The 60948-nt window shown below is 54.1% G+C and overlaps 3 protein-coding genes across 14 annotated transcripts in view; 2 read left to right on the top strand and 1 right to left on the bottom strand.

Annotated features, from left to right (window-relative positions):
• Window positions 1-3209: 3209 nt before the first annotated feature.
• NF2 (NF2, moesin-ezrin-radixin like (MERLIN) tumor suppressor) lies at window positions 3210-50821 on the bottom strand. Of its 10 annotated transcripts, XR_012663271.1 has the most exons (18): window positions 50619-50814; window positions 40138-40263; window positions 38958-39080; window positions 36622-36705; window positions 32160-32228; window positions 31594-31676; window positions 30821-30896; window positions 30375-30509; window positions 27996-28070; window positions 26470-26583; window positions 23974-24096; window positions 23381-23598; window positions 21892-21997; window positions 16731-16861; window positions 14789-14948; window positions 12936-12980; window positions 5756-5895; window positions 3210-4439 (listed from the first exon to the last, which is right to left on the bottom strand). XR_012663271.1 is itself a non-coding variant. In XM_075110838.1 (17 exons), the coding sequence occupies exons 1-16, from the start codon at window positions 50730-50732 to the stop codon at window positions 12945-12947; spliced, it is 1773 nt and encodes a 590-aa protein (XP_074966939.1). In that variant the 5' UTR covers window positions 50733-50814; the 3' UTR covers window positions 3210-4439; window positions 12921-12944. The 10 variants fall into 10 exon arrangements, 7 of the variants coding, with proteins under 7 accessions (XP_074966939.1, XP_074966938.1, XP_074966941.1 ...); XM_075110838.1 differs by lacking the exon at window positions 5756-5895 and having other exon boundaries at window positions 12921-12980; XM_075110837.1 differs by lacking the exon at window positions 5756-5895.
• Window positions 50822-54745: 3924 nt separating this feature from the next.
• On the top strand, window positions 54746-57519 carry NIPSNAP1 (nipsnap homolog 1). The gene is made up of 10 exons (XM_075109927.1): window positions 54746-54884; window positions 55505-55632; window positions 55778-55823; window positions 55990-56084; window positions 56159-56229; window positions 56343-56483; window positions 56642-56673; window positions 56785-56879; window positions 56973-57056; window positions 57145-57519. The coding sequence occupies exons 1-10, from the start codon at window positions 54799-54801 to the stop codon at window positions 57207-57209; spliced, it is 843 nt and encodes a 280-aa protein (XP_074966028.1). The 5' UTR covers window positions 54746-54798; the 3' UTR covers window positions 57210-57519.
• Window positions 57520-57847: 328 nt separating this feature from the next.
• Window positions 57848-60948, top strand: part of THOC5 (THO complex subunit 5) — a 13558-nt gene continuing 10457 nt past the window's right edge. The window contains exons 1-5 of one of the 3 annotated variants that reach the window (XM_075109923.1): window positions 57848-57914; window positions 58499-58612; window positions 59250-59393; window positions 60017-60130; window positions 60776-60873. In XM_075109923.1, the coding sequence (XP_074966024.1) occupies window positions 58517-58612; window positions 59250-59393; window positions 60017-60130; window positions 60776-60873 (452 nt within the window). In that variant the 5' untranslated portion in view covers window positions 57848-57914; window positions 58499-58516. The other 2 variants (XM_075109924.1, XM_075109926.1) reach the window with 2 other exon arrangements.

The raw sequence follows: 60948 nt of genomic DNA, 5'->3' as shown, positions 1-60948 counted from the left end.
CCTGCACTCCACCCTGCGGTCTTGCACCTCACCACAGTCCTGCACCCCATCACACAGTCCTGCACCCCACCCCGTGGTCCTGCACCCTGTCACACCTCGCCCAGCATCCCCCTGCTCAGCGCGAGCGGCCTCCAGTGGATTCATCCTCCGCTTGCAGGCAAACGGTGGTGGCTGGAGCAGCTACACAAGCTTTTTTTTCATAACAAGCGTATGTTATCCCCTCCCCAGTGCTCAGCCTCAGTGCCTGAGTGGGCACCTCTGGTACCAGCCAGAGGTTTCCGCGCCAGAGCTGTGGCTTCCCTGCCGGCAGTGGCAATCCTCCCACTTTGCCCATTAAGCCCCTAATTAAGCAGACAAGACACACATCGGGCTTTTAATTACAGCTTTGTGCGGCTGCCCCAGGGGAGGTGTTGGGGCAGGGGGAGATGCACTGAGCTGGCCAGGTCTCTGCCAGCAGCCATCCCCTTGTGAGGCTGCCTCTCCCCGCTCCTCTCCCTCCTCATTTAATTTTCTTCCCCCTTTTTCTTCCTGGAAGACAAAGGGCTGCAAGAGGAGATAGTAGAGGGCTGCAGGCAGCAGCACTGTGCCGGCCCTCAGCCCCCGCTGGCGGGGCTGGATGTGGGCAGCATGGGGCCGGCAGCCAGCGGCCAAGGAATGAATAAGGCCCCCACATCCCCAGGATGCTGCCCCCGAAGAGCAGGATCCCGGCTGGCTTTGCCCCGGGGGAGCAGCGTTTTACATTGGCATCCTGCCACCTGGGCCCAAATCATGTGGGAGCTGAGCACCCTTGGGTGCCCTGAGCCCCCCAGGGTGCCTGAGAGCAGGGATGGGGTGTCTTATGGGCTGCCCCCCTAATCCCCACTGTGTGCTGGGTCCCCATGCCAGTGGGCAGAGGGTGACCCCGCAGAGCGACCCCCAGCCCTGAGGTGCCCTGGCTGCCCCCGGCTCCAGCCTGCACCCGTGGTGGCCTGTGGCCAGGCACCCGCTGTGCCGTGCCGTGCCGTGCCGTGCCATGCCGTGCCGTGCCGTGCCATGCCAGCCTGCATCCATTAAGCAGTGAGTCAGAGCTGGGTCAGTGCTGACTAATGCCCATGCACCGGCTCCGAGCACCTGTCCTGTGTGCCAGGGCACCCACTGCCCTTCCCTGCTTCACCTCCCCCTCCAAATATGCCTCCCTGGGCACGCAAATGCCCTTCCCTTGTGCACACACACTTAATGCAAAAGCATCTCTTGTTCAAATGCACATCCTAAGTGCAAACGCCCTTCCCTCACACGCAGGCGCGCTGTCCTGCGAGCCCACACATGCAGGAGCACCCCAGGCCCCTACAGCCAGACCCAGCCCTGCCCAGGGGTGAGCCAGTGTCCCCCTCTCCCCTGCTGGCCCCCACCCCCGAGGTACCCAGCATTGGGGCAGCACCCCGGGGTGCAGGGGGAGCAGCTGGGAGTTGGAGCAGTTGTGGGCAGCCATGGGGTTATGGGTGGGGGGGAGGCTGCAGGGCCTCTGGCCCCATGGGGGGAGGCTGGCATACTGACTGGCAGCCCCCGGAGCCAGAGGGCCTCGCCGGCGCCATCCCTGACTCAGTTTCCCCATCCGCCCCTGCTCTGGCCTTGGCTCCCCACTACATGTCAGGGTTTGGGGACAGGGATGCTCATGAAAGCAAGAAATCATCCCCGAGCCAGCGCCAAAGCCACCCCCACTGTGAAAGTGCACGGAGAAATGCTGCCGAAAAGCTCATTTGCTGCCCTGGGTTAGCAAAAAAACCCCATTCCTTCCCAAGGAATCCTCGGCAGGAGGAAGGTGCTGGGAGAGATACATGGAAAATGCCACTCGATGGGGTTTTTTTCCATGGGCAAAGTCATCGCAAGCCAACCCACAGCTGCTCTGTCACCGCCTCGGCTCTGATGAATCTGATTTTGCTAAAAAGGAAAAAAAAAATCAGAATGAAATTTCCTGTGAAAGCAGAGGAATGGCCCAGCCTGCAGCACGGGAGGGCAGGCAGGGAGCTGGCACAGGGCTGCCCGCTGCAGCACGGGGGCTGCACACCTGCAGCGCTGCCAGCATGTGAGGCTGTAAGCAGGCAAAGCTGGGAGCACGGGAGGCTGCAGGCGTGCAAGGCTGCAAGCGTGCAGTGCCGCGAGCGCGCAGTGCCGCAGGTGTGTGGTGCTGGCAGCATGCAGGGCTCCAGGTGTGCATGGGCGTGCAAGGCCCCTGCGAGCGAGTGGGGCACCCGCTGCCTCGGAGGACAGGAGACCCCCCCCATGTTGGACCTGGCACTGGCTGCACCCGGCGCATCCCCCTGTGCTGCTGCCTCTGGCTCTGGTGCCGCAGCCTGGGCTGGGAAAAGCCCTTTTGGCTTCACTTTGGGGCTGAATCCTCCGGCCAGAGGCTCTGCCTGTCCCCTGCAGGCAGTGCAGGCAGCACAGCTAGTGCAGGCAGCGCACCAGTGGCATTATTGACACCAGTGGCTGCAGGCAGTGCTCCCCCCACACGTGCGGGAAATCAGGTCACCCGCTGCTTCCCTTGCCTGCTGCCTCCAGTAGCCCCCAAATCTCCCATTTCCCCACCCCTTTGCCAAACCCTGCCCCATCCCACCTCCATCAGCCCTGCTTAAAACAACAAAATAGGGGAAAAAAAAAAACAACCCACATCCCCCCAGCCCACCCGCTTCTCGGAGGGGTCGAGCCCTCGCCAGGAGCTCCATTTAATCTCCTGGGGTTTTGCTGCCGGTGACCAGATAAACAAGCGTATCCATTGCTGAGTGCATCAAGTCACGGCGGGGCCGGGAGCAGCCCCCCAGCATCAGGTCTTGCCAAGCCTCGGGGTGTTCAGCACAGACGGTGCTTTGGGGAAGCCCCACCAGCAGCCCTGGCTTGGGGGTCACCAAAGAGGTTTTATCCGTAATTAATTAAAAAAAATTGAGGTCAGAGCAGCATATAGTTTATTCCAGGCAGGCCGAGACCAGGCAGTCCGAGACCAGGCAGTGTCAGGTAGAGCCCCAGGGACAGCAAAGATGGGGCTCAGCCCCCACAGGGCACCCCAAACACCGGGAGGGAAAAGGGGACCCTGCTGCAAGCAGGGATGGAGGAGCCCTGAGGGACTGGGGGCAGTGGGACCCCCGGAGCGATGGGCGGGGGAAGCCGTTAACTGTGGCAGTGAAGGGCTTCGTGTGGTTTTTTCCCAAAGAAAAAAAGACCAAACAAGTCCCAGCTCCTCCTCCTAGTGCTTTGAATTTTTATTAAAAGAGAGGAGAAAAACCGTTATTTTTTCCCCGGGAAAGAGGAGAGCGGCTGTGCCAGGCCACAGCCATCCCAGTCACAGCCACGTGCGGGCAGTCGATCCGAGGCAGTGTGGTTTTAAATAAAAACGGCTCAGGACACGATCTACAACACGCCAAGCCCCGGGTGACCCTCCAGCCGACACCAGTGTGGCTGTAGGTCAGGTGAGGTTGTGGGAGGGAGGAACCGGGGGTCCCAAGGGGACGCGGAGGACCCAGCACTCCCCTGCCGGGACACGGGCAACCCCTGGCTTGGCCCAGGGGGGGCTCGGAGGAGCTGGGGGGCCCCATGCCGCGTTAGGGTGTGCTGGGCTTGGGCACCCCGTGAAAGCTGGTGCTGCGCTGCCCTCTGCCTGGCTCCGAGCCCCCAGAGACCTCCTGGCCTCAGCTGCCCAGATTTGTCACAGTTTGCAGGAAAAAAAAATGGTTTAATTTGGTTGGCACTGGCTGTTCTCCTGCTCCTTATCCCTTGTGGAGACAAGGAGGAGGAGCAGACCTTCCTCCCCACCTCCCACCTCTACCGCCTCTCCCCAGAGAAGCAGCAGCCCTAATCCCCATGGACCGAGGTCCTGCAGCTGCTGTAATCCTGCTCCCTGCCCGCCTGCCTCCCACCTCCGCCAGGCCCCGGGAGAGCCGGCGCGGCGGCCCCTGATTTACAGCACTCCACTAGAACATGCTCTGTGTTCCTAATGGAGCTCCAGGCACTGCCGGTGCGGGGCTCTGGGGCCGGCGTGCCGCTGCCGGCGGGAGAAGGCAGCCTGGAGGGGCGGCATCCCTGCCAGGGCAGACCCTCCGGCACACTCCTCCACTGGCTGCCAGGCTGGGGGGCACGGCCACAGCCCCAACGCTGGCACCGGGGGAAAGCCTGGAGTGCCGAGCCAAAAAACTGTGCTAGAAAAGTAAGAAAAAGGCTGGGAAAAAAAGGAAAAAAGAGCGACAGGGAGGAGGATGAATGGACACTAAGCTAGAGACCATCACACAGTCCGTGGGCAGCTGGGCCCCGAGTCCGTCAGTGTGCAGAGGCTGGCAGCACCCGGCGGGGACCGGGGGGCGATGCTGGTTCTGGGGGAGCCGGCCGGCAGGCAGCGGCGGTGCAGAGCAGCTGGTCGCTTCCTAGAGCTCCTCGAAGAAGGCCACGCGGGACTTGGTGCTCTGTAGGGTAAGCTGCAAGAGAGCAGAGGGGGCGGCTGAAGGGGGACGGAGCTGACCCCCTCCATCCCACAAGGCACCCAGCCCCAGCTTCACCCCCCCGGGAGGGCACCGGGCTGAGCAGGAGGGAGCCCCTGCCTGCATCCCCTCCTGTCTCAGCCCCTGTGCCTCCGAAAACAGCGGGGAAGGCAGAAGCAGGGATGCAGAAGCAGGGATGCCGTGCACACCCTCAGCAGCAACAAGCAGAGCCTGAAGGCAAAGTGCAGGGTGAGGGTGGTCGGCTGGGCCGGGGGAGTGCAGCTGCTCCCTGCTGCCGACACCACCTTCCCCCCACGCCAAGGCTGCCGAGGGGCCATGGGTTCAACCACTGTAAGGAGCGCGGCTGCAGCTTTCAGGCTGTGGGATACCCAGGGGCCCGGGCCAACGGTGCCGATCCTGGGCATGGGGCTGTGCCCCTGGGGTCCAGCGTGCTCCCTCCTTTCCTTGCCCTGACAGAGGGGGGACACACGGGGCTCTTGCAAAGCTGGAGGGGAAAAAACATCCATCAGCTGAGGACAGAGGGAGAACCACACTTGACTCTAAACCCACGGCTTCCCCAAGGCCTCCAGGCCAGCCGGGTAACCATCCTCCGTCCCGTGCTCACGTCCAATCTGCACCCACCACCCTTGATGGGATGAGCATGTCTGGCCAGTGGGATCCAAGGAGCCACAGCACAGCTCGTCACCACCACCGTCCCAGTGCCTTCCCCTGCCCTGGGACATCACCTCCGACCTGCTTCCTCCATCCCGCCAAGGATGGAGCTGGAGAGCCCTCGCTTGCAGGACCATGTCCTTGGAGCCAAGGCTCTGCAGGACTTGGAAACCTGGCCCAGAAAAGGTTCTTGCAGTGCCAGCGAGGCTATCCAAAAAATAATACCCCGCAGAGGAACCATGTTTTGTAACGGGCCAAATGAGAGACGAAAGAGCCATCCTCAATGGCGAGGAAGAAATCACAGTATTTACAGATAACCACCCAAAGGAGCACGGTGGGAGAAGTGCCACCTTCCAACCAGCTGCTGAATCACCACAAGAGTTTGCCAAAGCAGCCGGCTAATTGCGAAGGCTTGGCTTCAGCTGGATTAAGCAGCGGTGCCTTCCGCCAGGGACGGCAGTTTTGCTGAAGCAGGAATCCTAGGATCACGTTGCAGTGAGTTCAGCCCTGCGACAGAGCTGCCAAGTGCTTCCCCCTCCCCGCTTCCCCCCACAGCCCTTCCCTCGGTAATTCCTTCACAGCTCTAATGCCATTCTGAAAAAATCTGTATTGCAGAGGAAATTTCTGCAGGGGCTTAATACCCTTTGCTGGTAGCATCTCCTGGGCCAGGGCTGGCTGCTCTCCTCCTCCTCAGCATCCCCCTGCATCCCCTCCAGAGCTGGATGGAGGGTGGATGAGATGGGACATGGGCTCCAGGCAGCTCTTTGCCTCCCATTCAAGGCTGGAGAGGGAGAAAAAGAATGAGTGGGCAGCCCCAGCCTGCCGGCAGCCCCACCAACGGCCCCAGCGTAGGCATCGTTTTGGCCCTTCCAGCAGAAATCCCGCCTGTCATCCCAAGCAGAAACCTGGCTGGGTCACAGGCCAAAGAATTTGGCATATAAAACCTGAGCAGAGATGATGGTGTGTGCAGGAGGGTCCTTCCCTTTGAGCAGGACCTGGTGCAAGAAGGGAGGCTGCAGTCCCCAGCGGAGAGGGGCGGTGGGGAGGGGGCGTCATGGAGGGGTGGGTGAGCGGTCTCAGGTGTTTGCCGGAGTGCCAGGGCTCACACCAGAGCCCCTCTGCCCACCACAGCCCCAAATGAGGCAGCTTTGCTTTCCCATCTGACATGGGGAGACCTCCGAGAGGCCGGGCAGCCCCAGGAAAAGCCAGCTACCTACTTCCTAGTGCCCTGCTGCCAGAGTCATCTCTCCTGCAGGCCAGGTGGAGAACCACAGCATCCCGCCGCCTCCCCGGCCCGCGGCAGCTCGCAGTGCCGCTCCACTAAAGCGCAGCAAGAGGAGGTGCCGCCCTGGGCCCCCCAGCAAACCCAGCACTCCGATAGAGAAAAGAAAGGAGCCAGCTACAACCCCTGATAAGGCAGAGGGAAGATGTTTCCCCCAGGCTTATAGGGGAGATTCAACTGTTTTGAGTCTGCTTTCTGCCTTTAGCCACCCACAGCTCTCTGTTAATCCCCCAGGTGCTTTCAGGGTCCTGGGGTGCCTCAAAGCACCGCTCGGGCAGCAGCCTCCATGCCCAAAGCTGTGCCTGCCGGAGCAAACGCTGCTGCAGTGTCAGGGGAAGCACGTGGAGGCAGAGCTCTGAGGGCGTCCAGCACAGGCACAAGCAGAAAGACTAGATGCAGCCCTGCTCCTTCACCAGGGGCTTTCATCTGTGACATTCCAAGGCTCCCTGAGATGCTCAGTGTTGCTTTTTTTAACCTATCCAGGGAATCTGAGGCATGGGAAGAGCAGCTCAGCTGCCCGCATACAGGGAACGGAGCAAAGATGGGTCCAAACGAGATGGGGCCCTGCAGAGAGGTGTGAGCGCTGGCTCCCCAAAAAGGCTGTGCACTCAGCAGTGGCCAGGTTTTGCCATCTGAAAGGCAAAGACCACGGGGATTTCAATGGCAACAGAGGTCCCGCCGTGCAGAGGCACCCTGCATCGCCCATCACCCCCATGTTATGCTCTGGCTGTTTTGGAGAAAGCCAGGCTTGTGCAGTATCGGCGTCTGGGCAGGAGGATTTCTTCCCATTCAGGCTCCCCAAAGAGGAGCCCCTGGCAGTCTTTCTCCCCCATAACCTGGAGGGTGTTAGAAAAGCATCACGGGAGCGGGATACGGGCATAGCTGGCGTATTTCGCGTTGGCAGGAGCTGGGTTACAGCCAAGACCTTGGCAGTGGCTTGGGCAGAGGAAAGGGCCAGCAACTTCGGGCTGCTCTGCCTCCACCTGCCCTGGAGCAAAGGCCCCTCTAGCAGACGTCCCTGGGACCCCTGCACCAGGAAGCAGGGCTGAGCTGCTGCCGTCTCACATCCGATTACAGTCAGGCACATGAATAAACAGAGAGGAAATCAGGATTGCTCGTGGCTGCACGCTGGCTCTCCACCACCGATGCTCCGCTGTGCCTGGAGGGAAAACTCCTCCCCTCCCTTTTTTCTTTCTTTTCTTCTTGTTTTTCTTGCTGCTGAGCAATTCCCTGCAGGGCTGTCCTCGCTGCCCTCGCAGGCAGCGCTCAGGTGAGGGGCGGCGGGAGAGCTCTGCCACCGGCTGGCATTGCGCTCTCGACGGCCGGCGCGGCATGGCTGCAGCATGGCGAAACCCGAGGGAAGCGGGGCAGAGCCGAGCGAAGCGGGGCAGCGAGCCCCATGGCAGCCTGACTCAGCCACCCAGCGCTGCGGCGGGGTACACGGAGGTGCTGCTAAGCCGGTGGGCGCAGGGAGTCCTGCGGCCGAGCTCGCCTCCCATCTTTCGGCTGCAACAGCGCGAGCCCCAGACAGGCCTTTGTAGGGAAACCCCACGCCCTCATGCAGACAGCAACCCGTTTTGCTCTTTTCTCTTCTGCACTGGGCCATGAAAGTGAGGAGGAGAACAGCCGGGGAGGAGAGTGCAGCCCTGCTCCAGCCTCTCCACTGTCTGCTAGGAGAAAGCCCTAAGGTGGCATCCAGCACCTCCACGAGCTCTTCTGCACTCTCTGCCTCCCCTTTGCCCGGCCAGACAAGGAGAAACAAATATATATATCCATACCGTAACACTCTGCAGGCAAGCGAGCGTGATTAAGAGCGAGTTACATTCTCGTCAGCGCGGAGAGGGGGGAGAAAAAAATTGATTTACAAGCAGTATTATGATAATCTCCTTCCTGCAGGAGGGAGGGTGAGCTCCACAGTGCACTACCAGAGCCATCAAAGAAAATTTAGAGCGAGAGAGAAGGAGCGCAATTAAGCGGCCAGAGCTCAAATGAATCAAGATATGAGAAAGGGAAGAGTCCCACTCCCTTCGTTCCTACACTGGGGTTCCTCTGAGCTCTGCTTTTACCCAGGGCTGCCGGAATGATTTGATTTAAGAAAAACAAACAAAAGCAACCCAATAAGTCCCTCATAGGCAAACGCATTTTAGAGTGGCTAACCCAATAACTGCAGGCTCAGAACTTCTGCTGGCAGGGCAAACCGAATAGAAAGAAACTGCCCGGGCTCCCAGCGAGCCCACCAGAGCCGCTGCCCTCCCTGCACACCAGCGATGGGGCACGGGCAGGAAAAGGGGGCCACAAATCACACCGACCTTCCCCCATCCTCCTGGGTCCCAAGGAACAGGGAGAGATTTCATATTTCTCACTACTTTGCCTTTTTCTTGTTTATCCTGCAGCCCAGCCAGGCTGGAGGAGAGGGTAACCTGTGCTACCCTGAGCGGCATCGCCTCCCCCCACGCAATGCCAGGGAGGGCTTCCTGCTGCTGGGAGGGAGACCCACCACCCCTGCTAAATCAGCACCCGGCGCAGAATACTGTAAATCCTCTTTATTCCCCCCTGGCTCCCCCGAACGTCCATCTCCATCCCTGCCCACTCCCCAGTCCCCTCCAGCCCAGTGGACATTTCAATTCCCACATTTACTTTTGAACCAAAACCTTTCTATTTTTCCGTCCCCACCTCGCCGTTTCTCTCTCACTCCCACGCTGACGTTTATTCTCTCCCAAGCACAGCTTTCCCCCGTCCTCCAACGCTTTGATGAGTGCGTTTAAAAGAGAGGAGATGATGCTCCATTTGAAGGAAACGCTTTTCAAAGGCTGCCACAAAAATAGCTGATAGGCCTGACGTTTCCTACTTTCCTTTCACTCCTTGTAAACAAGGAAAGGAGGCTGCCGTGTCCCAGTTTAGCTGCCAGGGAGTTTCACTTCCCAGCTCTGAGGAGAAGCAGGGCAGAAAGAAAACAAACCTCACAGGGACATGGCCTCACACACATGGGAATGTGCAGGCAAGACCCACGTGGGATGTGCCACTGTCTCCTGCACTTGGAATATGTGTGCCTAGAGGTGTCCAGAGCTGCTCTGCTCACTGGGTATCTCCTGGCTCTCATCTGCATCCAGCTGCAGGCCTGGCAGAGCAAGAAGCCGGCATCCTCGCTGGTCTTTTCTCTACCCTCACAGCTCCTGAGAGGATGGGAAATGCCAGTGCTGCTATTCCTGGGAAGTCCCTTGCTGGTGGCGTGCCTGCTCTGCAGCACACAGCTTTCCACTCTCCTGCTGGGAGCGGGTTGTACAGCGATGCCATGGCAGCGCTGCAGTTCTGCATGAGACCATGGAGCATCTCACCTGCATGCAGGCTGTCACAGAACCCAGAGGAAAGGCTGGACCCACCTGTGTGCAGCTCAGCCAGCTCTGCCACCCAGGCTCCCTCCTGCCATTCCCAGAGCAGAAGGATTTCTCATGCTGGTCCCCTCCCTCTGCAGGATGAGGCTCAAGAGGCACAATAATGTCCTCGTATCCTGAAATGACAGTGGTCCTCCATCCCCGCACTGCAGCAAAGCAGACCCACTTACTGCAGGGGAGTCTGCAGGTTCCAGAAGGGGAGAGGGGAGGGAGTCCCCAGGAGATGACAAAGAGACCCCTTGAGATTTGCTGAAGTCCTCAAGGGACACGTTTCAGTGATCCTGAGCAAGATGCTAGCCAGGTGCAGCTGGAAAACGGGCAGAGAAGCCATCTGCCCCAGCACAGACACTCAAAAGCCTTCAGCCGGCCAGGATGATTAAGCAGCCTCATGACACTCGGTGGTGGCACAGCAGCTTCGCACCTGCATCACAAGAGACTCGGGCAGCAGTGTCCATCACTAACGCACCAGTGTCCTTCCACCGCTGTAGAGGACAGAGCACAGCATGTCTCGAAGGTGAGAGGAGCAAAGACAAGCCCACAGAAGCCCACTTTGCTCTGCCTCGCTCGGCCCTCTGTGCTTGGCAGCCGGGAGCTGCTCATTGCCTAAACCCAAAGGGGACGATGCTGCATCCGTAGGGACACATTCATTGCCCAAGGATGGAGGAAGCCCAGACTAGTCCACCAGTGATAAATAAGCAGATTTGAAGTAGCTTATCCAAGCCCCAAGTGTCTCAACCACAGGAAAAAATCCTGCATTACCTGAGTTGAGGGCAATGCTGCACCGCAACCCGGATCAACCAGGAGAGGCAATGGCGAGAGCCACCGGCCGCAACTGCTCGCCCCGCCACCGACGTCTGCACCCATTCCCACGGGGACCAGGAGCGCTGGCCCCAGGGAGCCAGCTCGAGCCCCAGAGAAATGCTGCACCTTAGAAAAGGCTGAGAGCCACCTGAGAGCCTGGCAGGGCAAGGCCAAGCCCGTCTGTTGAAGGACCAGAGCACGGCTCGAGGACAAAGCCGCTTGTCTGGGAACAGGCGTGGAGATTTGCTCCTTGCCTGGATACTTCAAAGGGCTTATGTCACAGTAAATAAGCATGACTGTGCAAGAAGAAAGCAACTGGAATGAAAGACCCAATTGCATTTTAGAGCAGCAGCCTGTCCTGGGAGCCTTCCTACACCGGAGGATGCGAGAAACAAGTGGGTTTTTTTCATCTTCTACCACAGTCTAAGCAGCACACCCTCCTGAAGGCGAGCCAGCTGGAGTCAGCAGCGCCAGCCCATGGTGGAAAGCGCAAAGGAGAAGGGAAATCAGTTTCCAGACGAGGTGCTTGTGCTAAAAAAGGATTAGCATGTTAACCACGTAATTAAACATGAAAAACTTAGCAGGCGCCTTCAAAGGCTGGCAACAAAACCCAGAGGTCACACCACCCCACTTGCTGTGCATCTGCTTTCATTACTGGGGCTCCTCCCAGGCACCCAATCTCTCCCAGCTGCTGGGTTAGTCTTTTCACAAATTGCCAGGGCTCTGTTTCACCTCTTTGTGCTGCGGCCACAAGTGGATTGTGCCCCAGTTTCACCTGCCAGTTCCTCAAGCCAGTCAGGATGGGACAGCGGGTTTCAGCCACGGCCAGCCTGCCTCAGAGGGACATCCTGCGCCTCCCCCAAGGTGTCCCAGGCCTGCAGGGTCATCCTTCATTTTAGCCCCTTCCTCCTTCTTCCCAAGGAAATGTTTATGAGAGTGGCTGGTCTTGGGAACAGCCCCAGCCCTACTGAGAGTGGCTGGCAGCAGCCAGCCAGCACAAAACCCTGACTGGAGCGATTCACAGCCCTGAAAGGGCTGCTCCATTCAAGAATGGCACAAAACCTGTGCGGATCCTTCCTGGGCACCGGCCAGGGAGAAGCCTGCATCTAAAGCATCCTCCTGCCTCTACTGCAGAGCTCCATAGGTACTAAGAAATTGCTCCACAGTTGGCTGTACGTACCCGCCATGCAGGCAGGGCTGTGCAAACCCTCAGGGTAACTTTTAACAAAAGCCTCTTCCAAAGGCGCTTACCATCGGGTTTGCCACCCGCCTCCATGAGCACTGCTACCGCAGCATCCGTGCCGTTTCTTCCCTTAGCGCTACCACTAAAAACTCGCTAAACCCTGTGGGTGTGCAAGAAACATGGTCGAGGGAAGAGCAAAAAAGCTTCCCCAAACTCATCCTCCCAAAGGCAGGAGTTGACGCTCTGCACACACAGCCTGCGGATTGAGGGCAAATCCTCAGAAGAAAGTCGGCTCCAGAAAGAAGAGACGTGGTGTTAACTGAGCAGGAGTCACCGGCACGCTGAAGGAGGCAGGGGACAGGCAGAGGCGTCACAGATAGGAAGGAGAGCGGCTCTGACAGCCGGTGTCCCCAGGCACGGGGTGACCAACAGCACTACCTCCCTGCACTGCTCCCGGCTGCGGCTTTGCCCAAGAGCTACCTGCAGACCCCGGCTCTCCTCAGCCACCTGCTTTACATTCCTGTGATACTTCTCAAAACAGGCAGACACAGATAACACGTCCACGTGCTGCTCCGCTTCAGGACGGAGGTGCACGTTTTTAGCCTGTTGTGACAGTTTTGGCAGCAAAGAGTTGACGGGGTTTGATTGGTTGCTTTGTTTTTTGTTTTTAAATCCTCGATTTCTTTCTGCAGCAAACAAGGAGAAAGGTCCTAGTTTACTTCATTAAAGAAATCTTCAAAGGCCACCCTGCTCCTCCAATAGATTCCCAGCCACCGGCAGCAGAGCAAAATCAGGCATGTTTAATTATTTAAGCATCTACGCCCGCGCTCCCACTGATGTTGCCAAGTCAACTCCTGCCAAGAAAGATACTTCCCAGCACAGGGGATCAGGTGCAGATTGCAGACAGGCTGCGAACGCTCCCGAGGGACAGCCGGACAGGGCAGCTGCCTGCGACATGCTGCATGGGTCCGCTGCAGGGATGGGCAGGGTGCTGCGCCGCGGCGAGCCCGATCTCACTGGCACCGCACCCCACTGCCGTGCGCGAGGGGTGGCGGCAACAGGAGCTGGCTAGAGCGGTGCACATCGCAGGCAAGCTCATGCACAGGTTAGTGTGACAGCCAGTGACCCCATCACCCCACGCAGAGTACCTTGGAATAACCTACTTTGAAGTCTCAAATGCAGATAGGTCTTCTGCCCTGGGCTTGAGGCTAAACCAGCAAAATAAAATGAACAAACAAACAAACAAAAGAATCCTCTGTGAAATGAGTAATGTCAGGTCATTTGTGCAATCTGTACAGTTTGCCTGGAACGCTGAGGTGACCAGTGGCTTCCAGGTGGGGCAGAGGGTTGGTATTATTTAAGTGTTGCTAAACTGCTGCCCCATGTCCAGTGGCTTGTGTTTTCCTTTCCATCACAACTGCAAAGACATCCTGACCTCCTGGCAGCATGAACAAAAGCAGTCTGTAATTTTATTCTGATGTGCTCCACTAATTTAGACTACTATTCAAAAGCCTTTGCTCCTCCGGCCAAGATACATGGGCTGAGATGCAGGAGCCGGGCAGCCTCAGCCCTCCTCTGAAAGGAGGGGACAGGACAAGACTCCAGCTTCAAAGGAACAAAAACTGACCACACAGTCCCAGTTACAGCGATGAGCCCTGACAGACATGGAAGTGATCACCCAGCCACCTTCTTTGAGTGAGACGAATAGAACCATCAGCTGTCTATGAACCCATCTCTGTCAGAAGTGAAAATTTAGCATTTTCTGTTTCAACTGAGGACTCTGAGCACGGAGACAAAACCTAACAGAACCTACTGGGAGCAGAAACATCTTCAGATTCTAGGATGACAAAAGGGTCTGTGAAGATTTTTATATTCTCTGCTCTGGAGGGACAGGAACCTGAATAGCTCAGGGCTAGCACGGGGAAACTGGGAAGGGAGACACGCTAGGTTCATTTTCCTGCCCCAGTTCCATGATCATGAACTCCCAACCACAGAAGGCAGTGTGAACTGGTATTTTCAAATCCTTTCAGATGTAACCCTCAGCTGGGAGCAGTAAAAGGATAAGGATTTGGATTTAAAACCTGGAGTTGTTACCGTGGCCTGCATCCCGTGCCATACAGACTTCCGAACTCTTCGCAAGGACAGCTGCTAGCAGACATGCAGCTGGGTAAAAACCTTTGCAGGGTAAAAGCCTTTGCAGGTGAGTGGGGCGGAGTGCTACATCCCGCCATACCAGTTACTGTTGTGCCCCCGGCCCCTCGTTACACTGAGCCCAGCTGGGAGAACAGCATTGCTACTAAGCAAAAGGAAGAGAGCTGGGTGTGAAAATAAAGAACGGGCTTTGTTGTGACCGGTCAGGCGAGACCCCTGGGAGAGCAGACCCAGCCACCCTAACTTTTTGGCTAAGTATTCATCCCAAGCACATTTCTAGAGGCAGGGGGTTCCAGGGCCCACAGCACTGGGAGCAGACACCCCACACACACCCTGCTAGCAAAAGGTTTTGCTGTTAGTGTCTGCAGCTGCACTACAGGTTACTAGAAAACAGATTAAGCGAGGAAGAGGCTTTCAGCTTTTTCTGCTGAGGGCCTGTAAGTCAGGAGTGGTTTTGCCCAGCCAGGCTCAAGACCTGCTCCCTTGCAATGCCTTTTGGGAATGGTTGCAAGAGGCAGGGAGGGCTTTTTTGCTCCTGGGGTCACTCGGGTAGCAGATCCCTTCTAACAGCATCCCTGTACAGCTTTTGTTAAGGTTCAGCAAGGCCTTCAAACCTCGAGACCTTCGCATCCCCTTGGACACACTGGAGAGACAAGGCTTGCTTGTGGCAAATATGAACCAGGAGCCACTGGAAGCTGAAACTCTCCGCACCCTGGTTCAAAGCTAAGCAGCCGGGGAAGAAAGCCTAGATCAAACAATTTTATTATAACAACTCACGCAAATTCTAAACCAAACGGCAAGGTTATTTCATTGCTGTTTTTAAAGGATTTCATCAGGCGAGATACAAACTGGAGCCCTCCGATACCTTTTTAATAGTGTTGTGCTTGCTGTTGCCTCGGCTGGCATTCTCGTTGTGCAATATATCCAGAGCTGTCTCTCTCTCCTTTAGCTTCAGTGCCTCGATTTCTGTCTTCAGCTCGTTCAGCTGCTCCTGCAGGTGCTTGCTTTTCTCCATGTACTCTACCCTGGCACACACAAGAGTCCTGGGTTAGTACTGGCCAGCTGCACGCAGTGACATGATACCGTGAGCAGCTGATAATAGAATTATAAGAGGAAAACCTTCTCTTTGTCACTTCTGGTGTGTGGAGCTGACCACATCAGTTTGCAGCATAATAAACTACTCCGAGCACGGATTTGTTCATTCTTAAAAAGAGGATCCAGACAACTGACCCAAGAACAAAGCTATGTTACTAGAAAAAAATAAAGCCACACTAACGCTGCTGGATGATATTTTAGTCTCCCCATTTCTGAGTGAAGCTGCACCATGACATAGGTTAACATGATGCTGTTTCAGTCTACATGACAGCAGTTTAAGCAGTGCTGCTCTGCTCCACTGCACCCTCTCTAAAACCCAGCTCACAAATGAAAAGGCACGAATCCTTCCAGGAAGGAAGGACCCTGATGTACTGATTTCTCACATTTTAGAGGGATTTAGCTTATAAACCACATGGGAGCAAGCACTGCCCCCAAAATACCAGGTGTCTTTTAGACACACAGCATCCCTGGGAGAGAGAGAGGTGTCCCAAAAAAAGAAAGGAAGCGAAAAACCCAAACCCAGCCGTTCTCAGGACTTGGCCCTAACTGCCTTCCACGATGAAGCATTAACTGGAGAAAAATCACACCACGCCAGCCTCATGGTTGTGATTAAACACTGAGACCCAGGTTGAAGTACCAGCAGACTAACAGAAGGCTTTTCAGAGTGCCAAAATTAGTACTGGGGTTTATCTCAGCATCCGAGGAACACAAACAGGCCCAGAGAAGTCAGTGGAAGTATGTTATTACTTCCAGCATTTGGCAGAGCCAAGCTCTTCCTGCTTAGGAGAGTGGGATGACCTAGTTAGCAACCTGGGTACAGAACCAGGAACTATCCTGTTATTTTCAGCTTCTCTCTTTCTCCTTCCAGCTTTAAGGGAAAGTTTTTAACCTCCGTCTCTAGCACAGCGGGCCGTTATTCCACGCATGGGAGAGGGTACTCAGCGGAGGCAGAACAAACTGCCCTCTGGGATCCAGGGGCCTTGCATTCCAGCCCCAGGAAGATTTGGCCGGAGTGCTATGGCAGAGCCCTTCTAGCTTTGATCTACTACCCAATCAATGAACAAAGCATGTTATTACTACAGAGATTAAAATCTGATCTGCTTTGATTTCTGCTAAATTTGTCATTTTGAAGGCTGCACTTACACCCTCAGGAAAACACAAGATCAAAGCTCTCAATCACATCCAAACTTGCTTGCGCACACTTTTTATATAGAAACATGACACAGATTCCAAGAAAAAGGGGTTAAAGCCCTAAGGCAGGACCTTAGCACAGACTCCCACTATCCTTACATCCTCTGGACACACTGCAAGTGCACAAGCACAGCGGTTCAGTGCACCAGCAGTCAGACTGCTGTTAACTCTTTCTACCAACACAGTCCATGCAAGCCTAACCAAGAGCTAGGTGTACCATACAGAGAGGAACCGACTGGTGCAGGGCTCAGTGTGCTTCAACGCACCTTTAAGCAGGCAGCAGGGATGTATCAGTAACACCAGATCTCACTCAGAGAAGTCATCAACCAGCAGCTACATCATGCTTTGGGCTGAGCTACTAACGACCTGGTAAATGCAAGCCCAAAGGACTTATGCCCGCTTCCCCTCACATTGGTGCTTGTCTGGTGTGTAAAGGTGACATCCAGCTCCGGTGTAATTCCTCCCACTGCAACCGAGGCACAAATCCCAGCCCTGGCCCAGCCCAGATGCATGCCACATACTTCTCTTTCTCGATTTCCATGGAAAGCCTCTTCATGTCTGTATCTTTGAAGTCGAAGGACAGGCTCTCACTGATGAGGTTGAAGCTCGGCAGGTCGGTAGGCAGCGCAGTTGTAGTCGAGTTCATGGACTGCTAAAGAGAGAGGGTACAAAACCATCACTTCAGGCCACAAAAGTGTTCCCACAGCAAATGTTCTGCAACACAGAGGTAAAATCAGAGCAACACCTAAGTATGCGGTAAAAGGTGCTACTTACTAATGCTGCAATAGGATCCTGATCTGCTACTCACACAGGTAACACACTCTTCTTGGAGCTGGGTGTATTCTACCTTGCGGTGGCACTGAGCTGGCAAGGTCGCATCATTTGCTCAGGGAAAGGGAAGGGGCACGTGCATTCCTGAGGCAACACAGCCTTCGACCCCCTTTGTCTGAACCAGCTGCAAAGCTTCTGGAGAGCAGATTACGAGGCTCTTTTTCAGCTGGTGATCTTTTAACACAGAAGACAGCAAGCACTCCAAGGCACTGCAGAAGCCCAGTGTCCCAAGCACCAGATCAGCCTGAAGATTCCCAATTTGCCCTTCCATTCAGAACTATTGCTCCTCTGGGACCCCACTCTTTCCAGCAGTAAAGAGGAGACAAAACACCACCTGCCTTCAGAACCTACCGACAAAACTTTGCAAAAACTAGGGTTTATCACTGCTGTGCCACTTAAAACAACGCCAGACAGAAGCTGCCATTTGGGAGACACCTGACAGCTATTTAACATTAAAGCAAATTTAGAAAGTGGAAGCTGTGAACAGGGGCAACGTGGGATGTGAGTGACAGCGGAGCCCTGCACTCCCCCTCTCCCCACAGGGTGAGCACAGAACAATGTGACCCCAAGGGTTAACTTGGGATGCAATTTCAGTAAGGTCTGTGGAGATGCACCGATACATTTTTCTCTTCACAGTAATTTACAGTTCCAAGTGTTTAGGAACCACTGCTAGATTCAGTTGGAAACGCAGAGGTAACACGGGGAGTTGCCCATATTGCACCTCAGCAAGGATGTGGGACTTTCTTCCTCCTGCAAAATGCTGTGATATCCCCCACTGACACACGCTGCCAGGCCCTCAGATTTTATCTTCCCCTAAAAAAAATGACCCTTCTCTCAGTCACACCTCTAATAAATGGGCTCATTACCAGTAGAGGAAAAGCATCCTGACTCAAATCATCACTCTCCTCTTACAATAGGTTAGAGAAGGTTGCAAGCAGTGGCTCATGTCAAGGATGGCACAGCAGCTTCAGGCAGCAGACTGCGCGTGGATCTGAGCCAGAACTTCTGCCAACCCAGCACCCAAACGCTCACCCGCCTCTGTGCTAGATGCTCCTTCTTGCTTTAAGGGATTCCTGTACGGAAAACGATGTGCCCAAAGCAGCCTGGACCGGGGGTGGCAGGAGCCAGCGCTGCAGAGACAGGCTGCTCTGGCAGCACGCACCAAAACCTGGTGAGATGGCTTCAGGGCACCTGCCCCAACAATGAGGTCTTGAGCTTCAGCTGGTTATTTCTTTCCCGCGTTTCTCCTACTTGGGACACTTCAGGGATTGTTTGCAGCTAGCTCCACTTCAACAAGAACTGCTAGCGCCAGGGCGGTGACAGATTTACTCTGCATAATAACCTGCCTCTCCCCTCACTGCCAGCCTGGAACTGGCAAACAGCCGGGGCTTGGCCCCTGCTCACTCTTCAGCTGGACAAACCTGTGAGGGGCGACATTTCGTTTACCCTGCAGAGGCAATGCTGGAACGCAAACGCTTAGTACGAGCATAAACAAGGCGGCACGCAAAACTGCCCTGCTTGGTCTGGCTGCGGCATCACAGGTGAGGTATACTCACACGACATGGAAACACAATTTCTTACTCTCCTTTGCGATGGCCACTAGCACAGAACGCAGCTACATTAATTCTGGAGCAGGTGCTGAAAGGGACAGCCGAGTACCTAAATTCCAGTCTCGAAGGGGACAGGTCTGCCAAAGCACTTGACTGATTTAAACATTCCCATCACATCGACGTTCACCTCCCTTCCCCATAAGGCACGCAGGTGTTTGCAAAGCCCTTCCCACGTGAGGTTCTACGGTCTCTGCCATGTTGGGGAGCTAGGATCATCAGAACCAGCCTGCCAGCCTTCAACCAACCTTTAGCAATTTTTTTCAGTGCAAGCTTGTTGGGTTTTTTTTAAAAAAAACCCAGACAGCAGCAGTGGTGACAGCTGAGCAGGAATTTTAGTTGCTGCAATCATGAAGTCCAGAGGCCAATTTGTCAGGGTTACTACAGCCTCTTCCTCTCCTTTCCTCAGCACCGCCCTTTCATGAAGCAACAAAAAATTGGTGGAGATGTCAGAGGGCAGCAGCAGGGAGGAGGAGTAAGGGAAGAGCGAAGAGCATGCTGAGGGCTTTCAAAGGCGTGGGCTTAGTGTCTGGAGCAAAGCATTTCCCTGCCACTTGGAATAATCCTGGGCAAGTCTTGCACAAGGCGCAGAGATTTTTAATCCAGGGGACATGGGGTGCCACTGGGACACAGGATGACACAGGGGAGACAGACCTTTTCCCTTATGTGTTTCCTCACCTGGAACAAATCGCATAACCCTGTTACTGCATTAAAGCAATCTCCTGCAGTTAATAGCTGCAGGCCCCATGCTGACAGCAGTCATCCCTCCGGAGCACAGAGTGTGCGATACAGACGATACAGAGGAAGCACAGAACAAGTCACGTCATGAGGCTTCCCCCGCAAGGGGAGCTCCTCCTGTTGCTGCCACTGCCTTTACTTTGCCACTCAAGACTTTGGGCAAGCCCAAAACAGCCCCTTACTACTTCAAGAGGATGAGAGAAGAGATGACTGCTTTTAGTCTTGCCATGAGTGGCGCCTGAAGGACAATGAAGGAGGCAAAGAGCCGTTGCCAAGTCAGTAAAGAATGAATTGTTCTCCCAGCCCTGACGGCCTGAGACTCAGATTCACATCCCCTTTCTCATGCATCACCTACAGGTCTCATCACAAAAACAGCTTGGGCTCCAAGGACTAAAAAGACACTCCAACAAGCTTTAAAGGACCAGGATAGGAGGCTGGGAAGTTGCAAGAAAACAAATCACTGTTTCTAGACTTTTCTGCCACACAACCATCCACTCCCCTCTTCCTCTCCTGCTCTGGCTCTCCCAGAGGGAAGCCCTGTCTAGCTCCCAGTGTCAGGGGAGGACATGGCACAAGTACTGGGACCACAGAAAAGAAGCAGCTCAGCATTACAGCCTCATTAAGGAAGAGAGGAGCTGGAACTGTGCACCCTTTGGCAGAGCTGCCATTCACCTGAGGGACAAGAACCTCCCAACAGCAGCTTGCCAAACCGCTTCATCCCTCAGGCTGCCCGGGGCTCATTCCCTCCCCTGGGCTGCGCTCGCCTGCCGGGTGCCTCTGGGCACTGGCGGGGGAGGCAGGCTCGCCTGAACCCGGCTCTTTGGAGCAGCACGCAGGAACAGGACCTCAGCACATCTCTGCCCCAAACACACACACAGCAGAGCGATGAGAGGGGCCACAGGGGAAGGGAGAAGCGAGACCAGCGTAATGGGCTGGAAGGGCCAGCAAGGTGTTGTCACCTGCATATGGGCGCAACAGTCACATGTGCATTCTCCTGACCTTGGGAAACAACGGCCCTTGAGCCTGTGCGATGCAGTGTGGGCTACGAGAGGGGCAGGAGGAGCAGCAGCTGCAGGAGGGGACCCCGCCACCTAACCAGGGAGGAAAAAAGCATGTCCCCTTCCCTCCTGGCACTGGCAGCCATGTCAGGAAGGCCAAGGCTCTTCAGGGAAAAGAGAGGACGCAGCGCCCGGTGTCTGGACAAGGCAGTCCTGTGTGGATTGCCTCCAGGCAGATGTAGCTGGAGGGGTGGAGCAGAGCTCCATGCAACCCTACAACACTCTCACTAATGAGGCTTTAACTCCACCGGCAGGGACACAGCCAAGGCGGCTGCCCACCAGCGTAGGCACGGGGATTTAGGCAGAAGGGCTCGCTAGCTGGGGTTCTGCTGGCTTGACCAAGGATGGACACAGTAACACGAGGGAAGAGAGACAGAAGAGGTGCCCAAATGCCAATGCTGACGTAGCCGTGCGGCAGAGTTTCAATGAGGATGCTCCGCCCTGTGCACAAGTGAAACCCAGAACTAAGGAACTGGTGGATCCCAAACACCTAGTGACTTGTAAAATAAGGAGCACTCCAAAGCTAAGCTTTATAAAGTACCGAGGCAGCTGGTACTTGGCTGAGTGTCCCACAGCTAAGAGCACCTGACTATTTTCCATCACTGTCATTTTTAAAAGCTTCTGAACATTTCTGCAGGGAACTTCAGAGAATCAGGATGAAAAGTTACTTCATCTCAAGCTGTCTTCAGTCTGCTCCTCGAAAGCTTCCAGAGGAGCAGGGAAGGAGTCTGCAGGTAGAAATTAAAACTTCCGTACTCAACAGGCCAATAACCTCCACATACGTCTGTTGAGTTTATTTCTGAAGCCGATGAGCTCTTCCCCCCTTCGCCCCTCGGGCCAGCAAGGCAGCCGAACTGGTGGCTGTGGCAGGTGGGAGCTGTGGGGAGGGGAGCACATGATCGGTTTTGCAGGCCCTGCAGCACAATTAGCGAAGTTGAGGAAAGGAACTGCCAGACGGATCAGAGCACTGGTCATTTAGTCTGGCGCTTCAGTCCCCGGCAGCAACCAGGACCAGATGCTTCAGAGGCAGGTGTGAAATCCTCTTAATGGGCAATTATGTAATAATCTCCCTTCAACGAAGTTTTTTTCCAGCACACAGAGGCACAGTGTCCAGTTTATGCCCCAAAAATGAATTTACAGGTTCTGAACAATGTTTATCCCACCTAACAATACGGACATCCTCCATTTCCTAAGTATTTAACCCTATTTTAAAGGCTGTTGCTGAGCTGGTGCGCTCCCCACATGCTAGCAAAGCATGGATCTGACACGATGGGTAAATTGGTTTAAAATTTGCTGCCTTTAATGTCACCAGCAGCTCCCTTGCTCTTGTAGCAATGACGGAGCTCACAGCCCTCCACTGATGGGATGGAGATAAAAGACTCCGCCAGGCTACAGAGGAGGGCATGTTCACCAGCTAGGAACTGGGGACTGCACCACAGAACGCTTACTGTGTAGGATGACTTGCTGGTGATCTCCAAAAGCTTCTGCTTTGCTCTCCGCTCAGACTCGCGAGCCTCCTGAAGGTCTTGCTTTAGCTGATCGGCCTCCTTTGCCCTGCAAAGAAAAGGAGCAAATGGCAAATATCAGATTGAAGTTGAGATGTATGAGAAGATGGAGAAGCAGGATTATAGCGGAGGTGCAGAAGAGGCTGATATTTGTCCCGCAACAAGACCTAAACTAAGAAATCATTTGAGCAAGGGAAACGCCAGGACCCCTGACACGTGTGACATTTTAATGAGCACAAAAATCCAAGCCAGAGAAGGGCAGCTCTGACACAGGCTCTGTGTGAGCATCAGTGAGCAAGGCCAAGGGCTGGAGAAATGTGCCATGATGCCAGAATGTGGAGAACAGCTTCAGAAGTTAAGCTCAGACTTGCAGCAGGAGAGGCAGTTTTCTGGCAAGTTAGCATCTACTAACAATTATTTACCATATTCAAAAGGAAAAAGCACCCAAGATTGCACAGGTTTACCTGCTTGCAGGTCCCAGCAATTCTAAAGCTACTATTTACCCTTGAGCCTCAAGGAGGACACCCCTGACAAGGAGGAAGCCAAAGGAGGGAGGGAAGCTTTCTCTGCCAGACTGAAATTTGAGTGGAGACTTCCCAGACTAGAGACCAAGGCAAGTAGGAATGGGACACAGGCAGCGTTCATCCAAGCAGAACGGCTGACACCAAGCAAGCTCTCCCACGGAAAGGAGTAATCGGTTGGAAGGAAACAAGGATGATCTTTTACTTGCTCACTACCAAATACACTGTGGGACCTGGGCTCTGGTGTCAAGAGGATGGAAACACCACTTTTAACAAGAAACAAGGACTCCAGGAGCTAGGGAGACCTCAAGGCTAGCCTGAAAGAGAGACCTCCTGACTGGTGAGAAGAGCTAAACAACTGAGAGGTAAATAGAGGAATAAAAGAAAACAGGGAGTGTAGATCTACCAGCCAGAAGAAAATAAAACAAAGCAAGTATTATTAATATTGTCAAATACTTCAGAGATGGCAGTGGGTGTTTGCAGGAATCACCCAAAAGTAGTGCTGGCTTCCTCTGCTCCTGTCAGGGCGTGGAAGGCAGAGGGCCAAGGACCATGGCACCTTCTCTCCTAGTAGCTGACAGGCCCTTTCCCTGCTGCTCTCACCACAGTATCTCTCCTAAAGAAGGCTTCAGAGAAGGGTCTCCAGCCCAATTCAGGGAAAGATGAGGGCCACCACTGCTCTACCAGTGCTGTTTCCCACTCAGGGACAGCCCAGCTGTGGCAAACTGCGAGATGGAGAGAGAGAAACCGGCTGAGCCCTGGGGCCATGTGCTGTTGTACGTGCACAGGAGGCCAAGGGCTCACAGCAAACCGTTGGCTGGGCTAACTCAAGATAGGAGCAACTCACGCAGCTATGTCAGAAGGGGGGTGGAAAGCAAAGCAGAGGCAGCTGCAAGGTTGTACCCTCTGACCTCCTCTCCGACTCCTCCGCCATTTTCAGTGCCAACATCTCTGCCTCCAGCACCTTCTGTTCCATCAGTCGCTTCTCCTCCTCTGTCCGGATGGCTGTGGCTTTGATTCGCTGCATCTCCTGTTCAGCCTCAGCTGCTTTCTGAGCCAGGAGCTTGGCCTCCTCCTCCGTGATCTGAGCCTTCTCAGCCAGCAAGTCTGCTGTCTCTTCAGACCGCATCTGAGAATTAAGGCACATTAAGCCATTGAGCACACTCAACGTTTCCCCAAATGTGCTTACAAACCCCAGAGCAGGACCCTGAGCTGCTCATTCTGCACGGCCCATCGAGTCCCTCCCTTCCATGAAAGTCTGCAGCCTTCTGCAGCCAAGACCTGGATGTGCCCAGGCTCTGTCCAAAACCATCCTCTGTTGTGCTCCTGCCACAGCAGGCCAGCAGGCTGAAATCAACCTCATCCAGCCTCCCCATCACTGTCCACCCGCAGCAGTCTGAGGACAGCCATAGGACAGTCACAGCGTCCTTCCTAAAATGCTTCAGTGGTGGAAAGGGCGCAGAACAGCTGCAGTGCCTCAGGAAACAACCTCCTAGAGTCTCACCAGAGCCTCATTGGCCATCGTTGCCTCTTCCTTTAACTGCATCAGTCTTCTCTCCAGCTCATCCCTTGTCCTCTCGGCTTCTTCTCTCATTTGCTTCTCTCGGGCCAGGCGCTGCCGTTCCATCTAGGAAAAAGGTGTTGGTGAAAGCAAGGAGAAGTATGAAGGCTTTCCACAGCATGAGAAAGGGTTGCTACGTGGAGGATAGAGCACAGGGCTGCACTGCTGCCTCCTTCTGCTTATCAACACAGGGAACTTCAATAAACAGGGGGGGATATGATGCACCCTGCTCCCTTGAAGAGAACCATTCCCAAGACAGTTCCCTTCCCTCTGATCAGGCAGTCACCCACAGCACTGCCCCACAAGCTGCCTGCAGGTGACTACGTCCCTGCACAGTTCCCTCCTACAGCTGACTTAGGCAAGCAGGGTCCCAAGAGCTCCGGCTCTGCCTTGGGTTTTTTACAACAAGTAAAACTGAAGGCAGGGCTGGGCTTAAGGGCAGTCTGAGAGCACCTTCAAAATATTGAAAACAGACACACCGCAAGGCGGGAGCTTGAAGGACGTGGATAGCTGCTACTTTTGATCAGAGACCTAACCCAGCAGGCTGGAAACTTCACATCTACTCATTTATAGGGGAAGTTGCAAAGGGCGCAACCACCCCTATCAATTCTGAAAAATACAAACTCTCTCCCTCCAGCTCCATCTGCAGGAAACAGCAATGCTTTTCCAGGAGGGGAAGAGGAGGAGGGGTGCGCTGAGACAGCCCACCAGAATCCTGCTACCTCTTCCCAGAAGATGCTGAGAGTGTTGTGCAGACAGAGCGTGCCCAACAACTGCCTCTCTGCAAGCCAAGCGCCCAAAGGGAGCCATCGGGCTGATTAACACACCAAGTTCAAGCACTCCAGTACAACAGAGATGGGTGCATTATAAATATCCAAGCCACAGCAAGGACTCGCAGCACTGCACAGGCCACCTGCTGGGTTTAATAAGGGAAATAAGTGCAACAAGACACATTTCGCCGCTCCTTGGACACCAGCTGCGTTCTGGAAGTGGGACGCCCACTGCTCTAACGGCTCTGCTTCCTTCTATTAAAGGTTCCCCTCATTAATTATCATTACAATCTCCATCCCACTCAGGACTTCCATTAACAAGGATTCCCGATATAAAAAGACTATCTGGAACCAGTTAACGACAGTGAATCCTGGGGAGGGAGGAGACAGCAGGCGAGACAGCACGGCAGCGAGCTCGGGAAAGGGCAGCCAACCCAAGCAGGAGCCTGACCCTTCCCACAGAGCACAAGAGCTCTGGATTCTGCTTGCTCTCACTGCCTGTGAGTCACCTCCCTCACCTCTCCCAGCAGTCCAACTAAGCACAAGATCTCAGCTCTTGCTGGCCGTGTTCAAACACACCAAAAACTCACAAGATTGCACAACCTGTCCCTGAAGCCGCCAGCGCTTGGACGCCATGCTGCTCCTTCTAAGAAGGACCTTTTGCCTTGCTAATGCCAACTGCTTACTGATCAGAGGAATCCCCGTGGGAAGCAAAAAGCCCCTCTTCCCCAGAGGAGCTGGCCTGGTTACCCTCGTAGCGACTCACGTGCTGTCCCCTCCTGCCACCCCACAAGCTATGGGGCAGAGAACTGCTTCTGGAGGTGCCTGCAGGACAAGCCCCATCACATCTCCAGGCCAGCGGAGCGCCTGAACCCCAACTCCTGCACCATGCACATGCTTGAATCCATTGACTTAGCAGTCCCTTGAGCATAATGCTCTCCAGGGTGCAAGTGGCTGCTTCGGTTTCTTCTGCTGCTATCTAGTGGCTTTACTGCGAAAGGGACATTGATATTCTAAGCGCTAGGACCCAGATTAGCTGTGCAGGTTTCAGCGAGTAGAAAAGGTCTACAAGCAGAAAACAATGATTCATGCAATCTAATTTACTGATATATGCTCATCGGCTACATGCTGCTGCCTCCAAAGAGCCGTTTTTGCCGCCTGGGCTGGCCTGCGGCAGATAAAGGAGGCCAGCACCAAATTAGCATGCAGGCTGCACGCCCCGAAACATCAGCGCGCATTCCATCACCATGTAATTAGAAAATGAGATGAAGAACTACAGCAAAGCACAGCTCCCCCTCACAGCCCCTGCTTTAATTACAAGCAACTACCCCAATGTACCGCACCCTCCCAGCTACGGCGCCCGGGCATAAACCGAGGCAGAGAAGACGCATGCACTTGCAGGACACCCAGATCAGCCCTTCCCTCCCCTCCTCCCAGTTTTGCTCTGGCATGTGGGGCTGGACTTGAGCTGCCAGACTGCCATCCACCTGCAGAGCCAAGTTGAGAATGGCTGGCAAGGTGGGAACTGGCTACTAAAAAGAGACGTTCAGCTGAACCGTCCCTCAAAGCTGCTCCATGTGCCTGATGTCATTCTGGAGACAGTTCCTCCCCAAGTTCATTTGTGTTTCTGATTTTGGCTCACGGTCTAGTTAAACAAGGTGTCTCTCACCTGCTTCCTCGCTTTCTCCTCCCTGGCCTGCGCTTTCATCTGCTGGACCTCCAAGGAGTCTGCCTTCCTCCTCCTCATGAAGAGGTCGTGGTTTCCAATACACAGCTGAAGGATCTGTTCCAGTCAGGGGTGAAGAACGGAGAGAAACAGCTGTACGTGTGATGACTATGAGGTGGTTTGTACTCTTGACACACAAACCCACTAGAACTGCTTTGGTTTGGTGCTTGTAAGCACTTCCACCCACTGATCCCAAACCTTACAAGCTCTCGGAGCCCTGTGAGGGGCAGGGAGCCACGGCACAGCCAAGTCCCATACCAAACGCCAGCTCCTGGCCTAGCAGCTCCTTGCGGAGACCAATTTTCTGTGTATCCAGCACAGCACGGTTCTGGCAACATTTTTACCAGTCCTAAAAAGGCACGAGGCCAAATAATGAAACAAAGAGACTTCTACAGCTCTGACCTGTTCCCTGGTTCTCGCTGTTCTTTTGGGCATTGAGAGTGAGAATAAAAAAAGGAAAACCACTTTCCATCTTGGACAAATAGAAGGGTTATCAAGGGTTATCAAAAACTTCCCTGGTATCTTCAGACACCTTTGCTGAAGGGTTTCAAGCACCAGTGTGGCTTCCTCGGGTACTCAAGGAAGAGGCAGGCAATAGTAGAGGAGGGGCAACACTAGAGGAGGGTTTGCAAAGCGGTGGGTACACAGAAGAGTGAAAGCTCTTTTCAGTGATAAAAGCAGGCTTGTCAACTGATATTCTTTTCTAAAGGACTGATTCACATGCCCATCTTCCATTTCGCAAGTCACAAATTACTTCTCTGGAGTCAGAGGAGCTTCAGCACTACGAACCTGATGAGTGCCATGAATGAGGCCTCTGTCAGGATGCCCCACCTCCCTATGGCACACAAAGTACAGGAGAGCAAAGGTCCCTCGTGCGACTTAATGAGGGTGCACAGCTACTACAGGATCTGTATCAAAGCTCCCCCAGTTACCAAATCCAGAGCATTAGCTAAAGCTGGTCCCTAACACAGACGCTGAACAGAACAGCTCAACATAGCCCACTCCATCCCTGTACAAGGAGAGCATCCTCAGAAGGGACCAGCCTAGGAAGAGCCCGGACTGCGACTCTGTGACCAGTGCACCCCAAAACAGGGAGATCTACATCACAGGACAGAACAGAAAAGGTCCACAGGAGAAGAAAGGGGATCTGGGGCAAAGATGGGGGTCATGAGAAGGTTTTACTTACTCAGTGCTTCGGCCGTGCAGGTCATCTGCAACCCCAGGGCTCAGCAAGGGAGCACAGAAACAGGGGAGGGGAAAGAGGTTCTGTGAAGGAGCTTGGCTTGAGCTTCCCCTTCTCTCCTAGAGGCTACAACAGAGGGGTTGCTGCTGTACCAAACCCCACCTACAGCCCAGCAGGGCCAGCACACTCTGCCTGCTTGAAGGAGAAGCCCCAGGAGGACATTGTCTGTACTGCCGGCAGAAAGTACTGCTGCAGGCTATCAAAATTACTCTGTCTGTAGACTTACCAGCTTATTCACACGCAACTTTGATGAATTGAATTTAAAAACATCAATCTTTTTGTCCAACGGCTTAATGGTAAACTGAAAAGGAAAAAATAAAGAGGGAGAGAGTTATCAGAGAGCAGTGCGTTTAATAAAAACGCAGCTATAAAAGTCTTACTGAAAGCTTTGGCTCGGAGGAGGTCAGCAGTGTCAGACAAACAAGGCTGAGAGCTGTCCCCGTGGCTCTTAGCCAAGCGAGAGAACTGGTATCAAAAGCAACCAAGGAGACAACTGTTCCTCCGCTCAGAAAGACGCAAGTGCCGTGCAGCAGCCATGGGAGCGCTGCCCACCTGCAGACCACAGCGCCCGTCAGCCGGCCTCCTCGGCAGGGCACTTTGCAGAGGGCAGGGACAGTTCCGCAACCCCTGAGGAAAGGCAAGGCACTGCTCTCCTGGCAGCTGCAGAGAACCGAGAAGGTACAGCGGAAACTCATGACACTTCAGACCGGTGGAAGAACCCGCTCGGCTGCCTGATGGATGGCAGGGGTGTTACGTTAGGGACGCAGCAGCAGGAGCTGCCGCCCTTTCCGTTGATGCCTCTGCTTGCAAGAGCTCTCAAAAGGATTTTCCATCCATTTTGTCCTCCAGAAGGCAGCCGTCTCACGAGACTTGCTCTGCAAGTCTTTATATTAATATAATATTACTCCCTCGCTCTAAGTTGGTTTAACACTCCATGTGCCAGTGGAACAGCTGTAACCACAGCCTGTGTTTACCCTTCCAGAAAGCTTCCCCACAGCGGGTCTCTCAAGAGGATACAGGTAGCATTGCCAGGCTCAAGTTTCGGTAAGACAGCCCCTAGACAGAGGGAATACTCCAAACTAACAAAAGGATACTGGAAGAGATGGAGCGCTCTGCAACACCCCAATTTTCAGGAGGCAAGTGTCTATTCCATCACTCCGCACACACTACAAAAACACCCGGCTGAAGAGACAGCGCTGGAGCGGGAGTCCGTGCCCATGCGAGTACGTGTGTTTGTCAATACACTGTACTGCCCAAAAGGGCTCAGCCACGCCCGCCCCAGCGGCATTCTGTTTTGTCAGTTTAAGACCCAATCTTTAAAGACTTTCCCACAGGCAGACATGCGTGAATGTCCCTGGACCCAGGCTCGGGCAGAACTCCCACCAGCCACGGAAAGCAACCGCAGGAATATGCCAGGAGAGGAATTTCAGTTCCACGTAAAGAGTCAACCTTTGTTAGGATGGATTAAACCCCTCTGTTGTGTTCATGTAGCTGTTGTACCCAGCTATTAAGCCTGGTTACTATCACGTCAGGTCTCCTTGTGGCCGTCTTATTACAGAGGCGACTGATCTGACAGAAGGTGGCAGCCCTTTCCCCCAAGAGAAAGCTCTATTACAGTCTCAGTCAAGGCCTGCTTATGGAGGCTTCAGTCCCCAGATTTTTGAGGCCTGGCCTGATCAGACAGCTGCCACTGCACTCACGTATCACGGGGAGGAAAGCCTTCAAAAGCCACTCAGTACTGGGCTGCTTTGCAGAGTGGTGAAGCTTTTATTTTTAAGGAGTAAAACAAGCAAAGAGAATTCCAGCATGGCCTTACTTCTTACAAAACTTCACAAGACATGCAATAAATGCAGCTGATGAGAAACCTTTAGCTTCTACCCCAATCAATATCATGTTTAGATCAGAAAACAATTTCTGATGAAGTTAATTTTCTTCCTTACCACAAAGACAGCTGCTTTTCTTTAAGCAGCTCTCACAGACTGAAAATTGAGCAGGGCAGTTTCCCCTCCACAGCCAATTCACTGCTGTTCTCAGCTAGGTTTGGCGGCCAATGATTCGGAAGATTCACATTTATGCCCTGGATTTAATAAATACCTATGCAATAGCAGGCTCTTATTACTCAACTTCCTAAAAAGACTCCAGCTACCACGCTAAGCCCAGCAGCCTGGAAATTCAAGATGATGTAACAATACGGAGAGAGCTCCTCTCGCCAGGAATACATCTCACTGCATTTCATAACGCATTACGTGCACACAGTGATATACACCATAATACATACAGTAAAGCAGAGATCTCAACTTCTGAGCTTTGGTACTTGGGCTTAAGCACATCAGCAGCATTTCGGTTTTTGAAAAAAAGAAAAATTACACAGCGGGTTTGAACGTTCTGTAAAGCCAAACGGGAGGACAGCTCCCGTGTGACCTCTTGTACACCCACTCCCGAAAGGTTTCAGAAAGGCTTGGAATTAAGATTTCAGCTGGCAAAGCGGAGCTGCCCTTAGCTAAGCTGGTGATAGCAAGCGCAGCAGACAGAAGCTAAGAGAAATTATTTTAAATCGCAAACGTGTTCTTACTGCTCTCAGGGAAGAGGGGAGATGTATCCATACCTCTTTATCGCTGTATGAGATATTCCGGATCTCGTTCCACGGAAAGGAGATTTTAGGGGTCAACCTGTTGTCTGGGTCATAAATGTGAAGACCCAAGGCATCAACTCCAAGGAGTAACTCGGTGCCCTTTTTGTTCTACGGGAGGGAAGAAAAGAGCAGAAAACCCCTTTATTCCACTTGGAGGGTGTGACACAAGGTGACGTCAGGTTCCCCGACCAGCCCTGAGCAGTGACCCACCAGCACTGTGCATTAAAAGAGCTTCTGCCTCCCCGGCAGCCAGCAGCGAAGCTCGCTGCAGCAGGGGCTCCCACCAGCGCACCGCAGCCATCTCCTGGGTCTGCTGGCTCTCCAAGGCTCCACTCATCCAATCTCACAGCAGCATGAAAGATGAAGACTAACACGTGAGCTACACCAGCAAGAAAATACAACCCACGATCTGCACTCACCCTAATCGCAAAATAATTCACTCCATACATCTCCAAGTCCTGAGCTATCTTCAAATACTCCATTTCAGCTTCATCTCTGTCAGACAAAAAAAGGCCAGCGTTACAATGTTTGGCACGGTCAGAGAGCGGGGGATGGCTGCTCTTCCTGATCCTAAGTACTCACAAGGCTTTAAAGCCTGGACTGTCTGTATCGCACAGGTCAAGCCTGTCTTTGCTGGCAGGATCAATAAAGTCCAACAGCAAATCCTACTCTGCAGCTTGCCAGCATCTTAATGGCTGACGCCTGCCTGGCCAGATGCAGAGCGTCAAGCCTTGCTGTGTCCATCTCCCCATCCCACAAGCACAAAGAGGAAATCCCTGGGTGGGAGGCCCCTCTTTCAGATCCATCTGACTTCGGGCTTATCTCCCACAAGGAGCATTTTACCACCGGAGGCAGCAATACACCTCATTGGTCTGAATCCTCACTTCTGTTCCTGGTCCAAAGAGCACCCTGACCCCACAGGCGGGCAGGGCTGCTGTCTCCCTGCCCCTCTGTGGGTGGTCCTTTATGGAGCATCAGCCCTGGGTTCTCTCGAGGACCCCGTCAGTGACCAGGGGACAGCAGGGCACATGCAGAGCAGCCAAAGCAAGCCCTCTGCCCTTCGTGAGTCTGCTGCAGAGATGTGCTGGGATTAAGCAGTGGAGCTCATTCATCGCCTGCCCAAGCCTCCCAAACCCTGGTGACTCCTCAGGCAAGGGGACTGACCCTGACTATCCCTGTGACACACACTCACCTTGCTCTGCCTCGGTGCTCTGCATACCAGGCTGTTATCCTTTCCTCCCACATCTCCGGAGTCATCTGGTACAGGTTTATTACCTGAGGTAGGTGGGGAGGCAGAGAGGTCACATCGCTGCTCTTGTCACAGCCTCCTTGGCCAGCAAGCAGGCCACAAACACCCAAGCTCCAAGCAGCCGCTCCCCACGCCACGTCCAACCCCAAGAGAGGCGACTCAGCGGGGCACGCTCGGCCCTGCACCCTGTGATCGCCCAGTGCTGCTGGCTCAGCCCTCCCAGGCATGTGGCACAGGCAAACTGACCCCAGGCCACAGCCAGGAGATGCAGGCAGGATGAAACCAAGAAAACATTTGTTTCCCTTTTTATTAAAATCTGTCAGAAAGAGATTGTATTCTCCTCCCTCAATATACCTTTTTGGTTTGTTTGCCCTGGTGAGGAAGCCCAAGGAAAGCGAAGCAGGGAACACCCCAGAGGCAGTCCCACAGAGACCACCTCTGCAAAGGGCTCTGTTACACAAAACACCACCAGGCTTGGAAACCTACTCCTCCACTCAGCCGAGCCTTACCCGCTTTGGAAGCAGCTCCTCTTGTGCCAGGAAGCCTCGCTTGTGGACGTTCGGATCGTAATCACCGTACTGGAAAGAAGCACAGACATTGTGCCCACCCCACATTACCAACACAGGCAAGTAAAACTCTTCACCCTTCACAGCCAGCCCTTGGGAAGAGAGCAAATGCAGAATGCTCACACCCTTCCTGCCACAACCTGTTGGAGCAGGGAACATATGCTGCTCGATAAATTTAATAACCGCATTTTCTTTGCCATTTGATTGCTAATAGAAACTAACATCCTCCTACTCGTGCAGCAGAGGTGGAAGCAGAACAAAACTTCCCACTGTCAGTTGATGTCCACCATCAGTTGACATCCACCATCACCAGCTGATGTCCATTGTCACCAGTTGACGTCCACCATCTGCCCCAGACGATGGCTGTAGGTCCCTTCCCATCAAACAATTCTATTCTTCTCTAATTACCAGAAATTAACTACCAAAAAATTATTCTACTCTAATTACCAAAAAATTGCCCAGAAAACACTTCCTCCGACACAAGGGAAGACTCACGCTATAGCTGAGAGGTCCTTGCCCTCCCACCGTTAGTGGGACAGGGAATCAAGATATGGACAAAGACCGTCCCCAAAGACTGGCTGATACCAGTAATCCATGCGAGGCAGATGGTGGTTTCTCTGCTGCTGCTTACCGCCCTAACAAGCAAACATAAAAAAAAATGACAGGAGCTTGACTGAGTCCTCTCGGGCAGGTGATGGCTTTTCTGCTGGAGGGTCTGGGTCACAGAATCCAATTCAGATTTGTTGAGTGCATCCAGTAATTACTAGTATTTGTTTAGATTTACATCCTTTTGAGCGGTATGTAAAGTAACTGAGAAATAAAACTGCTTATTAACAGACTGAAAAGCCGAGCGTCCCTGCAGTGTGTGCAAAAATGGATTTACCTCCTGCACAGGTTATGAGGGCAGGAAGCCACTGGAAAATGGCACCTCAAATAACCTCAGTTATAACCTCAAACTTTGCAAGTTCAAGAGAAGAGGACGATGTGAGGCACGTACACAGAATGCTGCGATTTCCATTCACCTGGCAAACAGGACTTCTGCAGTGACATTACCCAATTACACAAGACACGGTAACCTTTGCTCGATCCGCTGATTTTGCAAGGAAGACAGCCCTTCCCTCCCCGCTCTTCCAAAGGGCCTCAGCTCCGGAAGTACAAAACAGTGACAATTTTTAAGACCAAGACCAAGACACACCTGGCGGTCATGTACTAAGTCAGGAAGCTTTCCGTATCAGCCTCCTTTTAAAGACAGAACCATCACCTTGTACAGTAAAACCAGAGCTCAGCATCAAAAGTCTACACACAAATCCTCTCTGCAGCCCAGCAAGCAACGTTTCATAGACGATAAGGAGGGATTAAAGACACAGATATTGATTTGGAGCCAATGCAGATGCACAGGAAGCATGCAAGAATCCCCATTGACTCAGACTTCAATTAATAGAAAACAACTGCCACAGATTTCATTCAGGAGGGTGCTGAGCAGTGGCAACTGTCTGTCTTCCAAGGTCTACAGATGCTCAGAGCTCCTCAGAAAGCAGCGCATTGCAGGTACTCCTCCCTTGAACCCACATCAAAAGGCAACAGTGATAAAGACATGGCGCTGGCAAACGAAACAACGCCAATAACCTTGGAGAGGCAGAAAATATATCATTTCAGGTGATGAAAATAATAGCAAATATGATTAACACAATTATTTTTGTTGTGATCTACCACGGAGGTCCAAGACTGAGTATGGATTATGTGTATTTCACATGGTGAAAAATATTGCCATGTCCCAAAGGAACATTTGCACTGAGAGAGGGTCTGGATGAGAACATTAACTATTCACAAGTCAAAAATCAAAAAATGGCTTAAGTATCACAGTGTACATTGGCTCAAATGATTCAGGAAACATACTTTTTAAGACCTTCTCGGTTAAATCATTACTTCAGCTCCTGTTAATTGAACTACAATTAATATTCATGGTTACACATGGAAGCTGCCTTTACCTTGCTCATACACCTGGCTTACATCGTCCTGGATAAACACAGGCACGTTCAGCTTCAAACTATGAACACCAAGTATTGTTTGTTTGGGGAAAAAAACACAAAAATAAGGGCCCTTTGCCAGTGCTACAAGATTTGAAGAGCTGAGAGGGCTGCAGCATGGCAGCGATCTGCATTTAAGGGTCAAGAAACGGAAGAACTTCCTGGACATTACCATTGTCTGCCAGGACGTGTTTTTCCATAGATTCCACATATATCCCAGCTATTTGAAACCTGAACTGCCTCCAACATCTGCAAGCAGCACGGGTGGTTTGAACGCAGGGCTAGAGGGGAAAACACACAGTAATTCCCCAAATGATATAGAAATAAATAAGCTTTTATTTTTATGACCCGCATGCTTACTTTGTTATTGCAGGTAGGTGTGCAACAACACTACAAACCGACCTGTCTGTCAATCAAACGGCTGCAAACACCCCGCTATGTCAGGCTATTATGCCCCTAATTGTGCAAATCAGCACGTTATTAGTGAAATCACTGTGCTCAGTGGCTGCTTTCTTGTCCAGAAAGGATGTCGTTATCCTATTTGTCAAATAGGAAGGAAGGAGATGACCTGCAACATCTAAAACATGCTAGCAAAGATCTGAAAAGGCTTCCCTTTTTCACCCTCTCACAATCTCTGTGCAGAATCAAGACACGCAAGGTCGGGAGAACGGCTCTGAGCCCAGCTGACCTCCTCCAGACAGCTGAGCGACGAGCACGTCCAGCGAGCTACTGAGCACAAGGTCAGCAGCCGAGCCACGCGAGGAGAAAGGGGGCGCACCGCAGCCCTGCTCCAAATCACAGCCTGCTCCTGATTGCAAGGGCAGAAGCTGTCAGGGCCGAGAGTTAACAGCGCTCAATATTTACCCAATGGTTTATTCATTTTGGCAACAGGAAAAGTCATCCCCTCCACATCCTCAGCTCAGCAGGTCAGCGGGGAAAAAGCCGAGTAAGTGTTTACTCATGCACTCTAATAAGAGTGATGACTGTTCCACACAAATAGAAACATTTCTAAAAGCAACTCGTCTTTCCCTGGCTGGAGTCTCTCGACTAAAGTACAGTTTCATCAATATTCTGACTATGAGGAGAAAACATCTTTTTCTAGTAAATGCAAACATTCATCATCAAAGAGCACTGCGGCACGTCACCCAGGGCTGTATTCGGACAAACCGGGCACGAACTAAAGGATTACAAGGAAGATTTTATGGCAACCTGGAAAAAGCCATACTGAAACACTGAGGACTGGCCTCCAGTTCCAGACAGCCTGGATCAGGCCCCCTCTGCAGGCAACAGAGCCAAATCCCCTCTCCTGCCCTGTTGGCTACAGTGGTCTCACAGACCAGAGAGCCTCCCTGCTTCTCCTGAACTGCTTGACAGCTGTGATTCCCTGGGACAGAGAGACAGGCCGGACCCAGGGCACAGCCACTTGCTGTGGTCCTGCGAGCCCAAACACCTGCCTAAATCGCATCCGGAGAGTCAGAACTGACTACAACCACGAGGCTACAGCGATAACACAGCCAGGCTGCGACCAGACTCCAGTCACTCCCCTTCCAAAGACACCGTCTTCACACACATAAACTGGAGATTAGCTAGAAGACTTGTTAACTGAGCAGCTGCATGTGCTGTGCATATACAGGGAGAAATTACTTCCCCTCCTGTAAGAATGTCCCCACTTCTCAACCCTGGGCTGCTCCCAGGAGTCCCCCTGCTGCAGGTTGCTGCAAGCCGTCCAAGGCTGCAAACTCCAGACTGGTAGAGAGCGTTCTCTTAAATAAATCCTCAGCAAAACACACTGACTCTGGGTGCAGAGCAGAATTCACCCAGGAAACATGGGGAACTTAGAGACTGCTGACCTCTTCCTCTGTCTAGTGAGGCCAAACACCTGAGATCCAAACCAAGATAAAGTGAGAAGTCAGGAAGAGCCCTTTAACACTATAGTAACATTTGCATGGCGAGCTGTAGCACTCAAAATAAAGTAGTTATGACAGTGACAAGTATTCTGGGAACGCAGCGATGCTGTGAGTCCCACGGCTGATTTGCCTCTAGCTACAAGGGCAAGAGCAGGGAGGAGATCCAAAAAATCATGGGCTTGGGGAATTCACCTGCCCCAGTGGTAAGCCATACCTGCGCAGGTGCTGCGGCCCATAAGCTAAGCGCTGGCTAAAGAGTCCTGGAAAGAGAAAGCACAAACCTGTCCAATGTCCTAAGGCAGCCAGAACCAGCTGCACAGAGAGGGTAACAGTGCTAGTGCAGCCCCCTCACTTCCAAAGTTTTAACAACTTTCCCTGCCCTTCCCTTCCTCAGGAAGTGGGCACAAAGCACCTCGCCTACTGGCCCACCGCCAGCATCAGCAGGCCCCTAGAAAACCCCCCTGTGCTTACCTTGGCTTGGACAGCATAAGAGGCCAGCAGGACGGAAGCTTCAGGAGGACAGTAGATCTTCTCATCCAAAATCTGCTTCTTCACCTGCACAGCAGCAAAGGACACACAGCACACACTCAGGGGAGCAGTGCAGAGCAGGACTGTCATAGCAGGTGGTTGCAGTTTGGTTTAACTCCAGCTGTCAACCACACAGTTAACAATTTTCCTAACACTAATTACAATTCAGGCCCAGGAAGTCTTTGATGGCTTGGAAGGGATGGGCTCAGGCTTTCACAGGCCACCTTTTTAGACAGGTTTGTGAGAAGAGCTAAATTTGTATGTGGAAAATGACAGAAGCCATATCCCATTGCTAAAGGCAAGGGTGGGGAAAAAACGTCTTGCATGTGGACACGGAGATAAATCCTCTTAAGGCATCAGCTATGGATTGATAGAAGGTCCATACACAACACTAAACTAAAAAAGAAGTTTGCAGCCGAGGCTCTGAGCACACAAAGGTTTTGGTATGGGCTATTCAGGCTGCATCATGAGCCAGCGCTCACCTGTGCTCAAGGTTAATTCCCTCCAATCCCACCGACAGCAAGGAGAGCTGCAGGACACCTCCGTGGCACTGCTTTTAGCAGCAGGCAAAGCCCCACGCATACTCCCAGGAGAGCCAACGTGCAGCTCCCAGAGTAAGCCGTGGCTTTACATTTCCTGGCTTCTGTGCATTAAAAAATTAAACCTGTCATGTTTGATATTTTTTAGTTTTGCCCACTTAATTTTCCTGAATAAAGACAGGAAAAAAAAAGCGTACCATTTCCTGGGAGACTTAAATGGATTGTCACAGAGATGCAGTAACATCAATTTGAATTTATAACATGCTTTGAGTCCTTGCAGTTGGGTATAACATAATCACAGAGGATATTTTCCTGCCTTAAGATAAAAAAAGGAGAGTTTGCCAGATTACATGTGCTCTCGCTTCCCATAGGCGTTCCAGGAGCCCAGGCTCCTCTCATCATCAGAAATCCTAGCAGAAAAGTCATGGTCTGCATTCATAAACTGCAGCTTTAACTCCTTTTCCTCTCTGATTTTCCTTTTCAAAGATGCCAACAGCACTTTTCCTCATCAAGGATAAAGCCCACGGCAAATGGGATGTTTAAAAACAGCCCTAAGGAGACACTAGTGCACAAGACAGACCTTGGAGATGAACAGCAACAGTCTGCATCTAGAAGTCCTTTGAAGAACAAGGATGAACTCTGGAAGCGTGAGGAGCACCAAGGAGCCGGTGAGCTCACTCATGCCCATCTGAAAGGGCAGGGCACACCAAAGTCTACACTGGTATTTCCAAGGGCATCCAAATCCAGGTTGCCTCTACTTCGAGGTAACAACTGTAAGAATGAGTGTCTTTTTCATATCTATAAATTCATTTGTTTTAGAAACTTTAAATTAACAGTCACAGAGCAGCTAAAACATCCCAGTGAGTACCTGGGGCTCCGACTATGGCCACTCCGCTGCCTGTAACTGTAGATGGCACAGCCCTTCATAAGAAATAGTTTCAGAAAAATTGATCTTGTCTGAAGGAGGGCTCCTGTGACAGAAGCCCTGCCACACAGGCCAGCCCCACTCCCAGCCATGCACCACTGCTGCAACATCGGCCGAGCCCATTTCTCAGGAGACAGTGTTTTGCAGCATACTTTAAATAAAGAAAAAAGCCTGAATAAGTGTTTGCCATGGTTTCCAATTGCTTAAGGTAAGGGCATGAGTTACTGGGGCAGGTGGGACCATTAGGTTTCCCCTTCTACTCTGCTTTTGCCATCAGTCTGATGGAGCTCAGCTTCTGGGATTTTCTTTTGCTCCAGTTACCTGAAGGCTGTTTTGCAAAGAGGTGAACTTCACTGGACAGCCTGAACACGGGGCAGGGAGCCCACCCTCTGTTCTCGAGGATGAAATTCCCCTGCTTCCCTACAAAGGCAATTGCCACCCCCTCAGCACGACTGATCTCCAAACCCGGCAGAGAGGCGGACTCTGCCTCATGTCACCCAGGCCCACATCTGACAGATTCATTTTCCATAGCTACCACACACTAACACTACAAATCACCTAATCGTTCCTGACAGCCAGTTTATGAGGTCTGCAAGTCTGGGCATCTGTGACCACTTCACCCAGACAAACCATCTTTGACCTATTTTAAGAAGTTTCTGTTGCTGAAGACAGCTCCCCTCGGAGAGGTGCGAACGTAATGATGAGGATCCACACTCTGCTGAACAACTTTCTGACCCTGGAACCTTCTCGCACTTCTGCTCATCCCGGCTCCTTCTCCCCCAGCTTGGAAAACAGAGTACTGACAAGGTTCCTACCTGCAGGAAGAACAAGTGCTGTGTGATTTCCTGGACCAGCTCCTCCTCTGCATTCTCCGGATAAAATTTGGCCAGGAAGTGAAAGGTGACGGGTTCCTCTGTTGGAACATCATGATCCAGAACCTGTGTGATACAAAAGCCATTCTCAGCTACTCCTCCCAGCTTCTTCAGTGCCCCGTCTCTCAGAGTCAAGGCACAATTCCCTTCCGCTCAGATCAGCACAGCTTTTGTCAGGCACTTTAGACATCTAGAACAGACGAACCAACCTAAGTAGTTCAGAAACGGCAGCTGGAAAAAGACAACAAACATTTCTGACACTCCTAAGGATGCAAGAAAACAAACAAGGGAGAGACAAACAGCATGCAAAATGAGCCAGCAAAGGTTGATCCTGATCTGCTGTGTGCATGTTGCCTTTCCGAACCTCGCAGAGCGATGCCGTACCCTGCTGCGCCGCCATCCGACTTCTTGTCCTTTCCCTGCACTGCCTCCTCCCATGCTTCAGTGTTGTTCCTCGCTACCTTTCTGTTGCGCTGTCACCACCCAGTTTGTATTCGTGTTAGTTTAAAACCTTGGCATGACACACAAGACACCCAGACCTCCCTCACAGCCTCGACAGCCCTTGGGTTTTAGCGTAACACCCTTTGGATGCAAACAGAACCACATCCATCGCTTCTCCTCATCCAACCACCGCCTCAGCAACTTGGAGGCTCACATATTTGGGAAGCCTTTCCTCCATTATCTCCATCCTCTTTGCTGTCCTCTGGCTTTCCTTCCCCCTAGCTCTTTACACATCTAAACACCAAAAGAAGCCAAGACACAGCTTCACTTTTCCTCTAAAGGTTTTGTCTTTCCGGGGCTCAGAAGAAAGAATCTGTGTTTCATTTACGTTACAGTCACCCTGAGGTTCAGCATCCCAGCATGGCTGTCCCCAGAATGCCTTGAGGGGATCCAGTGTGCCCAGCCTGGGACTTCCCAGCTCAGAAGGAGCTGGGGAGGGGTGTCTCTGCCAACTCTTCCCCATTTGACTTACAGATGCCATGGGGATGAGATTTAAATACGCTTCACCCAGTCTACTTTGACAGCACATGTAACACAACCTTGGGTGACCAAAGAAAGAGGAACAAAGTTCATTCTCCTTCGCCATCTCTCATGACCCTCTCAAGGGAAATTTGCTTCCAACCTTCTTGTCCATTTTGAGCCAAGCCACCGTATCCTTGATGGTATATTGGAGCCCGAAGAACCAGGTTTCTCGGAGTCCTAGTGTTCTGCATACCAGATCAAACAGGTCCTTCCCCTTCCACTTCACCTGCAGGAAAGCAAACAGGAAGCAGTTACAAAAATGGATGTCTTAACTTCTCCATTTAATCAAATCCATCCTTTTTTCACCTCACAACACCTTTGCGAGTGTGGAGAAGACATCTGGAGAAGGCATAAGGGAACATCCTAACAAAGCATACTTCATATACTTCACCGGACGTCACTGGCCTGTCACCAACCCCCTCCTCATGAGGAAACAGAGACATCATTTTTCCCACCCCTGCAAACAGCACCGTAAATAAAGCCCCCCCAGTTTCTTCCTCTGGCAATCCACTAACATGCCACTGAGGGTCTGGAGGGTCCATTGAGGTTCCTGTTGAGCCACGCACTGCTACGAGCAGCCTGTTTGCAGCAAGAAACAAAATCCACTCCAAACTGCCTCTCAGTGACTTTAATGTCTGTACCTACAGCCCCAGGAAGCCCTGCCCAAACTCCAGCGTCAGCGACAGGGTTTCACAGAGAAAGGCATAATGTGCTCCTGAAAATTGCAAGTGAAACGGTCTGTGTATGACGCTCGTTTGTCCAGAGCTACCAGCCCTGAGCAGGTAAAAGAGCTCAGGGAAAAGAAAAAACATTGCCACTGAAGTCAGTGGTTCTCTTGGAGCATGTTTTGATGGAGTTAAACCGCGTTTTCTGCTGAAAATTAAAATTTTTCAGCAGCTCAGGAGCAGAGAAAATTGGTCCTGCTCAAAGACCGTGTCCTTTGAGCAATCTTGCAGGTGCATCTATGTTGTTACTGAAGTTTACTCCTAAAAACAGAAGGCGTTGGGAGGCAGAAAGGTGAAGAGGGACATAAACCAGATGAATCTAATATGCCAAAGCCACTTTGGTCTCCCATCTGCACGGTGGAAGCAATTGCTGGATCAAGACATATGGCCATTACTCTCAAGCCCTGGGGCAAAAGGATCTCTGCTCTACGACTCAATCTGGTGCCACCTGGACAGCATCAATATTAATGCTCAGGCTGGGCAGGGACTGCCGGTGCGGGCGCCGTGCCGCTCCCTCTGTCGCCCACTGCCGCCTTGTGGGCAAAGGCGTTGAGGACAAGCTTCTTGCCTTTCTGCCGGCTTGGATTAAATGAGTATTTCGCTGTTTTCTCCCCCTCCCAGGGTGCAGAGCCGCACGCTGACAGCCCCAGCATAGCACAAAACTGATGCTACCCTCCAAAAACCACCACCCTGGGACAGCTCGCCATGGCTTCTCTGCAATTCATATCAAGCGCTGTCAACACCTCGAGGTCAAAAGCACCAGGAGGAGCAAGTTTTGCAGTGTTGTAATTACACAGCCCTAATTTCACCCATTTAGCTAGCCTCCAGTCCCCAGGATGAGCTCCAGCTCAGCAAAGGATGCCTCAGATTGCGGAAAATCTTTTCCTGACTATTGTTTTAAGAGGGAGGTTAATTTGAGGGTTCAGACAAAGCCGAGGGAGACACACTTAAACAGCTGTTTTGTCCCCTTTCTGTAGGGACATAAAAAGAGGCTGCCATCAAAGGGCTATTTCTTAACCAGAATTAACCTGCTTTGCATAAACCATTATTGGCTTTTCTTCCTTTATGTAAAGACCACTTTTCAGCCCGTTGCTTCAGAGGAGCAATCGGCACCTGCACACACGCAGCCCTGCACCAAACCCTTCCCAGGACAGGCTCCTGGCAAGCACCTGCTACCCAGACATCGCTCCACATCCTGCCGGATTAGTGCTTTGAACAATGCCAGAGCAACCCCACAGAGTCGCCCCCAAGCCTAGATTTCCACCGGCCACGGTTCCCCCCCCAAACTGCGCTCACCGCACGGCACCAGTTGGCGCGACCCAAAGGCCTCCTCGCTAAAAGCAAGCCAGCAGCTCGTTTCCATGGCCAGCAGCGAGCATTAAAGCAAGAACTTTGTGTGTTTCCCCTCATGATTTTAATTTGGTGCAGGGGTATTTTATGTGATTGCCACCAGGTTTTACACCACCGCTCTGTCATTGCACGCAGATGTTATGGCAGAAATATATCTTTAATGTTCCTGGCTGAACGGTGCTGAAGTCTCCAACCGTAACATTGCACAGACACCCTCCCTGACTGTGCTGAATTACCTTCGTTAAATATATAAATGGAACAGCAGCCACGTTTATTTCAACATACGGGATTTCACTCCACACCTCGGTACTTAAAATAATGATCTGCATTCAAGCAGCATCTTTTGACAGCTGAACTCCGACTGTTTTGCAGACGCTCAGGACCTCAGCCCTCCTTACCCTTACTTGATAGGCCTCCTGTCGTTGAATGGCACATTTCCTCGACACAAAACACACACAAAAAAAGACCCCCTCCAGGCACAGGGAGACAGAGAGCTGATGCCCCAGGCTGGGAAGAGCCTGGGGAGAGCCAGGATGGGCAGACCGTTCTCCTGCTCTGCACTCAAGCAACACCTGAAGCACAAAGTCGATTTTGCAAACCATTAAGAGCTCCTGGAAACAAAACAAAGAGGCTTAGAGGAGAAAAATCCCCTCCTAGCCATATGGCAGAGCGGCTGGCACAATGCTATAACAACGCTCACTCTCCCAATCAAAAGCTACATCATCACGGTAACCTTAACCCGACCAACGGAACGGAGCTGGATGCGACCGTGTCCCTTCAGTACCCTCGCTCAGCTGCAGGCATCACGTCTTGCATTTGCAGCTTTGCCTTCTCCCATTAGCACGATGGCAAGATCGGCTGTTAGACATATTCAGCAAGTTGTTGAAGGAATATGTGGACGAACTGCTTTATTAGCAGGGTAAGCGCCACGAGGCTGTTATTCTGCAGAGCTGGGATTTATGTTCTTGACTACGCACAGAGCGCTCACAATTTATCAGCAGAGCATTTTAAGTAAACAGCACTAAACACTTAAAACTCAGCAGCCGGTGGCTAGGATAGAGCACTTCCAGTACGGATTATTGGCATCATCTTTTTCTCCAGCAGAGACATCACATTTGGCATCTATTAACAGGGTTTGCATTATTTATTAACCTGCATCAAGAGCCATTTCCAACTCGCAGGCAACTGGACAATTCATGTCGCTGTACAACCTTTGTGTCAAGTTCCACAACCGCTCTGTAGCTAACGAGTCGATAAACCAGCTGCAGAAATGAGTGGGAGGGTTAGAAGGTCCCCTCGTCACAAGGTGACGAGGAGGGGAGCCAAGCACCTCCAAAAACAGGGCGCAGGAGGGTGCAGCCGTCCTGCGCAGAGGAGGCTGAGCAGGGGGCCTACGGAGCAAAGCGATTCCCAAAACCCGCTGGCATGGGCTGATGCTTTTCTTCCAACGATGTCAAATGGAATTTACTATATGGAAAAGGTGAAGGAAAAAAAAAAGGACATTTTTTAACTATTTAAAATAACGCAGAAAATGGCTTTTCACCTTAGCAGGTCATCTATTAACTGTCAGTTCTGTGCCAGAGATGAGAGCCCCTGTTGTGACGACATGATGCAGAGAGGCGGACCGAGCCCCAGAAGCAATGCTCAGCTCCCACCACGCAACGTTCTTTCCCTTTACAAGCAGGCTTTCATAAGAGGATGCGACATCTCTGCACCGAAACAGGGAGGGAGGTGGCAGAAAGGTGAGGGCCAAGTAGAGCATCCCTCCACCAGTGACATGGGAAACAACAAATGGGCAGGTGCTCTCTGTCCCTCATCCCACCAGGAGATGCCCGGACAAACCACGAACAACACTTTACAGCTGACATGGAGATAACTTTGAGACTGCAGACCACATTTATTTCTCCTTCTGGACTTGGATGATAACAGGAGCGCGACAGACAAACATTTATTTGAATTTAAAGCCCATTTGGAGCAAATGGGGAATCAAATATGCAATATTCTTTCTTTTTTTTTTTTAAATAAAGTGATGCTGAATACTTTTGGTTGCCACTTACTGAGCTGAGAGACAGGGCTGTAAAAGCTATTTTTATTTACTAATGCTACACGACAACCCGATAATGAGCTTTTAATTAAAATCTATTTCTGTTAACCACCGAGGAGGCCAAAAACTCGCCCAGGTGTAACAACGCAGATGGCACAGCCAAACATGTTTTGTGGCACCTGCCCAGGACAGAGCAGGGTACAGGGGAGAACAAGCTGCTGCGGCTCCAGCCAGCTGACTCCGAAGGCAGCGGGAGAGGCGGAGGAGACACCAGCTGATGATGCCCCAAAGCCTCACCTCACCCGTATGCTGGGACTGCACCTTTTAAGAGTTAAAGGGTCAGGTAGCAGCTTGACGCAGGGGAAGAAGCTCCAAGAGACCGAGAGAAGGGTCTTGTTCCTGCAGGGACCTGTGGCTTCCTGTGCCAAGGATGCACGGAGGGAGAAGCTGAACCTTACCCCTGTGCAGGAGCTGACTGCTGGCTGTCACTGGGTGTTTCAGCACAAGCCTGACCTGCACGCTAGCATGCTCTGAAAACAAACAGCTTACCCCAGGGAAAGCCAAGCCAGGCTTTAGGAGCCGGTGTGGTCAGCCATAAGGGAGGGTCAGCCTTGCTCCAGCAACAGCAAGTTTACCTTTGAAGGAAGCGAGGCTAAACCACCCGTGCTGCCAAAGACCTCTTCCAATCTTAAGGGCTGTTTGATCCTCTAACAGAGTGCTGCCTCCCAGCTTCAAGTGGATTGCTTCTAGGGCTGCTTCCCTGTTCAAGTGCTTTTAATTTCAAAAACTACCTACTTGAAAGCCATGGCCTGTATGAAGAAAAAAAGGAGGTATTAAATAGTATCAAAACTGGAGCGTGTGCACCAAAAGAGAAAGATTTCCTGTCCGAAACACCTTGCCTCCTTCCCCTTTGCAGCAACACACCTCCTCTGGACTAGCCACAGAGACTGAGGGCTAACAGTGAGCGGTTTTGAACCATCTTTGGAGGCAACTGGATAACATGGAGTTTCATAACCAGTTTGGAAGAGGCTGGAGCAGGACATGGGGGATCCAAAGAGTGTTTCAGACACAGGGTGCAGGCAGAGAGAAGCCAGAAAGCATCCGCGTTCATAATACCTCTCAGGTGACACATGCACAGCTTAAGGGAGTGCAGAACCAGACCACAGCAAGCAAGACACCTCTGAAAAAGTAACTCCCAAATGACACTGTTGTGAATCAGCACGATTTCTGACTTTTTTTGGCATAAATCCCTCAAGACAAGAAGTGAAGAAACAGCCCTCACCTGCCACGTCTCATATTTAAAGAGAGGCAAGTAGGAGCCAAACAGCAGAGGCTGCTGAGTGCTCGCAGAGAGCCGACGCAGGACTGGGACAGACTAAGGAACCAGAACATTGACAACTCGCAGCCCAACAATTTACTGAAGATCTTTTCATAGATGAGGGAGATTAAAAGCTGTGAGAAATAAAAATAGCTGTTGCTGCCCACAGATTTGTCTTTTCCAGGTAACTTTCTGCCTGCTTGCAGAAGCTTCGCAGCATCGAGAGAGGTCACTGCCTCTACTAGCCTCACCGTGCTGCTGCTAAATGTTTAACTGCAGGTGGAAGGATCTTTATAAAACCCACTCTGAGCATCTGGCAAAGGAGAAGGAAGCGCGGGGCACCCCGCTCCCTGGTTTCCTTCTCTTGCCTTTTTATTTTGATGCAGCAACTGGACCAAGCTCAAACCTCAGCCCTGATTTACTGTGCCAGCTCTTACTCAAAAACTTATTTGGCCCCAGATTTTTGCTGCCAAATCTTCACTTGCTCCCATTTCGGACGACGAGCTCTTGCAGCTCAGCTACATAATTCCCTGTGTCTGTTAACAAAAAGAGTAACGCTGCTGAAATTGGGTCTCGTCTGTTTACAAGCAAACAGAAAAGCTTTACAAGCACCCTCATCCAACTGACCCTGCACCAAGCAGGGCACTGGCCTAAAAAAATCCCTTCCAACCAAGATTATTCTCTGGACAGGGGAACCGCTTAAGCACCAAAGCAGTAACAGGACACGTGTTTACACCAGCAAATACATCAGCCCAAGCTTGCCTCGTCCTGCTGCTTGAACACTTAAGCTCTTTCTCCAGGTTGGCTGTAAAGCTTTTCCATTCATTTTTAACTTACAACTGGCAGAAGCTGTGGCTGTCAAAGGATTAAGGTGGGGAAGCAGCTGGGCAGCTTGCTGCACCACGGTGGAGTGACCGTGTCTGCAGGAGTTTCAGGCCCAAGAGCACAGGCACAAGGGAAAGGGCTAAAGAACAAAGCCCATCCTTCAGGAAAGGTGCTGTGGCTCTGGAGCTCGAGAGCCGCTGACCCGACTGACCGATGCAGGAAGGACAACAGGGCAAAGACATGCACAAGAGCAAAAGGAAGGCCGATGGGTTCTCCTGTCAACCAGGGAACCTGGTTCTCGGAGGGAAAAAGCTGCACATGGGAGTGTGTGAGACCAAGCCTGCACCAGCCACGCTACACCCCTGCCATCCCGCTGGAGGGACAGGGTGAACAATGCCTCGGGGGATGGGGACTCAAATATACCGCAGGGTTTTCAGATGTGACACTAGCAATACCAGATAACCGACCACCTCATCTACAGAGACACCACCAAAAGCACCCTTCCTTTGCCACATCGACTGCTTTCATTTGGTTCACGGCCATGGTCACCATGGTGCGCCATCGGGGTGGCACCGGTAGAGGAAACCATCAGGCACAGCAGGCTCTGGGCGCTGCGCTCTGAACAGACACCGAGCCACAAGAGCAAGTCCCACACCCTGGCGAGCTCTGCTTTACACCACTGCCGCGCAAAGTTGCTGCCCAAATCGGGGCTCAAGCCGCATGCCGCCTACCGTGGCGTTAATCACAGGAGAACATCAACGCGAAATGCCTTTCAACGAGGTTCCTCTTGTGCTCCTCTCTGAGCACGGAAAGCTAAGGGACCATGTGGGCTATTTGAGGGTGTTCTCAGGAAGGTGGGGCAGCTAGGAATGGGTTTGGCAGTGGGATTTTGAGAGCTATGCAAACACCTATCCTTCCTCAAGATGCCACCAATTCATCAGGTACCAGGCCCAAAAATGAAGACACTCTCTTTGTGCCTTCGAGACTTCCCGAAACAAACCAGAAGTCTTTAAAGTGAAAGCCCAACTGTGATTATTAAGCTTCATTGCTGTGTTAGAAAGATTACGATTTCATTTCTATTAATTATTCTTGATTTAGGCTCAATTTAGAGATGACATTTGCAGAGCAAACAGATGCAAAGCAGGTTTAATCTTTTAAAATGCACAACTGGGAATTTCTACAGGGCAGATTGAAAAACTACCACAGAAAACCAAGGTGGCTCCTTTGCAGCTATGGTGGTGCCGGTGGGGCCAGAAGAAGAGAGGGGCAGCTGGGACAGGACCGGAGCTCCACGGCTTGCACCAAGTGACTGTCGGTCCAGCCCTGGGACCCACCTGTCAAACCAGAGCAGGTTACGGATTCCGATCACAGCCGCTCCGCACACTCTCCTCGAGAGCCAGGGGTGACCTCGCCAGCCCCGGCAGCTCGCCGCACTGCCTGGCCCGTCACTGCTGGGCCTCACGTCCCACGGCCTCCGCCGCTTCCAGCCACCCTCAAGGCCCTGAGCCTCCGCTGTCACTGCCCTGAGGTGAGGACGTCACCTCTGCCCTGTGCGGCATGGATGGGAAGTCTAACTCATAACAACACAGAGCACACCTCGAGAGCTCTGGACGAGAGCTCTGAAATAAAGTTTAAAGACAAAACATCAGTTATATTAATCCCACACGGAAAAGTCACCCCAGCAAAGCACTGATCAGTCAGATGTCTTTACCAGCAGCGCAATCGATGTCAGTCCAGGAAGCCACCAGCTAAGCTATGCTGAAGACCAGCACAGGTAGCATTGGCCTCCCCAGGGTGGCCACGCACCCCCCGGACTGCTCACTGGTTAGGCATCCAGCTTCTGGCAAAGGAAAACGGGGGAGAAAGCAACATGGAGGTGCTCGGAGCAAGGCTGGGAGACCAGAGGCAGGGCACAGAGAGGAGCAGTGGTGATCTGCAATGGGGCAGAGGGAGGATGGGGGCTTCTGGAAGCAGATGGGACCGAGGGCATGACAAGGAGGCACGGTGGGATGACAAATCAGCCTGCTCTGCCTGGGCAACAGCGTCTCCTCCCCAGGGACCTGCAGCCCCGACACACAGAGAATGCAGACATCTCCCACTGCCCCACCCCACTCTGAGCACCCACCTCACAGCTCCCAAGGCTCAAGCAAACCACGCTCCCTGGGACGGCTGCTCAGCAAGCCAGCCTGCCCAGCAAGGACATTAGGATGGGCAACCTGAGGTGAAGCCAAGGTGTCAGCATGGATTAGGCAGCAAAACATTCCTGTGCTCCTCCCTCTGCCTGCTTGGCTGCTATTTATCGAGGGGTTTGAATCCCTAGGCGTGGAGCAGGCTCCAGCACACCAGGTCCATGACAAAACCTAACCAGAGGTACAAGCCTGGGACTGGCCTTGCAGCAGAACTGTGGAACCGCCTGCTCGCTCCCTCGGTGGGCCCAGGAGGCGCAGCCACGGCTCCCCAGCCCTGGCTTGACAAGGAGAGGAGTGCCCCCAGGAGCAGGCTACCGACAAGACCTCCAGCAAGCCACTGGCTCTCTGTCCCTGTCAGCATTCACAGCCCGTGAAAACACATCTCAAGACAGCATGGCAGGAAGACTCCCATGGCGTCTCCTTCCACTAAATCTCCAAAGAGTGTTTGCACAGCAGGGGTTCTGCCCTCTGCAGCCTCCTGCTCAGGTCAGCAGTCCTCTCTCCTGCCTGAAGAATCCCACTGCATCAATGCACACACAGACACTCAGACAAGCAGAGTGCTGCTTGCTCCTCTCCCACCTTGCCCCCACATGCCTTCAGCCCCTCTGGGTCCCTTCAGGAAGGCGTGCAGTCCTCCCCAGATCACCGACCCTCCCACCCCTCCAATTCCAGGCAGGGCAGCCGAAAGGTCTGCTCCCGGCACCAGGTCTCACTGTGGGCCACTGCAGCCAGGAGCGAGCCAAGCCCTCCCCTGGACCACCCTCCTGTCCCCTCCCTTGCACCAGCCACAGCAACCAGAGGCCGCAGGGCATGCGTGATCCCGGCAGCGTCAGCCTCAGTGCATTTCTGCAGAGTCAGCAAGCCAAGGAGCTTCCCCAGCACCGTACAGCTCTGACAAGGCACCGGAGACCCTGGAGCAGGACCATACACACAGCTTGCAAGCTCTGGCCTTCCTGGAAGCGCAGGGAGGAGAATTCTATCTGCAGCGTCAGGCATTTTTTGGCAGGAACCTCCCCAAAAAGTCCCCTGAAGATGCACAAGTTGCCCGTTCAAGTCTCACCCAAGAGCGGCACTTCATCATGGCACAAATTCCCTAATCCCAACGTGAAAGGACAAGCGGCCGCACCATTAAAAAAAAAAAAAGAATTCTTTACTTTTCATCATAGATTATTACTAGCAGCCTCGGAAAAAACATGCAAGAACGGAGCCAGGACACTTAAACTCTCCTGGCAGCGCAACGGCGGGAAGCTCACACGACTGCTGTCTGAAATAAATCCTTAATCCCTGGGAAAGGCAGAAAGTTCCTCAGAGCAGACAGCGGATTTCATGAGCAAGAAAATTTATGACGACAAACACCCGTTGGCTCACAAGCTCTGGAATTCCATCAAGATTGGGATCAGGCTAATGAAATGAAAACTATTAAATAAGAAAGTTACACTGGGTAGAGGAGGCTTCCCATGTTTGTGTGCTGGGAACATCTGGCCGTTCCCAAATGGCCCATACCCTCGGTCCGGGCTAAGAGGGCACGGAAGCATGGGAACACCGCTCTCTGCGTCTGCTGAGGGCGCGGAGCTGAACCCCCGCGGGGTCCGATCCTGGGACACCAGAAGCCCTGGCCTTCTCACGGTGGCTGCTGGGCAGTGGGCAGCCTTGGCTGTGGCGGGGAAAGAAAGCAGAATTATAAGGAAAATAAAGCGGAATTATAACCCGGGCGAAGCAGGATTACAAGGAGGAAAAAGATTGAATTGCATAGCCCTGCTGTCCCACCCGTGCGGCCCCCCCGAGGGCCGCTCACCCACCCTGTGCCCCCCACGGGTGGCTGGGCAGCCCTCACGGGTGGTACAGGCCCGGCCCCCACGGGTGGCAGGGGAGCCCACGGGTGGCACGGGGAAGCCCCCCCGGTACAAGCCCAGACCCCCACAAATGGCAGAGGGGCCCCCACGGGTGGCGGGGAGCCCCCACGGGGCAGGCCCGACCCCGCACGGGGGGGGGGAGGAGCCCACGGGCGGCGTAGGCCCGGCCCCCACGGGTGGCAGAGGAGCCCCCACGGTGCAGGCCCGGCCCCCATGGGTGGGGAGGAGCCCACGGGCGGCGTAGGCCCGGCCCCCCCGCCGCCGCCCCGGCCGTCACCTCACAGCTGAACTCCATCTCGGCGTCCATGGTGGCGATGCGCACCGTGAAGGTCTTGGGCTGCTTTCTCTTCAGCGAGCTGAAGCTCATGCGGGAGGCGATGGCCCCGGCCATGGCAAGGGGGGGGCGGCTCAGCGCGGCGGCAGCGCCATGGCGGCGGGGAGGGCCCAGGCCCCGCCGCGCTGCGCCCGCCCCCGCCGCACCGCCATTGGTCCCGCGCCAGCCTGCTCCCGCCCTCACCTCGCCGGTCACGCCGTGCCGCAGCCAACGGGGAGGCCCTGTTGTGGAGGGGAGGGAGCGGGAGCGGCGGTGGTTGGGCAAAGCGGACACCGCTCGAGGGAAGGAGGCGGGGCGAGGCGGGGACACACACCCCACCCGGCGCGGCGGCGGGCTGGAGAGGCGTGGGGCGGGGCGATGGCCCCCCCTGGCGGCAGGCGGAGCGGACGGCACCCCCGCGCCGTGACGCGCATGCGTGGGAGGGGGGGGGCCACCGGGAACCCCACGCGTGAGGGGGTGGGGCCGGGGGGCCGTTATCCGTGACGTGTCCGTGACCCGTGGGTGCCCCGGGGGACTGGGACCGGACTAATGTCAGTGGCCCTGCTGAAGAGGGGACGCCACGATGAGGCCAAGGTGAGGGGCGGAACCGGGTGAAGGCTTGGTGGTCGCCCCTTGCTTAGCCCACAGCCCCAGCTCTGCAGACTCCCGTAACGTGCTTCTGCCACTCCCTACGTGGCTTATCAGCTGCCAGAAAATTAGGTCTAAAATTATGCCTTAGGGTCATAGTAAATGGGGTTACATTGGCTGGTGGCCAGTCCCTAGTGGGGTTCCGCGGGGATCCATCTTGGGGCTGGTACTCTTCAACCTCTTCATAAATTACTTGGGTGCAGGACTTGAAGGATTACTAAGTAAGTTTGCTGATGACACAAAATTGGGAGGAGCTGTTGACACTCTTGAGGGCAGAGAGGCCCTGCAGAGGGATCTGGACAGGCTGGAGAGCTGGGCAATCCCCAGCCGTATGGAGTTCAACAAAGGCAACTGGATTTTGCCCCTGGGGCACGGCGGCCCTGGCTGTACATTCAGACTGGGGAATGAGAGGCTGGGGAGCAGCTCCCCGGAGAGGGACCTGGAGGTTCTGGTCAATGGCAAGTTGAACATGAGCCACCAGCGTGCCCTGGCAGCCCAGAGGGCCAGCCGTGCCCTGGGGGGCACCGAGCCCTGCATCGCAGCTGGGCGAGGGCGGGGATTGTCCCGCTCTGCCCCGCGCTGGGGCGGCCTCACCTCCAGTCCTGGGTGCAGTGTTGGGCGCCGCAGGACATTAAAGATATAAAGCTACTGGAGAGGGTCCAGAGGAGGGCCACGAAGTTGGTGAAGGGTCTAGAGGGGAAACCGTACGAGGAGCGGCTGAAGTCCCCTGACTTGTTCAGCTGGAGCAGAGAAGGCCGAGGGCAGCCCTCGTGGCGCTCTGCAGCTCCCTCCCGAGGGCAGGAGGAGGGGCAGGGCTGGTCTCTGCTCTCTGGTGACCAACGCCAGGCCCCGAGGGAATGGCAGGGAGATGTGCCAGGGAGGGTTAGGCTGGGTTTTAGGAAAAGGTTCTTCCCCCAGAGAGTGGTGGAGCCCTGGAACAGGCTCCCCAGGGAGGCATCACGGCATCAAGCATGGCAATACTCAAGAAGCACTTGGACAAGGCCCTCAGAGAGACGGTGTGAATTTGGGTTTGTCCTGTGCAGGGGCAGGTGTTGGACCCGGTGAGCCTTGTGGGTTGTCCTAATTTCAGCTGGGGTAGAGATAATTTTCTTCATAGTAGCTAGTATGAGGCTAGGTTTTGGGTTTGTGCTGGAAACAGTGGCGATAATGCAGAGATGTTTTAGTTGTTGCTAAGTAGCACTTACACTGGTCAAGGACTTTTTCAGCTTCCCATTCTCTGCCGGGTGCACAAGGAGCTGGGAGGGGATACGGCCAGGACAGATGACCCCATCTGACCAAAGGGATGTCCCACACCATATGACATCATGCTCAGTATATAAAGCGGGGGGAAGAAGGAGGAAGGGGGGGACGTTCATAGTTATGGAGTTTGTCTTCCCAAGTAACTGTTATGTGTGATGGAGCCCTGCTTTCCTGGAGCTGGCTGAACACCTGCCTGCCGATGGGAAGTAGTGAAGCTTTTGCTTTACCTGTTAAACTGACTTTATCTCAACCCATAAGTTTCCTCACTTTTACTCTTCTGATTCTCTCCCCCATGCCACTGGGGGGGAGCAAGCGAGTGGCTGCGTGGGGCTTGGTTGCTGCCTGGGGCTAAATCACGACATGGGTCCCTTCCAACTGAGGACATTCTATGTCAAGAGCCTAGACAGTTTCTAACAGAACACGCTGGGGGAAGTATTTGAACCAAATCAAGAAGCTGTCACCCACTCACAGCTGAACACTAATCACAAGCACAACTCATTGTTGAGGGTTTAGTTGTGTGGCTCCTTTAAATTATAGAAGCGTGAACATTTTTGCTGAACCACGAGGCCTTCCTCCTTCCTCACCTCTCATTTATCTACCCAAACAGCCCCTGTTCAGCTCCCAACAGTTGTAGCAGGGTGTGCTGTGGCAATTAAGACGCTGGGTACGAAGATATACTAGGACTGATTGATATCTTCATCAATGACATAGGCAGTGGGATCCAGTGCGCCCTCAGCACATTTGCAGGTGACACCAGGCTGAGTGGTGCAGTTCACATGCCTGAGGGATGGGATGTCATCCAGCGGGAGCTGGACAGGCTGGAGAGGTGGGCCTGTGAGAACCTCACGAGGTTCAACAAGGCCAAGGGCAGGGTCCTGCACCTGCCTCGGGGCAACCCCCGGTATCAATACCTTATTGTGGCCTTTCAGTACTTAAAGGGGGGCTATAGGAAGGATGGGGACAATCTCTTTAGCAAGACCTGTTGTGACAGGACAAGGGGTGATGGTTTTAAACTAAAGGAGGGTAAATTTCGACTGGATTTAAGGAAGAAAGTTTTTTACAGTGAGGTGGTGGAACACTGGCTCAGGTTGCCCAGAGAGGTAGTGGAGACCCCATCCCTAGAGACATTCAAGGTCAGGTTGGATGGGGCTCTGAGCAACCTGATCTAGCTGAAGATGTCCCTGCTCACTGCAGGGAGTTTGGACTAGATGAGCTCTACAGGTCTGCTCCAACCCAAACCATTCTGTAAGTCTATGATATGTGGGGCCTGGGGGCTTCTCACCAGCTATAAAATCGGAGAACAGGAGTAACTTGGTAGAATTCCCTCTCAGCTTTGACCTTTCTGCAACTGCTGGGACACCGAACAGGCTCCCCCTTTCCCTGATCTCATGTATCTTGCTCTACCGATTTCTGTCTCATTATGTATTGGGCTTACTGTATGGTTAAAACGACTTGCTTAAGGACAGTGGAAAACTTACTAAAATTGCGGTATATGTGAACAGCCTGGCATCTCGTCAGCAAAGCATGTTAACAGACAGAATCTGCCTCGCTGCAGGTAACAATCTGGGAACAGTGCATGACAGTTGGACTGGGATTGGGACTGGAACTGGGGTTGGGGTTGGGATTGGGACTGGGACTGTACTGGATAGTGGGATGGACTGGGAGCAGAACCATCATGGTGATAATGGAACAGGGATGGGCACTGGGATGATGGCATGGAGACTAGGACCAGTGCAGGGTTACTGGGAGGGGAACTGGGACCAGTGTGTGGTTACTGGGAGGGGAACTGACCAGCGCGGGGTAACTGGGGTGGGGACTGGGACTAGTTCAGGGTTACTGGGGGGGCCGTAGCTCCGCCCCCCGGAGCAGGGACCAACCAGGAGGTGCCCCTTCTGGCCGGCAGGGGGAGGATGCTGTTGTGGGAGCATCGCGGCCAATCAGACACTGTGCTCTCCCTCTGGCTGTTCTGATTGGCTGCTGGCATGGGAGGGCTATGATGGGCCCCGCCCACCCCGGGCACCACCTCCCCACCCGCAGCCAACGAGGCCTCGCTCTGCAGGTGGGCGGGGCGAGCGGGCGTGGCTCAGAGCGAGAAGGTGTGGCCTGCCAATCAGAATCGCCTTTCTCCCGGCCCGGTTCTGAGTGAGGGGCGGGGCGCCCCGCCAGGGGGCGTGGTCATGTCAGGGGGCGTGGTTCGCGTACCCCTGCCCCCTCCGGCACCGCCCCGGGCGGGAAGATGGCGGCGGCGGCGAGGGTGGGCCGGAGTGCGGCTCTGGGGCTGCTGCGGCGGTGCGGCGGGTCCTGGGGCACCGGCCCGGCCCGGTGAGCGGCTCCACCGGCGGCCCGGCCCGGCCCCGCCCCGCCGCCCTCCCCATCCCGCAGACCCTGCCTGAGTGGGGCGGATTGCGTGGAAGGGTCCTGGGCCCCCCCGGGGGGTCAGCGTCGGCCCGGGGATCCTTTGGGGCGGGGGGATCGTTTGGGGGTGCCTTGGGGCTGGGGGGGGGCTGCTTTGGGGACTCCCTTGGTGCTGGGGCGCTCCTTTGGGGATTCTGTTGGGGCTGTGGGGATCATTTGGGGGCTCTCTTAGTGCTGGGGGATCTTCTTGGGGGTATCCTTTAGGGCTGGAGGAGGCTCCTTGGGCTGGGGAGGCTACCTGGGGGGGGCTGCAGCCCCAGAGCTGGGGTGGGGGGAGCTGCGGCCTCTGTTCCCCCCCCGCCCCCAAACCTGGGCGACAGTGCTGTATCCCCTGGCCCTGGGAGGGACTTGGTGAAACCCAGCTGAGCCCGCGAAGGTGGAGGGTGCCCCCTGGGAGCTGGAGCAGGTTCAGAGCATGGCCCTTGGTTCCCAGCTCTGGCCAGCCATTCCCAGCCCAGCTGTGGGCATCCCTGGGATGAGGGGGTGTCAGGGATGTGTGTCCCCCCACTGACCCCGCCTTCTCACAGGGGGTACTCGGGGGAGGCTGAGCGCAGCTGGTTCCGCTCCCTCTTCGTGCACAAGGTGGACCCCCGCAAGGATGCCCACTCCAACCTCCTCTCCAAGAAGGAGACCAGCAGCCTCTACAAGATCCAGTGTGAGTGGCTCTGCAGGGGGCCCAGCTGCTCCCCCCCCCCCCCCCCAACCAGTGGGGACCCCCTGGCTGCTCCCCTGTGGGCCTTGCTCCCCTCCCAGGGCATCAGCCCCCACCCTGGCAGCACTGCCCTTTACTCTCCCTGCAGTTCACAATGTGAAGCCTGAGTACCTGGATGCCTACAACAGCCTGACGTGAGCCCTGCAGCGTGTTGGGGGGGTGTGGGGGTGGCTTCCTGGTGTGCCAGTGGGATGTTGGGATGCCCTTTTGGAGTGAGGGGGTGGGAGGGCAAACGGGGGTTTCAGAAGGGTTTTGGGGTGTCTGCCTGGCCCCCCAGCCACCCCCTGCACTGCCCCACAGGGAAGAGGTGCTGCCCAAGCTCCACTCAGACGCCGACTACCCCTGTGACTTGGTGGGCAACTGGAACACGTGGTATGGTGAGCAGGACCAGGCAGGTGAGGGTAGAAGCTGCTGGGAGGGCTTTTGGGGTGCTGCCTCCCCTCTCCTTAGCCCCACGCTCTCCTTCCAGTGCACCTCTGGCGCTTCTTGGGCGGGTACCCAGCCCTCACTGAATGCATGAACAAGCTGAAGCAGAACAAGGTACCCCCAGGATTTGAGGGGAGCCCCCTGACCTCTGCCCCTTGCCCCAGCCTACCCCAGCCTGGGTTTTGCCTCCCTGCACCCCAAAATCACCAGCTGTGGCTGTTCCCCAGGAGTACCTCGAATTCCGCAAGGAGAGGAGTCGGATGCTGCTGTCCCGCAGGAACCAGCTGCTCCTGGAGTTCAGCTTCTGGAATGAGCCCCTACCCCGCCAGGGACCCAACATCTACGAGCTGAGGACCTACAAGTTGAAGGTGAGCAGCTGCGGGCTGGACTGTGCCTTGGGGCTTGGTGTTTTGGGGGGCAGCCCCCCCAGATTCCTCCCTTCTTGGTGAGGAGACCCCAAATGGGGGGGAGTGGGCAGGATCTGGCTGCTCACTCTGGAGTTTTCTTTTTCCTTCTCTGTTTCCAGCCTGGGACCATGATTGAATGGGGCAACAACTGGTAGGCGACTGCTTTCCCAGCACAGAGGGAGCCAAGGTGGGAAAAGGTCCCCCTGGAGCAGGGGGGGCCCTCAGACAACCCCCACCCTGTGTTTCTCCTGCCCTGTGCCAGGGCTCGGGCCATTAAGTACCGGCAGGAGAACCAGGAGGCAGTCGGCGGGTTCTTCTCCCAGATCGGGGAGCTGTATGTCGTGCATCACCTCTGGGGTATGTGGGCTCTGTGTCGCCCCTCTGGGTGCCCCCAGCGTGGGAGCGAGGTATGAGGCGGCCCCAGGTGCCAGCCCTGTCCCCTCCCTGCAGCCTACAAGGACCTGCAGTCCCGAGAGGAGACGAGGAATGCGGCCTGGAGGAAGAGGGGCTGGGACGAGAATGTGTACTACACAGGTGAGCAGGACCCCCCCGCACTCATTGGGGACCCCCAACCCTTGCTGGGGACCCTCCACCCTCACCTCTCTCTTGCTTCCTTTTCCAGTCCCGCTGATCCGCAACATGGAGTCACGGATAATGATTCCCCTGAAGATCTCCCCCCTGCAGTGAGCAGGGGGGTCTGTGCTGCACCCCGAGTGGCTTGTTTCCCGCCTGGCTCTCTGCTGGGGGAGAGCTGTGGGGGGTCTCTGCTCCCCTGCAGCTCCTGGCTCTCCTTCTCCCCGCCCCCAGCCCCTTTTTGGGGTGCCCTGGGAAGGGTGGGAGTGGGGGGAGGGGTGGGAGCTCCCCTGGACAGCACTGCCTGTGGGATGTGGGGATGTGGGGGGCGTCTTAATTACTCCTCACGGGCCCCGTGGGTGCCTTTCTCGCTGGGACCCTGCCCCACTGCAGCATGTCGACAATTAAATATTTAATAAGCCAAGGCCTGGCCTCCTCTGGGGGGATGGCGGGGGACTGAGGGTGCTCAGCCCATCAGCATGGGGCATAGACACCCCCCACCACCCTGGGGAGCCACCCTGCCCCCCGCCATGGGTGCCCCCTGCGTCAAGCCAGGGGGGCTACTCTGCACGAGAAGACCCCTGCCTGTGGGTGCCCCGATACACTGAGGTCCCCCCAACGCCCCTCTGTGCCCCCCGTGCCGTGGGGTCCCCATCTCGGGCCCCGCCCCCCAAGCCCATGGATGCCCCTGCGGGCTCCGGGACCTCCGGGGGGGGAGGGTTGTCCGCTAGGGGGCGCGGTTCTAGCGACTGCCGCTCTGCGCCGCGGTCGCTTGTTCCGCTGGCGTCATTTCCGGGTGGGGCTGAGGCGAGCGGCGCGGTGAGCGGGGGGCCGGGACCCGGCCTGGGCGGGCTCCAGTGGCGCGGGGGCCCTGGGCCCGCTGCGGGGGGGTGGTGTCTGGGGGGAGCTCCAGTGGAGAGGGGACACCTGAGCCCGGAGTGGGGAGGTCTGGGGGTGAGCGGGGACCCCTGGCCTTGGGGGGGCATCTAGGGGAGCTCCGGTGGAGAGGGGTTAACTGGGCCCGGAATGGGGAGGTCTGGGGGTGAGCGGGGACCCCTGCCCTTGGGGGGGCGTCTAGGGGAGCTCCAGTAGAGTGGGGGCCCTTGGCCCCGGTGTGGAGTGCTCGGGGGAGATTCCAGTGGAGCAGGGACCCCGGGCCTCTGTGTTGGCGGGTCTGGGGGTGAGCGGGGGTCCCCTGGGCCTGGTGTGGGGGCGTTCGGTGAGGCTCTGGTAGATCAGAGGCCCCTGGACCTGGTCTGGTGGGCCAGGGCGGTGGGGGAGAGGCCGGGAGGTGTAGGCTGAGGCAGGGAGGGGGCACGGGGGTTCACCGGGTGGGAGGCTGCAGAGCCAGGGGTAGCCCATTGGCTCCCCCAGGAAAGGCAGCTTTGCCTCTCGCCCCCCAGTCCTTGACCAGCAGCACCATGTCATCGGACTCCAGCAAGAAGAGGAAGCCCAAAGTGATCCGCACAGAGGGTGGCCTGCAGGAGGGCAAGCGGGGCAAGGCCGATGCTGAGCAGGTGGGGCCCCTGGCTGCCTGCTGGTGCTCGTGTCCACCCGCAGGGCTGTTCCCGAGCCCACTCCTCACTGGCCTCCTTCTCCCCTTCAGGAAGCTGTGGGAATGTTCCCCCAGCGCTGAGCCACCTCCTAGTGCCTTTGAAACCCCTGCTCTGAATTTCTGGGCCCACTCTTCTCTCCTTGTGAAACACAGTGTTTAGGGAGTTGAAGCTGTCTCTTTGAGGCATAGGGAGGGTGAACACAAGGCTGAAAGGTCCTGCTGGCGTTTGCAGGTTGCCATAAAACACTCCGGCAAGCAGCCAGGCCACCTGGGCCCAGCCAAAACAGAGGCTGGGGCAGAAGCTGTAGCTGCCTTCCCTGGTTTATCCTCTCTAGTAACTGGGATGCACCTGGTGCAGGGCACATGCTGGTTTAGACTTGCAATAACTACATAAGAGGTGACCTGAACTCCCCAGGTGTTTTAATGCCTGGTGACGTTTGTGTCCAGGGCTGCCAACAGAGCTCTCGTCCCGTGTGTAAAGTCTCAGGCATGGGATTAATGGACAGAGCCAGGGATCAAGACCGAGCAGGTTGTTTCCGGTGCCTTATCTGGAGGAGGTGGAAGGAAGGAGCCGCAGAAGGCATTTTCTGCCTTTGCAGGACGTTAGGTACTACAGCGAGGAGTGCGAGGTGGATCTCCGTGACCCCATCAAAGACTATGAACTCTACAGGGAGACTTGCCAGGAGCTACAGAGACTGATGGCAGAAATCCAGGAGCTGAAAAGCAGAGGCATCAAGGACAACGTAAGGAGAAGCCTTGGTGCTTGATTTAACATATTCTGTTCTTTGATGGTTTTCCTTAATCCGAGTGGAATGGGAGCAGAAGCTGTAATGTTTTCTGGGGAGAGTCAGGAAAATGGAACAGCCTCCCTTAAATAAGTAAAACACAACTTAGCTGAGGTTTCAGTCCTGATGGAGCAGATGTTATGCTGAGTGCTTCCAAAGCACCTCTGTGTTCCTCCAGGGTCCTGCTGATGGATGTGGGGCTCCCGGGGGAGGGACTGAGCCCCTGCAGACTGTGGTGGGGGCAGCTGGGCTCTCACCATACCACAGAGGCCTGTCAGCCTTGGCCATGACTGGGGAAGGCTTGCACTGTGACCATCTGCACTGCCTTCTGCCTCCCTTCCTGCTGCCGAGAAAAATCGCTGGAGCGAGCCTGGGACCCCACTCCATGTTTACTTCTACTGGGTGACCCATGAGCCTGGCAGCAGGAGGCTCCCTTGGAAGCCCTGGTGACATTAATTGAGGCTCCTCAGTGAAGCACGGGGCCCCCTTTGTAATGGGACTTGCAGTAAGTGCCTGCAGCAAAGGGGCTTTGCATCGAGAACCATGTCTCCTGCTTCACACACCTCTCTCCTGCCACTCAGGCTTCGGAGATTGATGAACGGCGGATTCAGAGCTGCGTCCACTTCATGACACTGAAGAAGCTCAACCGGCTGGCTCATATTCGACTGAAGAAAGGGAGAGATCAAACCCATGAGGTACTGAAGGGGCTAGGGGCAGTGGGCACAACTCAGGGTTTAGCAGGATCACCAAAAGGGCTGCTGCCATCTCTGTTCGGTGTTTGGGTGTGTCAGAGGAATAAAGCACCAGCCAGGCTGTGGTTTTTGAATTAGAGGTTTATCAGGAGGCTGTACTGCAGCGTGGTGGAAGCTGTAATTACAATGAATGACGAGGAAACGGTACCTGCTTCCATCCCAAATGTAACAGGGAGTCAGAAAGCTCTATTTTAAGCATCTGGTGTGCGGCAGGGCTGAGAAACATGCGTGCAGTTAGCCACAAAGCTCCTTACCCAGGGTTTTCAGAGAGATTTTCACAGTTAGTGAGCCACTCTTGTTTTCATTGTACCAGCGAGGAAAGAGGCATGGGGACAGGAAGGGACTCGGCCCATGTGCCCCAGCAGGTCTGCCCTGTTCATGTCTTGTCTATGAAACACGCTAGAAGGGAGCAGAATCAGTTCAATGTCCTGATCATTCAGTTTCCCAACCCTTGAAAATGGCTTTTTTTCCCCCCAAAAAATTGTGGCATGCCCTAAAACCTGAGCACGTGTGGTGAGGAGGGGTGGTGTTTGCTGGGAGGAAGGTAACGGTCCTTCATCCCCTGCTATGGCTGTGTCTGTGTTTCAGGCAAAGCAGAAGGTCGATGCATATCACCTGCAGCTCCAGAACTTGCTCTATGAGGTGATGCACCTGCAGAAAGAGATCACCAAATGCCTGGAGTTCAAGTGAGTGTGGCTGGGGAGGAGAGGGGGCGATGGTGTGTCTGAGATGGGGCAGAGGCCTCGGACATTTGGAATCTC

Source organism: Phalacrocorax aristotelis, chromosome 15 (assembly GCF_949628215.1).
Source record: "Phalacrocorax aristotelis chromosome 15, bGulAri2.1, whole genome shotgun sequence".
Lineage (NCBI taxonomy): Eukaryota > Metazoa > Chordata > Aves > Suliformes > Phalacrocoracidae > Phalacrocorax > Phalacrocorax aristotelis.
The sequence above is the reverse complement of the archived record's forward strand: the minus strand, read 5'-3'. Positions and strand labels throughout refer to the sequence as shown.

Bases quoted from the DNA above. Each gene is read 5' to 3' on its own strand.
- NIPSNAP1 (XM_075109927.1), top strand. From the start codon at position 54,799: ATGGCGGCGGCGGCGAGGGTGGGCCGGAGTGCGGCTCTGGGGCTGCTG. The intron at 55,633-55,777 runs GTGAGTGGCTCT...CTCTCCCTGCAG, and splicing joins CAGCCTCTACAAGATCCAGT to TTCACAATGTGAAGCCTGAG. The intron at 56,674-56,784 runs GTAGGCGACTGC...GCCCTGTGCCAG, and splicing joins ATTGAATGGGGCAACAACTG to GGCTCGGGCCATTAAGTACC.
- NF2 (XM_075110835.1), bottom strand. From the start codon at position 50,732: ATGGCCGGGGCCATCGCCTCCCGCATGAGCTTCAGCTCGCTGAAGAGA. The intron at 28,071-30,374 runs GTATGGATACAT...TTTCCTTTTCAG, and splicing joins TCTCATACAGCGATAAAGAG to TTTACCATTAAGCCGTTGGA. The intron at 23,599-23,973 runs GTGAGACTCTAG...CTTAATTCTCAG, and splicing joins CGATGGCCAATGAGGCTCTG to ATGCGGTCTGAAGAGACAGC.